We start from the raw sequence: 72,089 nt of genomic DNA on the forward strand, positions 1-72,089 counted from the left end.
ATGTATATAGATGTTACGGATGAGGTGCGGTTAAAACCTGCATTCATGCGTTTTTGCTGTAATCAGGTGCGTATCTCAATACGCCCTAAGGACCCATGCACACGACCGTAGTTTTCATCCGTAATTACGGATCCATAATTATGTGCTGATGATGCAGAAAAAAAGAGAGTCTCCAGGGGCGCTGCTGCACTAAAGAACGTAAATAGGCATGGAAAGCAAATTGTATAAAGGATGATTTATTAGGTACAAGAGGCTACGCGTTTCAATGCCGCACCGGCATCTTCATCAGGCCTTTTTTTCTGCATCATCAGCACACCTTCTGCGGTTTTCCCTGGAATACCGGCGCAGAGTCCTGGCAGCAGCAGCAACCATTCTCTCAACTGTTTGTCGTCTACATACCCTAGGTGAGCACCAATTTGGACATTTGGTATTTTGCACCTCTGTTGCCCGGGTAATCTACACTATGTGGCGCTGTGTTTTCTATCCCCTGGATCCATAATTACAGATGGAATTGCGGATCCATTAATTTCTATTGGTCACAGAAACCTTTCAGTATATTTACGGATGTGTGTCCGTGCCGTAGAAATGATCCGCAAATTATAGAACGTGTCCTATTTTTGTGCACAATTGCGGCACAGTCTCCCCATAAAAGTCTCCCCATAAAAGTCTATTGCGGACTGCTGTGGATGTGGTTTTGGTTTTTTTGCGCATCCGATGCACTACGGACCGTAGTGCCGTTTATGTGGATGAGTTACGGATTATTACGGATCCGTATTTGCGGACAGTAAAAATCATTACGGTCATGTGTAGGAGGCCTAAGGCCTAGACGGTCCTTCTAGCCCTAGAAGAAGCCGAGATATACTCAGCGAAACGCGCGTCGGGACGTTTATAGGTAAAACTACATATAAACGTCCCGACGCGCGTTTCAATATCTTCAAATCCTTGTTAGTATAATTAGCTTTCATCTGTCACCCAGGACCGTCTGGGAGCTAGTGTGGTACTCGCTGCAGCCACAAGGCCCCGTCCTGCCTGACAGTACTGTACACTATAACCTCTTTGCTATAGCGGCATCTGCTATAATCAAACACAGGCAGTCACGATTCCATTTATTACCATCTCCGCGTGGCCTGGTAGTTCTATGCCAGCCAGCGAACTACATGTATGTAGTGCTGCATAGAATGTATGCACTGACACCACATTAACACATGAAATGGGATTGTTTCATTAAAAAAGAAATAACTTTAATCCAGACTAGCCAACTATAGTCTAGGTCTATTCTGCTAAAAAATGTAGCATGCTACAATAATCTAACTACTAATTTAAAAACAAACTTGAAGTTTGAATGCTAGGTTGGCTTAGTAATTGGGGACATCCAACCAATTGATTCCGAAGGGTAAAAATATTACTCAAACTCTGCCTATATTTTAATTTATGTGCTCTGCAATATCTTGGATATACCCAATAAAAGTAAATTTTTAATGTTATACCAGCCTCTCTCAATTCTCCTCCCTTTCACTTTATATTACTACAACGGTGGTGTACACCTGGTATAACAGCTTATACTAATAATTCAAGTATTATTATTATATAGACGGTATGGCGGTATTATTATTATATAGACGGTATCACTGGTATTATTATATAGACGGTATGATGGATATTATATACTCGGTATGATAGGTATTATTATATAGACGGTATCACTGGTATTATTATATAGATGGTATGATGGATATTATATACTCGGTATGATAGGTATTATTATGTAGACGGTATTATTATATAGATGGTATGATGGATATTATTATATACTCTGTATGACAGGTATTATTATGTAGACGGTATCACTGGTATTATTATGTAGATGGTATGATGGATATTATTATATACTCTGTATGACAGGTATTATTATGTAGACGGTATCACTGGTATTATTATGTAGATGGTATGATGGATATTATTATATACTCTGTATGACAGGTATTATTATGTAGACGGTATCACTGGTATTATTATGTAGATGGTATGATGGATATTATTATATACTCTGTATGACAGGTATTATTATGTAGACGGTATCACCGTGTTAAGGATCTGCCAGGCACAGCTTCTGTATCTACGCCCATAGGTAATCAGTCTGCACCTGCTTCTATGTCTGTGAGACTGACTCCATCTTCCACCACCCGGGATGGCAGGCTTAGGAGTGGGAGAGCCTATCACAGCCTGGCCAGACGGAGCTAGCTCCCGCCCTCTGTCTATTTATACCTGCCTTTCCTGTTCCTCCTTGCTTGTGATTCTTCTCGTTTGGTTTCCTGGCCCTGCTGCAGCTTCTTGATCTATTTGACCCTGCTTCATATTGACCCTGGCTTACTGACTACTCTCCTGCTCTGCATTTGGTACCTCGTGCTCTCCTGGTTTGACTCGGCTTGTTCACTACTCTCCTGCTCTGCGTTTGGTACCTCGTACACTCCTGGTTTGACTCGGCTCGTTCACCACTCTTGTTGCTCACGGTGTTGCCGTGGGCAACTGCCCCTTTTCCCTTGCTTCTGTGTACCCTTGTCTGTTTGTCTGTCGTGCACTTATTGAGCGTAGGGACCGTCGCCCAGTTGTACCCCGTCGCCTAGGGCGGGTCGTTGCAAGTAGGCAGGGACTGAGTGGCGGGTAGATTAGGGCTCACTTGTCTGTTTCCTTACCCCCATCATTACACACCGGTATTATTATATAGACCGTATGACGTTATTTTTTTGGTTGAAGTCTGTTTTGTACTATAGACGTGTACTATTTTGCTTGTTCTATAAACCTTTCTAGGGTAACAAAACATTTGATAAACTTCTGACATGTCAGAAGTTTTGATTAGTGGGGTCCGAGCACTGAGACCCCCACCAATCGCTAAAACAAAGCAGCAGAAGCGCTTGTGTGAGCGCTCAGCCGCTTCGTGTCTGTTCCGCTTTCTCCAGAAATAAATTTATCGATGTATGGACTCAATAGAAATTCTATTGAGTCCATACTCTGATACATTGGTTTCCAGAAAAAGCCGAACAGACACGAAGCGGCTGAGCGCTCATACAAGTACTTCTGTTGCTTCGTTTTAGCGATTGGTGGGGGTCTCAGTGCTCGGACCCCACCAATCAAAACTTCTGACATGTCACTATGACATGTCCGAAGTTTGTCAAACGTTTAGTTACGCTTTAAGATCTTCCCCTTTAACCTCTTAACGCCGAAGGACGGATATATCCGTCCTCTGCAGCTGCTAGTTCGCGCTGGAGGACGGATATATCCGTCCTGTAATCGTGCGGGTACTGAGACTGTACCCACGCGATCAGCGGCAGGAGCACGGCTGTTATACACAGCCTGGCTCCTGCTGCAACTGCCGGAATCGAAGCGCGCTCCGATTCCGGCAGTTTAACCCATTAAATGCCGCTGTCAATAGTGACAGCGGCATCTAATGTGTTTGACAGAGGGAGGGAGCTCCCTCTGTCACCCCATCGGCGCCCCCGCAAACAAATCGCGGGTCCCCGTCGGGTTTCCATGGCAGTGGGGGGTCTAACAAAGACCCCCAGGTCTGTCTTCAGCATCTGCCTGTTAGGCGATGCCAGAGGCATGACCTAACAGATTGCCTGTCAGTTTTACACTGACAGGCAATAATGCTTCGGTATACTAAGTATACCAAAGCATTATATATGCGATCAGCAGATGGCATAGTGAAGTCCCCTGGTGGGGACTAAAAAAAAAAATGTCAATCAGTTAAATAAAGTTGGTGAAAAAAATAAATAAATAATTACAGTCAAAATCAAATAAAACGACTTTTTTTTACCCAAAAAGTGGTTTTATTTAGTAAAAGTGTCAAAACAAATCACACATACACATATATGGTATCCCCGCGATCGTAACGACTTGAACAATAAAATGAACACATTAATTAAACCGCCGGATGAACGGCGTCCAAAAAAACCTCAAATTCTCTCTCTTCTCCCATTTCCCCCATAAAAAAATAAATGAAAATGAATCTATAAGTCCTATGTACCCCAAAATAGTACTAATGAAAACTACACATTGGCCCGCAAAAATCAAGCCCACATACGGCCACATCGACGGAAAAATAAAAACGTTACGTCTCTTGGAACGCGGGCGATGCAAAAACAAGTCATTTTTTTCTAAAAGGCTTTTTATTGTGCAAACATAGGAAAACATATAAAACGTCTACATATTTGGTATCCCCGTAATCGTGCCGACCCATAGAATAAAGATAACATGTTATTTACACTGCATAGTAAACGGCGTATATTTATAACGTGAAAATCAATGCTGGAATAACTGCTTATTTTCAATTATCTCCTAAAATAAAGTTAATAAAAGTTAATTGATATATTATAAGCATCTAAAAATGGTACAATTACAAAATACAACTCGTCCCGCAAAAAACAAGCCCTTATACGGCGATGTCGACAGAGTAAAAAAAAAGTTACGACTCTTGGAATGCGACCATGAAAAAACAAAAAATAATCCTTGGTATCCGTGCAAAATGGCCCGGTCATTAAGGGGTTAAGGGCAAGATACTTCCCAAATATCATTAATGTGATCATTCACTAGTGGGGGGAAGCTAAAAGGTATGAAGAAAAACACTGGACATAATAAAATCTATGGATGAGAGAGGGTTAAAGTACAAGTCCGTATGATACAAGACATGAATACTTTTATTCTGCGTACAGGTTTTCTGTAATGCGTCGCATTTTACCGGTTACACACAAATGGCTTCTCTCTTTGTGTTAAGTGTGTGGCGCTCCCACACCGCATGTTCTGGACAGAGTCTCTCCTTCCAGAGAATGGGAAGTCTGGCTGAGATTATTGCACCTCAGTGGATGATAAATCAGACCTTTCACTTCTGGTTTTTACTGGCAGAAAATCCAGAGCACCGCCAGAAACCTCTGCTGCTCCAATATACGCAGAGACACAGTCACTTGTCCAACGTGAGAAGCCGAGTCCTGCTGACCCGTCCCATTATACGCAATTAAAATAGAAAAGATTTAAATGTGTCCTTCCAGCATGTAATCTTTTTTTCCATATAATTTTACTGCTAATCGTGAATTTACCGTGCTCGTAGTCCAATAATCTGTCCAGATTTAAAGCTTTGCCCCTTTTATATGTTTATTTATCAATAGGGTAACGGCACAAGAGCGCCCATTCATTCATTTATACTTTTATAGCAATACAGGTTTTTTGTAATGTAAGGATGAGGTTTGAAGACTGTAAATGATCGATCCAAAAGGGGTTGCTCAGAAACGTGTTGCTTTATTGTATCTTTATGTTTTTTTTCTGTGCTTTAGAGCCATTTACTTATATCATCGGCCAAGGACGTTTACTCCCTTGCCCTAGAATGCAAAGCAAACTCCTCTTCTGAAGTTAAAGGGTATGAACAATTTTTATTTGCATTTAAAAGAAAGAAAAATGAAGCAACTTCTATACAGACCTATTTGTTTGTTGTCTGAAACCATGGTGATACATAATCCTGCATAGGAGCTGCATACACGAAACTGTAGGAGATTTTTGATTAAGACCATTCATAAAGTTGTGTTTTTATTTTAATTGCTTTGCACGATAAAAATAAAATTGGCTGAACAAAGAATTTCGGGTGCATCCCGTTGCACAGTATTTCACGTTTTAGAGCAGAAGTTTGTGCTCCAGAGCTGCCTGTGAACTGGAATAAGCAACCATTGTCAGCCATTTTGGAGTTGAAGTGCAGTCTTTTAGTCACCAATCTCATATTCATACTCTGTTTGCAATTTTGTGTATGTTACTTCCAGAGTCACCTATATACATACAGAAAGCAAAGGTAGTTTTACACTGAGGTGGTAATACCCGCAGTTCCCTTCCTCTGTTCTCATTGGCTTAGAGAATTTCGGATAAATATAATTGCCAGTCCTTGAGTCCTCCTAGAGGTACCTGCTGGTGGAACAGTGAAAACCAATATGGGCGCTATAAGGGTATGTGCACACGTAGTGACCAAAAACGTCTGAAAATACGGAGCTGTTTTCAAGGGAAAACAGCCCCTGATTTTCAGATGTTTTTTGAGCAACTCACGTTTTTCGCGGCATTTTTTACGTCCGTTTTTGGAGCTGTTTTCATTGGAGTCTATGAGAAAACTGCTCCAAAAACGTCCAAAGAAGTGTCCTGCACATAATGTATATAAGTGTCCCGCACATAATGTATATAAGTGTCCCGCACATAATGTATATAAGTGTCCCGCACATAATGTATATAAGTGTCCTGCACATAATGTATATAAGTGTCCCGCACATAATGTATATAAGTGTCCCGCACATAATGTATATAAGTGTCCCGCACATAATGTATATAAGTGTCCCGCACATAATGTATATAAGTGTCCCGCATATAATGTATATAAGTGTCCCGCATATAATGTATATAAGTGTCCCGCATATAATGTATATAAGTGTCCTGCATATAATGTATATATAAGTGTCCCGCACATAATGTATATAAGTGTCCCGCACATAATGTATATAAGTGTCCCGCACATAATGTATATGTGTCCCGCACATAATGTATATAAGTGTCCCGCACATAATGTATATAAGTGTCCCGCACATAATGTATATAAGTGTCCCGCACATAATGTATATAAGTGTCCCGCACATAATGTATATAAGTGTCCCGCATATAATGTATAGAAGTGTCCCGCATATAATGTATAGAAGTGCCCCGCATATAATGTATATAAGTGTCCCGCATATTATGTATATAAGTGTCCTGCATATAATGTATATAAGTGTCCCGCATATAATGTATATAAGTGTCCCGCATATAATGTATATAAGTGTCCCGCATATAATGTATATAAGTGTCCCTCATATAATGTATATAAGTGTCCCGCATATAATGTATATAAGTGTCCCGCATATAATGTATATAAGTGTCCCGCACATAATGTATATAAGTGTCCCGCACATAATGTATATAAGTGTCCTGCATATAATGTATATAAGTGTCCCGCATATAATGTATATAAGCGGCCCGCATATAATGTATATAAGTGTCCTGCATATAATGTATATAAGTGTCCCGCATATAATGTATATAAGTGTCCTGCATATAATGTATATAAGTGTCCCGCATATAATGTATATAAGTGTCCCGCATATAATGTATATAAGTGTCCCGCATATAATGTATATAAGTGTCCCGCATATAATGTATATAAGTGTCCCGCACATAATGTATATAAGTGTCCCGCACATAATGTATATAAGTGTCCCGCACATAATGTATATAAGTGTCCCGCACATAATGTATATAAGTGTCCCGCATATAATGTATATAAGTGTCTCGCATATAATGTATATAAGTGTCCCGCATATAATGTATATAAGTGTCCCGCATATAATGTATATAAGTGTCCCGCATATAATGTATATAAGTGTCCCGCATATAATGTATATAAGTGTCCCGCATATAATGTATATAAGTGTCCCGCATATAATGTATATAAGTGTCCTGCATATAATGTATATAAGTGTCCCGCATATAATGTATATAAGTGTCCCGCATATAATGTATATAAGTGTCCCGCATATAATGTATATAAGTGTCCTGCATATAATGTATATAAGTGTCCCGCATATAATGTATATAAGTGTCCCGCATATAATGTATATAAGTGTCCCGCATATAATGTATATAAGTGTCCCGCATATAATGTATATAAGTGTCCCGCATATAATGTATATAAGTGTCCCGCATATAATGTATATAAGTGTCCCGCATATAATGTATATAAGTGTCCCGCATATAATGTATATAAGTGTCCCGCATATAATGTATATAAGTGTCCCGCATATAATGTATATAAGTGTCCCGCATATAATGTATATAAGTGTCTCGCATATAATGTATATAAGTGTCCCGCATATAATGTATATAAGTGTCCCGCATATAATGTATATAAGTGTCCCGCATATAATGTATATAAGTGTCCCGCATATAATGTATATAAGTGTCCCGCATATAATGTATATAAGTGTCCCGCATATAATGTATATAAGTGTCCCGCATATAATGTATATAAGTGTCCCGCATATAATGTATATAAGTGTCCCGCATATAATGTATACAAGTGTCCCGCATATAATGTATACAAGTTTCCCGCATATAATGTATACAAGTGTCCCGCATATAATGTATATAAGTGTCCTGCACTTCTTTTGACGAGGCAGTAATTTTACGCGTCGTCGTTTGACAGCTGTCAAACGACGACGCATAAATGAATGGGCAGATGTTTGCCGACGTATTGTAGCCTTAGGCTGGGTTCATACGACCTATTTTCAGGCGTAAACGAGGCGTATTATGCCTCGTTTTACGTCTGAATATAGGGCTACAATACGCCGGCAAACATCTGCCCATTCATTTGAATGTGTTTGCCGACGTACTGTGCAGACGACCTGTCATTTACACGTCATCGTTTGACAGCTGTCAAATGACGACGCGTAAAAATACAGCCTCGTCAAAGAAGTGCATGGCACTTCTATACATTATATGCGGGACACTTATATACATTATATGCAGGACACTTATATACATTATATGCAGGACACTTCTATACATTACATGCAGGACACTTATATACATTATATGCAGGACACATATACATTATATGCGGGACACTTATATACATTATATGCAGGACACATATACATTATATGCGGGACACTTATATACATTATATGCGGGACACTTATATACATTATATGCGGGACACTTATATACATTATATGCGGGACACTTATATACATTATATGCGGGACGCTTGTATACATTATATGCAGGACACTTATACACATTATATGCGGGACACTTATATACATTACATGCGGGACACTTATATACATTATGTGCGGGACACTTATATACATTATATGCAGGACACTTATATACATTATATGCAGGACACTTCTATACATTACATGCAGGACACTTATATACATTATATGCAGGACGCTTCTATACATTATATGCGGGACACATATACATTATATGCGGGACACTTATATACATTATATGCGGGACACTTATATACATTATATGCGGGACACTTATATACATAATATGCGGGACACTAATATACATTATATGCGGGACACTTATATACATTATATGCAGGACACTTATATACATTATATGCGGGACACTTATATACATTATATGCGGGACACTTATATACATTATATGCGGGACACTTATATACATTATATGCAGGACACTTCTTTCAGACGTAATTTGAGCCGTTCTTCATTGAACTCAATGAAGCACAGCTCAAAATTTACGGCTGTCAGAGAAGCTTCGCAAAATGCGATGAGGAGGAATTACGACTGAAACGAGGCAGCTGTTTTCTCCTGAAAACAGTCTGTCATTTCAGCCGTAAAAGCCTCTCACCATGTGCACATACCCTTATTTTCAGACGTAAAACGAGGCATAATACGCCTCGTTTACGTCTGAAAATAGGTGGTGTGAACCCAGCCTTACTGCTCCAAAAGATATTGTTACCCGGCTTTCATAGAGGTATCCCTAGTTATGCAGCATCAGGAATGTGATTGTGACCGGGGGCGTAGCTATAGGAAATGCAAAGGCGGCAGTGACAATCGGGCCCTGGTGCTTGAGGTGGCCCAAAGGCCCCTCTGCCACATAAGACACCAGTTTTATAAATAGTACATGGTAGGTGGGGGGCCCTGCTACAAATTTTGCATTAGGGTCTAGGGGCTTCATGTTACACCTCCGCTGTCACCTGAGCTCCCACAATGCAATGCTGTCTTGTAATTTAGATGTTGATCTTAAAGGACTTGTCCAATGAAAAAAACAACAACTTTCTAATATACTTGATTTTTCAAACCTGCACGGATTGCAGGTTTTCAGTCCCTGTTTCGTGGTCCCGGAAGTTTGAAGCTGCCATTTTTTCTGTGACGCGTCAACAGCCCCTCCTCTCTGTGTGTCGACGACGCGGATGATTCAGAGACCAAGAAGGGAGCTGGCTTAGCTGATGAATTGAACCACGAATCCCCTTCATCCGTGTCATTGACACACAGAGAAAATGGGGGAGCGCCTTTCCCCCGGAGCCTGTGCGGACGCGTCACAGCAAGAACGGTAGCTCCAAACATCCGGTTCCACGCAACGGAGACTGATAACCTGCAATCCGTGCAGGTGTGAAAACTAAAGTATATTAGAAAGTTTCTTAAGTACTAAATAGTTTTTCTTTTTAGTTGATTTCAACTGTGAATTCATGTAAACATTTTCATTAAAAGCAGAGTTTTCCTTTAAGTTCTAACACACTTGGGTTCAAGTAGGCAAACAACAGACGAGCAGATTCCTGTTTGTTTCCCTAAAGGGGAAGTAAATGCCATCAGTGCGGCTTAAGTGCGGACGGACCAAAGTTCAAAAAGTTCCCTAAACACAAATAATCTTTCTGTCAGTAACTAGACTTCTCCAAAGTTTAACTTGAAACACCTCATTAATTTAATAGAAATTCTCCTGGTACACAGAAATGAGGAAGCAGAATGCCTGCGGATAGGACCGAAGAACAACAAGCAGAATTGACTCAAAGAACAAATCCAGAGAAAGACATTTCAATAAAATCTTAGCTAATTAAACATTTTCTAAAAGTAGTTCCCCGGGATAATAACAATGGGTTAATATGTTTGGAATGTAGATTAAAGGGCAACTAAACGTTCATAGTGACATGTCCGAAGTTTTGGCTGGTGGGGGTCCGAGCACTGAGATCCCCACCAATCACTAAAACAAAGCGGCAGTAGTGCTCGTGTGAGCGCTGAGCCGCTAGGTTTTCGTTTGGCATTTTCCGGAAAGCCGATGTAGCGGAGTATGAGCTCATAGACTACCGATATAGTAGGGTGGGGGTCTGTTAGTTGTTTTTATAATACACAGGGATTGTACATACCCTCAAATGGGGTTTCATTATATAAAAGAGCGCCTAGACCACATCTTCTTCATCTTTTTCTTTTGGGGCCATCCTATTGGTCCTAGTCCATGCAAATTTTTTTAAAAAAGGCCTCAATTTGTATTAGAATGTAGAACAATAAGATAAATACAAACTGACCTAGTTCCGTTGTTAAACCAGAGATTGGTACAATCATGGAAATATCTATGCAGAATATAATTGCTTCTGTTTAATCTGCCTCACCAACAACTGGGGGGCACCTCATCTTTGTGGCCCACCTCAAAGTATGAGAAGCACTGGTCTAGACCATCATACAGTCCCAATTAAAATCTTTGTTAAGGCTCCTTTACATGAGCCGATGATCGGGCGAATGAGCACACTTTGGAACGGTCGTTGGCAATCATTGGCCCGTGTAAACATTACAGCAATCAGTCAACAAACTAACAAATACTCGTTTCTCGGCAGATCGGATTTTTAATGCTGCCAAAAAATGATTGTTTGTCGACAGCACATCTCCCTTGTGTACAAAGAGGATTTTCTGCGAACAAGATGCAAACTGTATAGGGATGAACGATCCTAGTAACTAGTAACGATCAATCGTGACTATACTTATGATCATCGCAACGAGCGCTGATCCACATGCTGTTATTGTCGATCAGCGCTTGTTGCCGGCTAGGAAATCTGCTGGTGTAAATAGACCCTTGGCCACTAGATTGGGAATTTTAGCATCTCTTCTATATACTAAACATGCTTCATAGGACAATGCTAATATGCTATTGGCAGATGTAAGTAGAGATGTTGGCGTCCGCTACACCTATAAACAGCATTTGCTTGTGTTTTTCTCAATGATAAAGTAAGGTATAGATAAAGCCGCCACTTTAAAGAAGTAGAGCCATAGTGTAAAGCATTGGGGGATGAAGAAGCTGCCCTCCTATAAGAAAAATCAGCTAGGCTTCAGTCAATGCCCATCACATTTTTTAATACATCTTTATTAAAAAGTTGCATCTCAAAAACTATGCAACTTTTTCTGTAAAGAGGTATTAGTAAAATGTTTTTCCTGCAAAAATACATACGTTATAAAAAACAAAAACAAACAAGACTGCAAAGGTTTATATAGCCTTTAATGATGTTGAGTTAAAAAGCAGCAGACTAAAGAAAATAAAAAGCAATTTAAGACTACCCGTAGATTGTTACATATTTCTTCAATTTGAGATCTCAGGGCCTAAGGAATCTGTGGGTGACCAGGTGGCAGAACAAGCAACCTCATGCGATCTAATATGGCTGACAGCGGTAGACGTCAGACAGCTACTTCCTGTCCCTAATCGGCAGGAGAAGTCTGGGCCACAAGCAGCTGAGTTTACATATAAGGATTCAGGAGCACAGTCAAGATTGACATTTTTGGCTGGCACTGCACTGTAAGGGACTCCGTCCATGATTGTCAATGTACGCTTATTTAACGGGCCAATGAAGTCCACTGATACAAACTGTTTGAGTAGATTATTGGACATAATTTATACATTTCTATGTGTATTATGTGTAGGAAAAAAATGTAGTTTTATATATATATATTTTTGCTTTATTTTGACACATATTTGCAATTCGATAGCGATCAGATACAAACCGCAACTCTCTTTGTTCTGAACACTATCTGAAGATGTAGCTAATATGTTCAGCATGATGTGTACATATTTGTTACCAGTCGTTTATCTACAGGACTATATATCCTGCTGCCACCTGGAAGGACATTCCTCAAACAATGTAACAATTACAAGGCTGGGTACTATATTAAGAAACTAGGATTGAAGTTATACTGATGGGAAATCGCTTTGAAGGTTTCTCTTAAAGTGAACCAGTCCCCATAGATTCAATGTGTTACAATTTAGCAATATTTTTTTTTGTGTGTAATTTGCTTTCTGGCCTTCTCAACTGATAATGTAAGATAAGAAAAGTCTTGCACATCTGGGTACAGTCCATAATTAAGTCAAAGTTTCGCCGCTCTGCAACATTGTTGCAGTTATTAGATAAGAGAGTTTTTTTTTAAGGGGAGACCATAAAACCAACAGTGATCAGCTATTCTTGCTGGGGGATGTTGCGGCCGTCCACACAAATGTAGTATTATAGCACCAGCTGAGTCCGCCAGAGATAAGTCTCTCTTTCTTGGGGGCACTCTATTCTGGATAATAAAAGAAAAAGGTAGCGAGCTCGGGACCCTACCTCTGTGGCATCCATATTCCTTCTAGGAACAACCTCTTTAATATCTGAAATGAACGTTGAATGTCATAATGTTTTTATTGGATTTATTACAACTTTTTAGGCAGCTTTTAATTAATAACAATCTGAACTTTCCTGTAAAAAGTTATTTATGATAGAGATAACACCAGTGTGTACATGATGTTTCCAGCTTTTTCTTTGGAGAATTCATTGTTACAGAAGTCAAACTATCACAAATGGGACATTTCACTAGTTTGACCCTGTTCCCGACTGCCCACTCCATTTGGACGGCATGCGGTGCAGGTCCGGAGTCTACAGCGACCTCTTTTGGCATCGCTGTAGAAAAGGCTTATGAGCGCTTCAGTGAGCGCTCATTCTCTTTGCAGTTACTAACAGCTCTTGAACTTAGAGCAGCCTCCAGAATACAGCTGGGATCGGAGGAAACCCTGACTCCAGCTGTTTAATCCTTTGATCGCCGTGGTCATGTACACCAGCATGATGCAATCGGAGACTGGGGGAACCCTTTGCAGTGAGCCCTGGAGACTTAGAAAGGAGCCTAGGGCTGTCTGATCAGTATGCCTGCTGTTAGACAGTGTAATGTATTAGTATACAGGCGTATTCTAATACATTATAAGTAAAAATAATGTTGTTAAAAAGTTTAATTAGGGATTTAAAAAAAATTCAAAACAAATGTATAATAAGGAAATGTCCACCAAAGAGTCATTATTTTGTATAAAATATATTTTATTGCCCATACATTACATAAAAAAAAAAATGACACATATTAGGTATTTACATGACCATAATAACTTGAAGAATTAATTGAACGAGTTATTTAGTGTCAAACGTGAACGGTATAAAAAATAAGCATAAAAAACAATGTTTTTTCCTGTATTCATGCCACAAAATGAAATTACACAGTCATTTATTTGTACACCTAAATTGCACAGGAAAAAAAAATAAAATTTCTTTGGCATAAAACAAGATCTCATACTCCCACGTCAATGAGAAAAAATAAAACAGTTAAGGCTTCTGGAAGGCAGAGAGGTGAAAATAAAATTTTTTAGCTGGTCATTAAGGCCTTTTCATGCCTGGTTATTAAGGGGTTAATGTGTCATGTTTAGTTCAGAGGTCATCAAACTATTCTCACTGGGGTCTCGCCGGCCAAACTCTGGTGGGTCCCAGGTCCTCAACAGTGTTAAACTCGTATTCTTACTACTTCTGGGGGATGTCATGATGTCACTTCTCTTGACCACTGTCGTGCTCATAATGTCTGATCTATTGTGCCGCTAGGCAGGCTACCATTGGAACTTTTGTCTTGCCAGGGAGGGTATTGTGCCTAATTGAAAATGGGGGGGCCTCACAATTTGCGAATGGTCGAATCAAATGTCCTTGTGAGATAGAAAAATTATAGGTCATGGAAGAATTCTTGATCTTTATCATTTATTTTTTTCAGGTCTCGCCTTATACCCAATGTGTTTTAGAAAGACCCACAGCCTATTCATTGGATGGATGTAGCTACTGCTGCTGGTGAGTACTTGGCTGCTGTTCGGGCACCCTGGACCCTGAATGAAGGAGTCCAAAATCAAAGTAAACTGTAGTATTATAAAATAGCAGAGTATATACATGTTGATCCCATACAGTGATCGGTGGGCCCTAAGTACAAATTTAGCATAGGGACACAAGATCTTCAAAATTCGTTTCTGCAGTCGGCACAGTCGCATTCTTAGATTCAATTTGACCAAAAGTGCAGGACGCAATCAAATTTTTCAACGCTTTAGCTCCAAACATCGAAAACATAAATTATCAATATATTTTCAGGCTCGTGTGATCAAATAAAAGACGTTTGCTTTCTTTTTCTTAGTCAGCATTTGAATCAACAATGAGGCACGCAGCCTGGCAGAGGCACAGCTTACCCTGCGCTTCCCATCTATACTCATTGACTCATCGACCCTATTTGAAACTTTCTATTGCGTTTACACCTCTGAAACAGAAAAACAATATTTGCGGTGTAAGAGCTTGAACCAATGCCCGCTTCCTCTAGTTTCTTCACCAATAATTCGCAGGAGGACAAACAAGCAAAATTAATTGGTGGGGTGAAATTATACACAGGGTGGGTGTCATCTCATGACTTATGGAAATGGAAAGAAAACATTCATTATCAGGGATGCTACCTTGGGAAAGTTACATAGACTCCAACCATGCTATTAACTCCCACGGCAATTAATTAACGATTAAAACATCCCTCAGAATAAAGATGGATGCCCTGCCCTAGAGACGGAGACACCTAGATCACTGAAAAAACAGTGCAAGCCCATAGTCATCATACCCTATAAACCTAGTGGATAAATCCTACCGCAGACTGTAACCTCCACTACTCCGTTCTGAAGGAGACTCAAATTACCCGAAGGAAATCATTAAATTGATATTAGTGATGAATTTTACGCCTTTTAATGGAGAATATAATATTAGGCAAACTTCTGTACTTGGACTTAGTAAGTAACTACGTATCAATGGTTATTAGCTTAAGGACGCGGCCTATTTTAGCCTTCAGGACGCAACATTTTTAAAGTTTTTTTTATTACCTCATTCCGTGAGCCTTAGCTCATTTATTTTTCATCTACGTAGCCATATTAGGGCTTTTTGTTTTTTGCGTCACCAGTTTTATTTTCACTGATACTATTTTGGGTACGTGTAACTCATTGTAGAACTTTTATTCATTTTTTTAAGGAGGGAGCATAAAATAGCAATTTTGCCGGTGTTCTTTTTTGTTTTATTTCTTACACCGTTCATCGTATGGTATATAACATTTTATTCTATGGGTCGTTATGTGTATCAGATATGTATAGGGTTTTTTATATATTTTACTTCTTTTGCACAATAATTTTTTTTTAATAAGAAATGTTTTGTTTTTGTTTTTTTAGCCCCACGTTCCTAGATCCATAGCATTTTTATTTCTTTGAGAACGTAGCTTCATGAGAGCTTGTTTTTTTCAATGATACCATTTTGGGGTACACATAACTTATTGATTAGCTGTCATAATATTTTAATAGGGCGTTAACGGAAAAAAACAGCAATTCCACTATGGGACTTGACTGTGCAATCTTCTGATCGCTCATATAATACACTGCAATTCTTCTGTATTGCAGTGTGGTATTGCTTCTCAGTATTTTACTAACCTATTAGACCTTAACAGAGGCCCCCATGTCTGCCTCGACAACACATTAAACCTCCCCCCCCCCCGCACTTAGATGCCATCATCACTGTTGACTGCGCCATCTAAGGGGTTAAATTGCTGGTATTGGAGCTCTGATCCAAGACGTCGCAGTTCAGTGTCAGCTGTATGTTACATCTGACACCTACTGCTTATGGCTCTCTGTCTATATGCGTAAGCCACAGATAGTTCTGCCATTCTGTCCCTGTAAGGCTATGTTCACACTGCGGTCAGAGGCTCTGCTTGGAGTTTTCATCGGCAGTAACGTCAAGTTTGACGTGAAGAATAGCACGGCATGCAGCACCATTCTTCTTGTCAAGATGACGGAAACCACTCTGGAAACTGACGAACATTGTAAATTAATTAGGTATGTTAGGCCCCAGTGGTATCCTTTCTACTACTGATGCGGGGAGTGTTGTGGCTTCAATTTTGAGCGAAAGCCACAGCGCATGTAACGTCCGTGGTCGCTGACCCCGAACTCCTTCCATCCAGTTGACGCCCTTTTCTCCAGAGATGTCTGCATACACGGCTGTCCTGTTCCACAGTGACCACCAGGGTGCGCTCGCAAGCTCAGTCCAAGCTTAAGAAGCAAAAGCGCACGCACGTGGGAGATTGAGCTGATTGCTCCCAGAGCACCCTGGCCTATAAGAAGGTCCCAGCCCCATCCTCCCATGCCTGAGCGTTGTTTGTCGTATCCAAGTTTGTCTATGCAAATGGTCTCCTAGTGTTATCCAGTTCCCGGTGTTCCCCATACCTGTATCCTGTACTATCCTGGTCAAGTGCCGTGCTGAGCTGTAGTCGTGCTGTGCTGTATTCCACGCCTGTCCTGCTACTCCACGCCTGACGTCTACCTGCTGCCTAGTCCCAGCTGATCCTGCCTTGCTACTGTCTGAGCTGCCACAGGAACACTATACGAACTATAGACTGTGACCTGCGCCCTGTTTGCCAGCTGCCATACCGTCAAGGCGGTATGGCCCAGTGGGTCCACGAACCCAACGTGACAGCCCAAATGTGAACATAGTCTAAAAGAAAGCACAGATTGTGCAGCCTCCCTGTCTCTGCCTGTTAGGCACAGATGGTTCTTCTTCCCAGCCTACATGTTAATTATGTAGGCACAGATACTTCTTTTCAGACTACATGTAAATTATGCAGGCACAGATACTTCTTCCCAGTCTACATGTAAACTATGTAGGCACAGATTAAACTTCCTTCCAGTCTACATGTAAATTATGCAGGCACAGATAGCACTTCTCTCCAGTCTTCATGTAAATTATGTAGGCACAGATACTTCTTTCCAGTCTTCAAGTAAATTATGTAGGCACAGATAGTACTGCTTTCCTTTCTCACCTTGTAAATTATGTAGACTGGAAACTGATGAACATTGTAAATCAATTAGGTCTGTTAGGCAACGGTTGTATCCTATCTACAACTGATCTGGGGAGCATTGTGGCTTCAATTATGAGCGGAAGCAACAGTGCAAATTTGAACATAGCCTAATAGAAAGCACAGCCTGAAAGGCACAAATAGTACTCACTTCTAGTCTACATGTAAATTATGTAGACACAGATAGTACTTCTTCCCAGTCTACATGTAAATTATGCAGGCACAGATAGTACTTCTTTACCAGTCTACATGTAAATTATGTAGACACAGATACTTCTTTCCAGTCTACAAGTAAATTATGTAAGCACAGATACTTCTTTCCAGACTACATGTAAATTATGCAGGCACAGATGGTACTTCTTTACCAGTCTACATGTAAATTATGCAGGCACAGATAGTACTTCTTTACCAGTCTACATGTAAATTATGCAGGCACAGATGGTACTTCTTTCCAGTCTACATGTAAATTATGTAGGCACAGATAGTACTTCTTTCCAGTCTACATGTAAATTATGTAGGCACAGATAGTACTTCTTTACCAGTCTACATGTAAATTATGCAGGCACAGATAGTACTTCTTTACCAGTCTACATGTAAATTATGTAGGCACAGATACTTCTTTACAGACTACATGTAAATTATGCAAGCACAGATACTTCTTTCCAGACTACATGTAAATTATGCAGGCACAGATAGTACTTCCTTCCAGTCTACATGTAAATTATGTAGGCACAGATAGTACTTCCTTCCAGTCTACATGTAAATTATGTAGGCACAGATAGTACTTCTTTACCAGTCTACATGTAAATTATGTAGGCACAGATAGTACTGCTTCCCAGTCTACATGTACATTATGTAGGCACAGATAGTACTGCTTCCCTTTTTATTCTTGTAAATGATGTAGACACAAGAAATACAGCCTTGCTGTCCCTCCCCGTAAATGACACAGGAGATGCCAGTGAAAAAGAAACATGACTACTGAGTTTTATAAATTGGATTTGAGTATAAATAAGAGCAGAGGATTGACAATCGACATGTAGCTGTTAAATGGCAGGACTTTAAAGAGGCTCTGTCACCAGATTTTGCAACCCCTATCTGCTATTGCAGCAGATCGGCGCTGCAATGTAGATTACAGTAACGTTTTTATTTTAAAAAAACGAGCATTTTTGGCCAAGTTATGACCATTTTCGTATTTATGCAAATGAGGCTTGCAAAAGTACAACTGGGCGTGTTGAAAAGTAAAAGTCCAAGTGGGCGTGTATTATGTGCGTACATCGGGGCGTGTTTACTACTTTTACTAGCTGGGCGTTCTGATGAGAAGTATCATCCACTTCTCTTCAGAACGCCCAGCTTCTGGCAGTGTAGACACAGCCGTGTTCTTGAGAGATTACGCTGTGACGTCACTCACAGGTCCTGCATCGTGTCAGACGAGCGAGGACACATCGGCACCAGAGGCTACAGATGATTCTGCAGCAGCATCGGCGTTTGCAGGTAAGTCGATGTAGCTACTTACCTGCAAATGCTGATGCTGCTGCAGAATCAACTGTAGCCTCTGGTGCCGACACGATGCAGGACCCGTGAGTGACGTCACAGATCTGCACTGCCAGAAGCTGGGCGTTGTGAAGAGAAGTGGATGATACTTCTCATCAGAACGCCCAGCTAGTAAAAGTAGTAAAAACGCCCCGATGTACGCACATAATACACGCCCAGTTGTACTTTTACTTTTCAACACGCCCAGTTGTACTTTTGCAAGCCTCATTTGCATAAATACGAAAATGGTCATAACTTGGCCAAAAATGCTCGTTTTTTAAAAATAAAAACGTTACTGTAATCTACATTGCAGCGCCTATCTGCTGCAATAGGAGATAGGGGTTGCAAAATCTGGTGACAGAGCCTCTTTAAAGGGAAGCTGAAAATGTTCTTTAAAATAACATTTTTAATGAAAAAGTGCAATGCTATAGTGTTTTCTACTTCTAGATAGAGCGTTGCATTTGTAACATAGAACATTTCATATTTTGCATCGTTAGACGATAAACTTCAACCGTGTCACATGTTCACTACCTGTTGGCATTTTCAGTGAGCAGTGGGTAAAGTAGTATGCCCAAGAGGAGGGAAATGGCATATGAAGGTGAGGGCGGCAGGGTAGTGGAACTGGCTCCCTCTAGGTTTTCTCAACACCTCTTCTGGCTGCAGCTACATTTTTCTTGTCGCGAGGACAAGTAGGTTGCTCAGCTTGGCCATACGAATTAGAATTCCTTCAGGGCTCTCGGGGTCCGGACAAACAGCCTCTATACACGTGTTAGTTTAGGAAAGCAGGATTGAAAGGTGTGAGAAGAGACATTTAACGTTGACTAAAATGTCTTAAAGTTGCAGCAGGCGGTCTCCTGTCTTTTTGGGTATTTTACAAAAGCAGCAGGGATTACACTCATTTTATGGCAAGCAGATTGTTATAACAGACTATTGCTATGATTGGCTCTATTTTAACTCTATTTTAGGCTGTACGTGATTAATAAAAAAATGTAAGTATGATTTTTTTTTTTACGGTTTTCCCATGATGAAAATAAGGCTACATGTATAAAAGTGGTACAAAAAGAAAGCCCTATCTGACTGATTAAATGGTATTAAATAAAATAAAATAAAAAAACTTGCATATAACCCAATCCTTAACAAGTTAAAAGGTTTATTCAAAAACAGCGCCACCCCTCTCAGTAGGCTGTGTCTAATATTGCAGCATTCAAGTTAATGTAGCAGAGGAGCAATACCAGACGTAACCCATAGACAGTGTTTTTTGGGGAAGAAGCCAACTCTTTTTTTTCTCATTTCAGTTTTCTCTAACCAAACAGGTTAACTTGATAGATAGATAGATAGATAGATAGATAGATAGATAGATAGATAGATAGATAGATAGATAGATAGATAGATATGAGATAGATAGATAGATAGATAGATAGATAGATATGAGATAGATAGATAGATATGAGATAGATAGATAGATATGAGATAGATAGATATGAGATAGATATGAGATAGATATGAGATAGATAGATAGATATGAGATAGATAGATAGATATGAGATAGATAGATAGATATGAGATAGATATGAGATAGATATGAGATAGATATGAGATAGATAGATATGAGATAGATAGATATGAGATAGATAGATATGAGATAGATAGATATGAGATAGATAGATATGAGATAGATAGATAGATAGATATGAGATAGATAGATAGATAGATATTAGATAGATATGAGATAGATAGATAGATAGATAGATATGAGATAGATAGATAGATAGATATGAGATAGATAGATATGAGATAGATAGATATGAGATAGATAGATATGAGATAGATAGATATGAGATAGATAGATAGATAGATAGATAGATAGATATGAGATAGATAGATAGATATGAGATAGATAGATAGATATGAGATAGATAGATAGATAGATATGAGATAGATAGATAGATAGATAGATAGATAGATAGATAGATATGAGATAGATAGATAGATATGAGATAGATAGATAGATATGAGATAGATAGATAGATATGAGATAGATAGATAGATATGAGATAGATAGATAGATATGAGATAGATAGATAGATATGAGATAGATAGATATGAGATAGATAGATATGAGATAGATATGAGAGAGATAGATATGAGATAGATATGAGATAGATATTAGATAGATAGATATGAGAGAGATAGATATGAGATAGATATGAGATAGATAGATATGAGAGAGATAGATATGAGATAGATAGATATGAGAGAGATAGATAGATAGATATGAGAGAGATAGATATGAGATAGATAGTGTATATCATGCAAATAGGTGTATAGTGTGATCAGTGTGTGAATTTGGCGAATGTCATAAACACTAAACCAGAAGTATAAACGGCTGCACAACATTGATCGTTTTTTAAAAATCACTTGAAGGAGAAAATGGGTTATGGATAACAATTTGTGTCATTCTTAGCCATCTATTTAGTAAGATATTTTGTGAATTTGGCAGGTTGGGAAACCTTTTCAGTGGATGTACCATTCAGATGTAACAGAGGTTTAGAGGTAGCTGTCGAACCAGGGCCCTGATGCCTGAGGGGGACGAAAGGCCCCTCCGCCACATCAGAAGCCACCAGAATTACAAATGGCACATTGTAGATGGGAGAGGTTACAGACTTTGCATTGGGTCAACCTTCAAGTTACTCTTCACACACTCCTCAAACTTCAGTATTTTGCCTTCATATGGAAATCATGATTAATTCACCCTGCACAATCTACACCAAGAGGACAGTGTAGGTCTGTCAACCACTTTGGGAACCATTTAGAGGTATGCGCAGTAGTTGTTGCTACCTTACCGCCATAGCTGAAGACTCATCCCGACTGGAACTGGAAGAACGTGCAACTTTCTAATAAATACCTTTCTTGATTCCGCTTTTCCACACCAATCACAGGGTTGTTCTAGATGAACGTACTCTGAATATCCCAAACAGAAATACCTCTTATGGGTAGTAGCACCTCTGCTATGACATACGGGGTCCCCTTATGCACTAGTGGGGTAAGGTGTACATTAGGAAGTCTCGTGCACCATTTTCTTAAAGCACGGGTCCCCAATTCTGTATTGAATACCCATATAATGTATAATAGGTTGTCGATTAGTCCATATGTGATCCCTCAGGGATGATTGTAACCTACAATTATATTCCAAAACTTCTTTGCAATTCTCAGGCTATTGGTAGCACGCATCAGGATTCTGAAGCCCAGTGGGGTCATTTACCCACTTCTGGCCTCATAAACCCCTTCTGATTTCTAGCATAAATAATGTCACACATCTGACCTTTTACACCCGCCAATTTTTCTTTCACATCATATCTGATCACACAGCCTCCAAGTAATGTAAACACTTGTGTAATGCAAATATGTTTTTCACCTCCATCGCTCCCGATTTTTCCTAAACATATTTAATGCTGCCCTGGGAGTCTAAAAGTTACTGATATTACCAGCGACTGCCAATGGAATGGTGAGAGGTTAGATTGTGGCTACTAAATATATGGGGATATAGATGTCAAATTATAAGAAGAGTTAAAACCTTTGTTATGCTGAGCCTGTAATAGACTTGTATTTATACACAGCAGCCAATCAGAGGAAGCAGGGGAGGGAGAGTGCAGCAGTTTGAACCAATGATGAGACAGGAGGTGTGTCTCAGACTACTTCAGACTCTGTTTCGACACTCTAGCTAAATTGTAGTCACTGATCACAGCTCCTTCCTAATGGAGCTGAGCTAAAAAGCGACCAATCAGCCAGCACTTAGGAAAATAAATAGTAGGTAAGCATCACTTATAGGTACTGACTTACATAACATTTTTATGTTTAATAATGGACAGTCATTTTTAGGTTATGGTACAAATTTTACAAAAAAGGCCGAAAATCTTTCTAACTACATCTCTGTGTTCACAAAATCTACACAAAGGATGTTTAAAGGGGTTGTCTCCCCCTCTGGTGGACTCGGAGCGACTTTGTGTTACACGTGGGTGCCATGTCATAATGGATTGTAAATATTTGGCCGGCCACAACTTCCGGTTTAAAGGAATCCGACCTGCGGCGATCACCTGATCAATGGGGCCTTCCTGTGAAAAAGTTGTCGTTTTGTTGAGAAACGCCTATCCGTTTCTAACTTATAGGATAAATGAGAATGCATCGGCTTTTTCAACTTAATTTATTGACTCTCTGAGATACTTTAACGTTCATTCAGTCAGGATGGATGTAGTTTTGTAAAACTTTTTTAATACTCCCTCGCGTTTATTAAGGGAGAGAAGAGGACCCTTTGTGCATTATGTCTATATATGAATGGAGAGTTTAATGAGGCCACATCAGATTAGTAAAAATCACATTTAATTTGGAATAATATACCTAAAAAAGACCCGACTTTGTGTTGGCAGCGGCCATTTTTGACTCCACTTTGCCCCCACAGCCCTTTCGTTCAGCTACTGTGCAGTCGTGTGTAAATGGCACCCTTTCTTCTCTCACCAAATATATCCCTCCTCTCTAAAACTTCTCCCTAAGTTCCATTATGCGGTCACACCCCTGCCCTTCTCCCTGATGAAATGAAAACAAACAAGGGTTTAATTTGAAGTAGTTACAAAACTGTGTCTCGTCCCCCGCCCCTCTTTTGTGGAGAGGGGAGGGGGCTGCTCATTTAATTAGAGCGAGCGCTCCTACTCCGGCACTGGCTACAATAAACAGCCGCACATCTGATTTCTATTATAACGAAAAATTCAAAATAAATAAACAGGAGCTCAGAAAACAGTAGTATAAACATGATTCACTGCAGGACAATGCTGGTAACCTTATATGAAGGAAGGCAGGAGCAGCAAATCATTTTGATGGCAGGAGCCGAAAATGTTAGAAGAAGCCAGTTATTTAGGATTACGGGGGTTTGGATGGAATATAATGGATAGGAATCCTGTGAGAACAGTAGAGGGAACCAGTGAGGCAGAAGAACCTCATAGCAGGATTACAGAAAATATACTGTTGACAAAACAAAAACTTTTCTGTGTATATAATGTGTTACCACTACAAACATCGATGACCGTGCACAGACCGTCAAATGCGGCAGGGAAAAGACAAAAACTAAAAACTTTTGACAGATTGTCATTTGCATGGCAGAATGTAACTAATAATAGCCAACAATAGGGAAAGAGTCACAATCGATCAATTCGGCCTGATTCTTTTTTTTGGAGGGGATGTCTCACAATAGAACCCCAATAGTGAACTTGATGTAAACTGGATGGGGTGAATAATTACATTACACATTCAAACAAAGTTTTTTTTTTCTACACCTCCAAGTGGGCATAGTGCAATTGCTGGTAGATCTTAATGTGACGTAGGGTTCGTGGACCCACTGGGCCGTACCGCCTTGGCGGTATGGCAGTTGGCCAACAGGGCGCAGGTCACAGTCCACAGTTCGTATAAGGTACCTGTGGCTGCTCGGACAGTAGCCAGGCAGGCTCGGCTGGGACTAGGCAGCGGGTAGGGTCAGGTGTGGAGAAGCAGGACAGGCGTAGATACAACACAGCACGACTACAGCACAGCACGGCACTAGAACAGGATAGCATGGGATACAGGAAACGGGATACAGGAACAGGGAACACTGGAACTGGAAAACACTAGGAGACCATTAGCTTAGACAAACTAGGATATGACAAACAACGCTCAGGCATAGAAGCAGGGGCTGGACCCCTCTTATAGTCCGGGCACTAATGGGCTGATTAAAACATTAAAGTCCAGTGCGCACGCTGCCCTTTTAAGAGTGGGCACGAGCGTGCGCGCGCACCCTACGGGACCCGGCCGGGGTGACCGGAAGTGAGCGCTGGCGCCTCCTGAGGAGACTGCGGCCGTCAGTGGGAGAGTGAACCTGATGGCCCGCAGCCACAGACATGGCACTTCATTTCCATCAGAACACACAGGTTTGTATAGGACAACTTGGGGTCAAGTGTAAACAGCAGTCTGTAATCTGCTGCAGATCTAAAAACAACTGGAGAGGATTTGAAACCCACACAGGCTGCCGCAGCATCTCCTCTCCACTTCTTTGTGTCTTCGGTTACAGAAGAGGAGGTTTTAGTGATATATCTGAACGTTTAGCATCCAAGGAAAAGGGAATAGCAGGCGGCTGGAACGTGAGGGAGATGAGACTTTCCCCATAGATATATTACAAAGTTTAACGTATCTACATGTTTTACTGATTTATTACATTTTTATTCTTGCTACATGTCTCTGCTGATGTTCCATGACTCTTCCTGACTAGTCAGTCCCATCATGGTCATTCACTTTTTTGAGATTCAGTGGAGGATAGAATTTCTCTCATCCCTAGTCCCCTGTGATAATCTTCTGTGTAAGTGGGCAATAGCGCATATTCCAGTATTATTCTCTAGGATTAACAGCATTTATTGAGCAGATATTTATTGAGCTGATATTTATTGAGCAGATATTCATTGAGCAGATATTTATTGAGCAGATATTTATTGAGAAGATATTTATTGAGCAGATATTCATTGAGCAGATATTTATTGAGCAGATATTTATTGAGCAGATATTTATTGAGCAGATATTCATTGAGCAGATATTTATTGAGCAGATATTTATTGAGCAGATATTTATTGAGCAGATATTTATTGAGCAGATATTCATTGAGCAGATATTTATTGAGCAGATATTTATTGAGAAGATATTCATTGAGCAGATATTTATTGAGCAGATATTTATTGAGCAGATATTTATTGAGCAGATATTCATTGAGCAGATATTTATTGAGCAGATATTTATTGAGCAGATATTTATTGAGCAGATATTTATTGAGCAGATATTTATTGAGCATATATTCATTGAGCAGATATTTATTGAGCAGATATTTATTGAGCAGATATTCATTGAGCAGATATTCATTGAGCAGATATTTATTGAGCAGATATTCATTGAGCAGATATTCATTGAGCAGATATTCATTGAGCAGATATTCATTGAGCAGATCTGCCTTGGTTTGCCAAATTGGGATTAGACTCATATTCTTTCTATAGGTGGTAGTCCCAAATGTTAAGTCACACCTTGGTGTTAGGGGCGTCAGAAACATACAAAAAATTCTCTCCAGAAATTTATCAAAAACATCAGGAATAGAGTTTGCAGCAGGGATCGGAAAGTCCAGAACTCCTATGAAACATCTTGGTGTTTTTTGTTTTTTTAATGTCCTATAACACAACACAACACAACACACCTCTGTCTTGATAAAGCTTAGGAGGGATCGTAGATACCCATATTACCCCCTCTGTGCTGAATTTTATACGGAAAATAAGAAGAAAATAGTCATTAAGGTGCAGAGAGGTTAGCTGAGCATTATGGGAGATGGCAGTATATACTGGCGTTCCTAATGCTCGCTGTGGGAACACAAGGGTTAACTAAGCCACACTCCTTTAAACCAATATACCTCAAGGAAAAAAAAAAAAACGAACAGCATTTTTTTCGCCAGTGTTTATTTTTCCAGTTGCCTTAATTTGAGTAATTGCTTTGCCAGCGTTCAAAAATATATATTCTGCCTTAGAAAAACAGCCCCATATGACGGATCACGTTCATTTTCATTTCAAATTTGGCCTGAGATTTGGGTATTATTTCCACGGCGCCAAAATCGCCCTGTACTGCTTAGTTAGTTTCCTCTTCGTATTTTTTTTTTAACTTGTGCTGCATGGCACTTAAAGAGACAACGTCTTATTTCGTTGACTACTTTGGCCTTGTTTCAAAAGTGTCACTCCTTAAATCTGCTCCTCGAGCCTTCTTTCCCTTCTGTTTGTGCTGTGCTTACATTAAAATGAAGTTGGCACCCTCGAGACTCCAAGCCTTTTAGTCTGAATATTTCATTTCAATTTTCTGCAAACTTTTTTTAAAAAAAATGTTTTTTTATGTGAATTGATTGATTTACGACAGTATGTTGACGTAAGAAAGTTTCATATTTGAGCTCAAATTTGTACCTTTTCTAAACAATCGCCAGTTTTAAAAGGTGAAAAGTGGGTGCGGCTTAGTGCGAGTGGGCGTGGTCTCCATTTTCCACCATATTAAGGTTAAAGCTAGAAAGTAGCACATATTTTGGTGGAAATCTATGCTAAAACAGATCAAAATGCTCCCAATGTTTTAGGAGGCATGCACCCGTTCTGTTCCTTTGTGTTTATAGTTGTGGGGGTCATTATCCCCAATCAAGGCATTGGTCAGTATTTTGCAGCATTGTTAGTTCAAGTTTACAGTGCCTTGCAAATGTATTCAGCCCCCCTCCCCTCCCCTTGGTGTTTTTCCTATTTTGTTGCATTACAACCTTGAATTCAAATTGATTTTGTGGGGGTTATACCATTTGATTCTAGGTTGTAATGCAACAAAACAGAAAAAAGAACACCAAGGGGGTGAATACTTTCGCAGAGTACTGTATCCCAATAGGAAATGCACATGACTTAAACAATTGTGCATTGATATTCTAATGTATTTGCCAATTTCCATAAAAAAATGTAAAATATATAGTGCTAAGATTTTTTTTTGTCTATTTTCTTTTACGCTTTTTTTAGACTATTTTGGAGACTGTTTTCAACAGACCAGTGGAATTAATCCTATTCTCAAAAAGGAAGTTTACTGTACTTGGATAACTGGTATTAAGATTTTTTTAAAAAATGTACAAATATTTTTAATATTTATTTTTAATACATGTTTTGCAAGTACATTAAACTTACTCTTTAAGAATAGGATTAATTCCACGGGTCTGTTAAAAATAGACTCAAATAGCATTTTAAAAGTCTAGAATTACTCCTTGGTGCGAAACTTTTTTTGACATACAGAAGCAAGAGATTATAAATTCCAAAAATATTGTTTCATCCGTATCATAAGTTTGGAAGTGAAAGCTTCCTCATTTTTTATTGGATGTTGAAAATGGCCAATACTTTGAAATGGATACTAGTCTGGCACCAAGCTAGTCATGGGAATGTTGGTCTAACGGGTTTTATTGTATTATAAAGAATAGTAATATAATAAAAAATGAAAATATCAAATGAAATAAAGATTAAAATGCGTTAAAAAAAAGTGTAATATAAATGATTCCTGTGATAAGCAACATTTACTTTACTTATAAGTTTTCACTTATAATGATTTACAGTAATCTTTTCCCAAAAAAGGAAAATAGATTCTAAAAAAAAATCAAAAAAAACTATACCTATATATGTAGAAAATAAGTAAAAAAAAAAAAACTAAAATTCAGCGCATAAATTAGCAGTTTAGCTTACGAGTTATACTATATACCTATGCATACTGCTACAAGGATATACATACCATTAGAGGAAATTCATGGTGTTGCTATGAGGTCCATAGAGAAAAGGGGTCCATTCCAATATGATCTTGTTCCCATTTTAATGGGTGCTTGGAAATTGCACAGGGATGAAATCTCCATAGGAACTGCAATTTTTGGCAAATGGGAAGAGAGTACCAGTTCTGCCACAGGTGGTTAGCAGTGTGGTGGTGTCAAGTAGCTCCTGAAAGGGGCCTCATTTTTATTTTTGCTATGGAACCTCTATTTTTATGTACACTGCAATTCCACACTCCTGGAAAAAATAAAGAAAAAAATTTAAAAACAATGAAATAGCATCTTTCCGTATTTTAGGGGCTGTTAGCCCATGGCTAGTCTGCCTATAAATCAGTGGCCTGTAACCTTTGGCTCTCCAGGCGTCGCAAAACTACAACTCCCAGCATGCCTTTTTGAGGAAGGCTTTATGGCAGAATCACAATATCTCGAGAGCCACAGGTTGCCGATTACTGGCCCACTTATGGTAAATACAGCCTGCAGTGCCCCACATGGTGCCAGAAGTACCCGACATCTCTCAAGTATCTAAAAAGAAGCCTGATGCCTGTTATGTCTCAACATTCAGCAGAAAGCACAGCAAATAAATCCCCCCAATCTTGTAACTCCAAGAGGCCAGTGAATCATTCTGGCCACGCAACATCTGTTTGACAGAACTGAAACCACAAACAGACTTCTGAAGAGCGCGTGTGTCGGACTCTCCTGCCCGATTCCCTCAACTACTGTATGTTCTTATTAATGCAACCTTCCTTAATCAGAAGAGACTTTACTGTACACGCCAAGCCATGCTGGCTCCAGGAAATTATTTTGTATATATGAGGGGGAAGGGGGACTGCTCTCTAGATTCAGTCTCCGGAGATATCTGGAGCTATTCTCAGTAATTACCTTTTATATTTTGGATGAACATGTATTTCAATAGAGGTTGGCTTGACTACCTAAGCAGAGTAGTCTTTAATATGACACATACGGTTTAGTATTTTTCTTGTTCTCTAATACCTTGTTTTAGTCAATGAAAATCTCCTTATAGAATTTGTTGGACAGGGAAATTGCATAAGCAGTCTGAGAGAAAATTTCCAAGTGGTATATGTTACAAGACATTTACAATTGGGACCTACCCCACCCAAGTGGAGCACTCTGTCATGTTCTAGGCACTAGTATATGTCATTTAAAGGTTTACTCCTTTTTGGACACTCAAAACTTGTTAAAAAGGTCTCAGAAATAAGCTGATGACGAGGTGTCCCCCTGCTGGGATCCCTACCGATCAGCTGTAATCTGTGGGGAGGAAACCTGGCAATAAGTGTTCAATTTCTCTGCAGCGCCACCACAGGGAAGATTAAGCATTACACAGTGTTCATTGTCTGTGTAATACAGGACAGGTCCTCCAGAGTAAGAGACACTCTTTCTGATGCTCTCTCCACTCTGGCCAAGAGATGAGGATCCTAACCTGGGGACCCCCTCTATTAAGTCAGAATTACCTAGAAGTGTATCAAAATAAGTTATTTAAACTGGACAACCCCTTTAATGATCACATTTACATATAAGTGGTAGGTTGTCCTATACGGTTTTTTCAAATAGAAAAAAATAATTTGATTACGCCAGTATGAAGAGGGCAACATGTTTTGGACATTTCCACATGTACATAACTTAAAGTTAATATTAATCTTACAGGTCTAACATTATGTGGCTATTGATTTCTTCATATATCTTTGTAGCAATAAGAGCTCTTATTTTCTGATACAAAGCTCCAAATCTCCTGTAGTGACATATTGTTACATATTAACATTCTGGCTTCATGATCATTTATCATCTAGTTCTCGGGATCGGTGGGGAGTCCCAGAGGTCGGACCCCCACGATCAACATTTATCAGCTATCCTGTGGATAGGTGATAAATGATCATAATGATCAAAAGTTCTTTAACTAGCTTCCGTTAAACTGTTGTCAGTTGTCAGGCGCGCACAGTCATGTGATCACTAAGCTCCTCCCAAGATAGGAAAGATTTAAACAGCGGCAGCTGGAAACGATGCATTAAGGGTCATAACATCTGGGGACTTATACATTTTAGTTATTAATGTAACATTTTGTAATAACTTTACTTTAAATGGACAACTTATGCTGATCTAATAGTATACCTGATATAGAACAACTTTGTAATTTGATTACTGTTAAAATGTAGTTGTTTTATCCATGAACATTCTCTGTGAAGTTACTGCCACTAGGTGTCTCTCTTCCTGTAATCTGCCATCCACCCCCTGTTGTTAAGTACTATCCGACCCTGGTAACAGAGCAGAATTGACGAGCTGCACAAGGTGGGGGTGTGTCTCTCCTCACTGCCTACTATACAAGTCTATGGAGAAGGGAGGGGGAGCAGGAGGAGGGAGCAAGGAGAGACATACACATGCTACCAATATGAGTCTATGGAGAGAGGGGAGCAGGAGCACGGAGAGAAAGAGACACCGACACGCTGCCTATACAAGTCTATAGGGAGGGGAGTGAAGGCAGGAGGAGGGAGCAGAGAGAGAGAGAGAGTGATTCAGCAACACACACTGCATGTAATGCTTTCCATAGGGGTAATGGATGAGTGACTTATTGTGGGATGACAGATTGTGCTGTAATATCTTTGGACACACTTGGGTTGACTTTTGCTGCTATTCGTCATTAATCATTATATTATAATATATGTAAATTGCCTACGGACCAGACTGCTGGACATCAACAATATCCGACCATGAGAAAATTATTACATATCTCCCTTTTCTCACTTCTTGCCCATTTTAAATGTGTTAATATTAGAATTACAGATGGGAACTGGGACTCTTATTAGGGCGGTGTGAAATAATTCGTCACTTTTAATGCTGCAGTACATGTCTGGAATGGATACAACTGCATGTTCCCTAGACCCTTTTCTGAGCCTGGTTGTGTTAATGTACAGCTCGCAGATCCTACAAATATGTTTTTTGGCTGATGCGGGTAATATTGAGATGTAACTCTGCCCTATTAAATGGTTTTCAGTCACTCCGGATTCCTGCATACCCCTCCTGAATCCCACACACCTCTGTTGGCACTAACGAACAGATTTAATGTATGTATGAGGCTCATTTACAGGATCCTAAACCTTGTAATGCCAGTAACCCTTTGCAGACTAGATACATGAAATACGGTTTCGACTTTCGTGAAATTTGGTAGATCCATTATCAAACCTTTGACGGAGAGGCTGGAACTATGTACATTGAAGTAAGTAAGTATATTTCAGACAAAATATAATTTTGCCTATTAGGACATGTTCACACGGCTTATGTTCAGCCGTTTTTCGGGCCATAAACGGACGAAAAATCGGAAGCAGAATGCCTCCAAACATCTGCCCATTGATTTCAATGGGAAAAATGGCATTCTGTTTCGACTGGGCGTATTTTTACGCAGCCGTTTTAAAAAAGAGCCATGTGAAAAAACGCCTGCGAAAAAGAAGTGCATGTCACTTCTTGAGCCGTTTTTGGAGCCGTTTTTCATTGACTCCACAGAAAAACAGCTCCAAAAATGGCCATGAAAAACGCGAGTTGCTAAAAAATGGCTGAAAATCAGGAGCTGTTTTCCCTTCAAAACTGCTCCGTATTTTCAGACGTTTTTTGCTAAGCGTGTAAACATGCACTAATTGCCATTTTTCTTGGAGCACCGTTTCAGAATACACTAAGGAATTGCTTAAAGAGGAAAATAGAATCACCAGATTCTAAGTTTGCAGAAAAAGAAGGCTGTTTGTGAGTTTCGGCAAAATGTAGAATATTTTCAAATTTGTCGACATGCTGTCAATGCTAGTAAGCTGCCAAACAGCTTTGCAAAATGTCAGAAATGTGCTAAAAATACACATTTATGCAAATTAACTTCACAGTAACAGAATGTTGTGGCATTTGCTCTGAGACCCAGATTCTACCTACAACCTGCAGATCATTTTTCTAGGGAGGTAAAGATGTGCCAATGGCTTAAAGTAGTCAATGGCCTGACTTTACCTTTCTCAAGAGATGTCAATGGGATCTGATAAGGCACAAACACCATGACCCTTGGTACTCTGACCCTCTCCCCCCCCACCAATGAGTTTGGTGAAGGTCACTAGACTCCTGACATCTACCAACCGGTATCACAAGAGATCAACTGGAATCATCTACCTTCAGGGAAACACCTCCATTTATGAAAGGCAGACGTAGACTGAGAGCGATGTCTCTTTAATTTATGATTCTCAGTTTTGCTGAAGTTTCTACACAAAGTATTTTCTTTGATCAATAAATAGTCCCATTTATGCAGATGAACAGTGTCTGTATAGTAGAATTCCTTCACAAGCCTGATGTCAGGAAAACATAGAAGCCAAAATAAAGCAGTGATTTTTTTTTTCGATGTCTAGTTAAACAAAAAGGAGGGAGAAAAGTCAGAATGACGAATGCAGATGGTCTGAAATCCTTTCCGTCTACCTTACATTCCTACTTCAAATCGTATTAATCCTATAAAACCGTATTCCCAAATTCATTTATCATTTTTTTCAGCAATTATTATTGACGTAGTTCTTCCCATTGCCCAGACAACCCACATTTCTGTTTCCTTTTCTTCACGGTACCTTGAACATGTGCCTTACTGGTTTATTTAAATTTTCCATTTTATGCTTGAGATATACAGTTTATATATATATATATATATATATATATATATTCAAGGTCATTGGGCTATGGGAAGCAGGGATAGGCGAATCCGTTTCCTTGGATCGTTTGCATCAGTTTAGCGACAGGTTAGTTACAGCTTAGCGGCAGCCATCAAGTAACTTTGATGGAAACCTCACTTAAACCTTTTCCTACAGTTTACTATGTCCCCACACACTTCATAAACTGTACCCTACTGCAATTGATAGACATTATAGAGGTTGGGATACATCTGGTGACATAACTGGTGGATTTGCCCGATAGGGGCCTCTCTCTGGTGTGATATGACCTCCCTAATGTCCTCGCTCTTTAACACATGAACATCTGGCTCATTCAGCTATGTTATTGGGGGACATGCTACCTGTCGTCTCATACAATATTTTTTGGGCTAGCTACCGTTACTCCTATAGCAGCTACATTGGGATCAGCCTCCTTATCTTCCAGGTTGTTAAGCATAGAATAAATGTTATAATGCTTTTTGAGCATGTTGAAGCCATGTAAATGACTCTAGTGATTACGTGAGGCTATTTAGCGACCTTGGCTAGACCACTGAGCAACCCCTACCCTCATCCAAGCTATTGCCCCTTCTCCCTTACCTTACCTTTTGCCCTCTCTGCATTGCCCCATTGTCTGTTCAGTTACACATTTTTTTGATTATGGATTGTGGCACCCTACTTATTTCATACTTGCTTGATTGTTCATTGATCTTTATTTATGTACATTTCTTTTGTCCTTTTATTTTATTTTATATTGTGCCATGTGTGTGGGTTTTATCCATTTATAATTGTACATATTTTCTTTTGAATAACTCCTAATAAAAATTGTATGAAACTACATTTTAAACAGGTCAAATTAATCCCCTAAAAGTTTAATGGAATATGTAAATTAAGGAAGGAACCTGTGAGATATGAGACAGAAGGGGCAACGTAGAATAATTTCTTACCCCCAATAATGCCATCACAAAAATAGTGATTTCTGTTCTTAGAAGGTGCTGATTCTCCTTGCAGAGACCCAGATGGTCTTAAGGGCAATGCTCCCTGGGAAAAGTATGCAAAATAGCTCTTCTGCAGAAGGAAGAAAATTGTCTCTCCAGTGCCACCTATAGATGACTATCCTATAAGTCAATGTCCAACCCTTTATAGAGCCATTAAAACATGACTCGGCTTAATAGCCAATCCAGAGACACCCATCTATACACCGCAGTGTTTCGGAGTGGTTGCTCCTTATTAGTACAGAGTTGTTCTGGTTGGCACAGTGAGATTCATTGGAAGGTACCATTTTGCAAAATAAGCAATGTTATAACAAGGGAATATTTTTTCCCCTCAAAAAGTGTTTATCTTATCCATGCTTTTTCAGCAGTGGAGATCTCATCCTTATTTCTAGGAAGTATGAGAATTATTGATCTACTACACAACATGTGCCTAAGGGCTTATTCTGATGAACATGGGGAAACCCGTACGTGAAAAACCCCAGTGCGCGTCCCGTTTTCCCGGATTGCCATATACTTGAGTATATGAAGGATCCGTGAAAACGGAAGAAAATAGGGCATGTTCTATATTTCAACGGACCCTTCACACGGTCCGTTGAAACAACGGCCGTGTGAACGACCCTATTGAAATACATGCGTCAGTGTGAAGGCCGTTGTTTTAACAGCCGTCACATGGGCGTATTCAACGTTCGTGTAAATAAGCCCTGATAGTCTACTGAGATCATCTTCCAATACATTCCAGAAACACACCAGGCTATGTCCCGGACCTTTAGAGGTACCCAAAACCTGAAGGAAAAGCCAATAAAAGTTATTCCTACCTATTATCCTACTGCTTGAGATCAACCAAACCAGGGGAACTACAGCGTTTTCCCTTGAGTTACAGGCAGGGGTGCTACTAGCAATTTTATTTCCCTAGGCGGAAAGTAAAACAATACTCCCCCTCACGGAATTGGTGTTGGCAAAAGTGCACAGATGAACAGTACAGTATATCAGCCAAAATGCTCCCCCTATAGTTAGAAAAGGTTGCTGCCCCCTGATGGATGGTGAACCCCTGATTACTCCGATCACCTAACAGTCTTCATAAGCCCATTGCCTCCACCATGTTTTCTCCAACACTCGCTTTGTTCTGAGCAGAAATGAATCAATTCTACGTGAAAATAATCTGGTCTGAATTTTCCAAAAATCTCAGATTCAGCAAATTCTGAAACTTTTAGAATTTGTAGCGCAGGAATTACGGAAAAGCGGATGTCCGTTGGCGAGCGTGGGTTACCATTTTACAGCTTAAAAAAAGGATTACATGATCTCAGGAGGGCTTCACCCTAATGCCTTGCAGTAATCCTTCCCAAAATGCACTGCGGATATCCCTCCCTTTATACATATGTGTTGCTGTCACTTACATTTTGGCTTGGCATTAAGAGCTGGAAAGGGGTTGGATATAGTATTAGAAGACATCAGAGAGTCAGACTTGAGTTTTTAGGGCAATTGGGGCACCTTTTCTTTGCAACGGATTTATTCAGATCGAATTGGAAATTTTGGTAAATTTGCTCATTTTTAGTCTTAAGTTTCAAATCTGTCAGTTGTGACTCTCCTCAACAATAGATATTTATACCAAGGCTGGGGATGATGTTGTAGTTTTCATTATATTGTGAAGGAGTTTGACATCGGATCGAATCGGACCCGAAACTAATTTTGGGAAATTCGGTTATCCCTAGTCCTGAGCCTCTAATTTGTCTGTTGTAACTCTCATCAACAATAGATATTTAGCCCAATTCTGGGGATGATGTTGTAGTTTTTATTTTCTTGTGAAGGAGTTTGATACCCTAATATATCAAAAATAGTTGGGGGGTACTTTTTTTCAGCACATGCATTCTGTTCTGGGGCAGGAATGTAGAAATAGCATATACCACCTTCACAGATACTACTTTATTGTATATATGCGAGAGGGAAACTGCTGGAAATAATACAGAAATTATCTACACTTGGTTGCCTGGGATTTCACACAGAGTGTTTTTAAGTATTTTGTGGTTCTGGTGAGTCTGATTAAGTAAATGCATTAAGATTCTGGTGTTAATCCCCCTCCTTAACTTCCAGGGTGTTTCATAGCACGCTTTCGAATGGAAATCATTTATGAAAAAATTTGGAGTAAGTGCAGACTCTCTGGATTTATAGGTGGGGCTCTCGTCCAGCCTTTCCAGTGTTCTATCTCATTCATCGTCATTAAGATGCCCATCACATGAAGAATCGTCTGGTACCATAAACCACAGACGAGCGTGTGAAACCAGTCTTCTCTAAAGCCCAATGGCTATCTCTGGATGGTTGCATTTCAATGCCTGTGGTTAATGAAGTCACTTTAATCTCCCGGCCAACAAAGGCAGCCTAATCATGTACCATTGGGGATAGCACGTTAGCCGACCATCCCTGTGGAAAGTGCGGGCTTTAGTTTATGTCTCTGCCCATCCCCTGCTGATTTTGAGGCAGAATGAATGGGCGAGTTCCAGGGTATCTGAGGACACCCGTGTCATCTCACTTGCTGTTTTGCAAGTCATGGATTGAATGGTGATAATTTCTGAAATGTTTACTGGTGCGGGCAGAGTCTCGGCAGGAGTGCAGCTTGAACGTGTATTCAAGACATCAAATGCTCCAAAATATACTTGTTTCCCAAGACAAGAAACCCACACAACTGCTAAGATTCTTGTAATCTGCTAGAATAAATATTGGTAATTCACAATATTTCATTTTAACAGGCAAAAAGCCAATTCTTAAATAGTAAGAAAACGTTACCACATTGTTACTTGTAACTTAGGACCCAACATATTAATTTGATGCATCTTTTATATTGAGTTTTATGACTCTTTATTTTTTAACTACTGCATTGACTGATCAAGAAACAATATCTATCCTATATTGATGGTATCTGCATACATGCCTAATCGTCTAAATATTATAAATGCAGGAATATTAAATCTCATATACAGATTTCCCACAATGCAATGGCAGCTAGCCATATTAAACCAATATGCCAATATTTCCTTTTGGGCCAATTGTAAGTCAATTTGTGAAACAAACTGGTAGGAGTTGGAGCTCCATTTTTTTTTATACAGTGCTAAAAATTCCCATCTTCCCTTCACACACCTGTGATTAAAATTCTGTCTGCCCTCAGACACCAATAGGGGAAATAAAAGTTGACTGCATACTCCTTTATGAATATATTTTAAAAAAAGACGCAGATTTTGGCGCACTAAAATTTGTGTCGTTTTACTTTTCTTGCCACTTTCTAAAAGTTTTGGGGCATAAGCGGTGCTTAGCAAAAGGAGGCGGAGTCTCAGCCTGGAGACAAATGTTTTTTCATTTACGCCAGAAAACTAGTGTAAATTATAGCAGAAATGTACGCCAGCTCCTAGCTGTCGTAGATTTTAGTTTGCGGAGCATAGCTGTCACGGTCTGTGGGTATGTGGACCCACTAGGCCGCACCTCTGCAGCTGGGAGGCAGCTGGCCAAACCACAGAGCACCCCAGCAATACAAAGTCCCATACAAAGGTACCTGAATAGTCCAGACAATGGCCGAGGCTTTGGCACGGATGGAGGTGGATGCAGCAGGTTACGCAAGACGTGGCAGATGACATCAGGTGCAGCATGTTGCACCAGACGTGGCAGATCACACTGGACGAGGAAGATGGCACTGGACGTGGCAGATGGCAGCAGGTGCAGCACATTGCGCAGGACGTGGTGGATCACACTGGACGTGGAAGATTACACAAGATGTGGCAAACTACAGCAGGTGCAGTAGACACGACTCCAATACTAGTAGACACAGGAACACAGCACGTGATACAGGAACAGGTAACAGGGCACGGGTAACAACTGGAACGGGAAAACACTAAGGACCATTTGCAAGACAGACTTGGGATGCACTAACAATGTTCAGGCAAGGATCAGAATGGCAGGGCCCTTCTTATAGTCCAGGAAATCATGGGTAGTTGATGATAATGATTTCTACATGTGCGTGCGCTAGCCATTTAAGGCCGGGTACGAGCGTGGACACAGCGGACTGTAGCGGAAGTGAGCGCTAGCGTCTCCTAGGAAGGAGATGCGAGCCAGCGCTCACTGATCCATGGCTGCGGGCGTCGGGAGGTGAGTAAACCCGACGGCCCACGGCCATAGACCCTACAATAACAAGGTAGAGGCCCATGCCAGAGTTCTACCTTTCCCCTCCACTTAACACTTTGCAGAGAACACCCCATCTTCCCCATCGGACACATTAAAAAAATATGCGTATAAATTCATACTCACCGCTCCTCTTCTCCCTACGGGGTCCTCTTCAACTCCCTCTTCATGCCGCGGCTCATTCAAGGTACTGACGTTGGTCAGTGTCCGTACCTATGCAATGCAGCAATAAATATCATCAGTGCAGGTCGTTGCATAGGTACTATTGCTGCCCGATGTTAGTAACTTAAATGAGCCGCAGCATGAAGAGGGAGCCGTAAGGGACCTGTTGAGGAGAATAGGGGTGCAGTCGTTGCGCCACAATTGTGGCGCACGGCCATCGGAAAGATGCGACACATTTATTAAGAGGCGGTCGTCTCTTAATGTTTTGCATCTTATGCCAGCAAATTGTTTTTTAAGACTGGTGTAGGAAAGTGGGGGATATGAGCTCTATAACAGAAAAACAAAACTCCAACCATATATTGTATCAATTGGCACAGAAATTTCAACCTATGTTTATATTTTAGGTTGCAGACAGTATTACTATCTGGCCAAATGTAACCTATCAATAAGTCCCACATTAGACACATTGTTAAACTAAAATTCCCTATATTTCGGAAACATATTTTAGCCACAACTGTTTTATTGAGGGAATTACGGTTCTCTAATAGATGTATATATGCACAACTTTTAATTAACAGTGGGTGAATGACTGGGCCAAGAATGAATTATTTAAAAAAAAAACACTGGTACATAGTGCAAAAAACTTCCCCAAGTAACACAATAATTTTTCAACTCTTTACGTTGATTCTAGTAGTTGCGTCTAGAGTTCACGCAAACTCCGTCCTTTGGGAAAGGTTTTCCTTTACTTCTTTGCTGTCCAATATGAACAGAAATGCAGGCAGTAAAGACAGTCGTGCATATGATCCCTTAGAATAGTAAATCAGTGGGTGTACCATTGTGCTGCTTCGGCAAATACTTGAAAGGGTCCTGGTTTCAAAAAAGTGACTTATTCAGCATAGAGACCATATAAAAATGATGTTTTGGGTGTCTGTAATGTAATCCATCAGAAGGGGATGGACTGTACATGTACACTATCTGAATGGGGTAAATGTGCTGGGTTTTAGTACCGCACTGGGCTCTTGCACTTTATTATTATCTAATATTTTTACTATTTTTCTTTATGCATTTTGACTAGCATTAGACAAAGGGTTAAACCTCCTATTTTGGTTTCCTAACCACTAATGGTTTGTGGAGGGGGGATGAGTGGGCGACAATCCCCGAGCCTGTGCTGTGTAATGAAAATGACCATCTGATTTTAGTTAAGGGCATGTGGGTGTCTGAAGAGAATTTTTTTTTTTTTTTACCGTAACACAAAAGTAGACGACAGCTTCACCTTTACATCTCATACATCAAAATGTGATCCCCAATAGCTGAATCAACTCAGATACTGTTAAATCCTCGCAAGTAGATTTGATCACCAAATGGTTAATTATTTTTCATATTTGACTGTGAGGTAAAGGCCAAACTGGAATAATGTACAACAGTAGGGATTACAAATCACCAATTAGACCTTAAAAATATAATCATTCTCAGTAAGACCGTGCATATCTATATCGGAGTCGGTACTGCTGTGGTTCAGTTAGTCTGCTCTATCTAATCCAAAAATAGTCCTTTTTTCTTCATAGGGGGCAGACTATTAGCTGATTCTGAGGGAAACAAGGCTTTTTACAAGAGACTGTCTGAACCAGAAAGCTCATTTTTAACTCTTTAGATCAATGAAGCAAATGGCCCTGGAACCATTCATGACAAGACCCTTTTAGTGCATTGTCCGACTCAATGTCTCAATCTGAACTAGGATGAATGGTAGCCGTAAAAAATGTAACCTGTCCATCTAAACATTAAAGGAATGGTAGCTAGAAGAAGTTGAATGTGGTTTTCCAGGCAGCATTTAAGATTCTTTTTAATCTCCTAGACTCATCCCCAGTGACTTTCCATTTCTTCCTACTATTTTGCCACCTATTGGATGTTTTTGGAGCTTTCTCTATACCCTGTAAAAACTGTTCTGCGTGCTTTGTCTATAAGGTTTGTGGAGTTTGCTTATCTTGCAGTAAAAATCATGCTACTTTCATAATCACTCATCTCACCCATTCGGCAGTGAAAGCTGAGGCTCATCTTGTCATCTCAATTTTTAGGGCAGGATAAATGTGATGATGTTTGAGCTATTGATGCACGAGTGTATATAATAAATTACTAACCCATTATATACCAGCGTTGCACCACACAGCTGACAACTAGGCAATTAGCCCACTGAAGGTCACTGGAGATGACCTCTCCAAAACCTCAAATGGCTGTTTCTATAAAGCAAAAATTTTCATTTAACTACTTTGGAAGAACACTAAAGCATCAGATTATTCTTTGATTTATTCTATACATGTTCTTTATTTTTTTATTTCTTGCATATGATGAAGACTAAATAACATTTATAGCAACTTTTGCCTTTTGTCTTATGTTGCACAAGAAATTGACATTTTTGTAGACGAAAGATGAAGTAAGTTTATTAGAAATTTAAACCTAAAACTTAATCCAACATTAACTACAACTTCCCATGGTCTCAATGGTTCATTTTATTTTTTTATTTTTTGGCATAAGTAAATGACTTGTTTTGCATAAATGTCTAAAAATTGAACCTGTTGACTCCAAAGATGAACATTGTTGATGTATTTGAGCTTTGTTTTAGAATAATCCCTTGCAATTTCCTGTAATTGGTGAGTGTATTCTACTGATGACAGAGCTTTAATTTTTATTAAAATTCACTACTTATTCATTACTTCACTCAGAGAGAGCAATAGGGGGCGCCGGGCAGTTACACCCCTTCCTGGTTTCTGAGATGGCCCAAAGTTCCCTCTGCGACATTAGAAGACACCAGTATTATAAATGGGATATGGTGGGTGGGGAGACCAGTAGGAGCTTTAAGTTACGCCTTGGCTTCCCTGTTATAGTAAATTCATCCAAGAAACTACAGTCTAAACTTCAACATCTTTCTTTGTAGTATGTTGACCTATAACCAACTTTTTGGAGGAAAGGAAGGTCAATTTCTGTTCTCATATCGCCATCTGTATTTCTTTTGGAAACTCTTTTTTAATGTGTTTACAGATTTGAATCACAATGTGATACTCTTGTCAAAACCAGATTGTATGCTTAAGGTTACAAGTCCGACTATAGAAAGGAAGGAGAGATTGGAGCAGATTGGGCCATATGAGTGTTTGTGATGTGGGATATGTTATAGTTGAACACAGAAAGCAGAGTTGACCATATGTGTTCAGTAGAAGGATGTATTTTTATTCTATTTGTATCACACAGTGTTTATTTATGCTATTCCAATAAGAATAATATTTTATTTCCAATTTTTAAAGTAATATTTTTGTGATTTTTGTATAAGACGATGACAGTTTGTGTTATGGTTGAACAATTGTCAATTCTTAGTGGTCAATGCTAACATTGTTTTACATAGAAGTGATGGTGCCCCATAGCAAAGATCAAAATGGACCCCTCATTATGGTGTTGGGTTTTGCTATTCAGGACAGAAGGGCCTGTTGTTTTTTTTGCCCCACATTTCTATGACCCTTGGACGTGATTGATTTCTAAGGTTACTTTTATAGAGCACAATCCATTCTAACTATATATGAACTTTCTGGACATCTCTTTATATTAAAAATATATCAGACTGTACTTTGGATCAGGAGGGTGAAGTCTTATCATCTGTGGCCAGTTTATGCTCTATGTTGCTGGGGAACATAGCTCAGTGTGGCCAGAACTGGCCGAGTCGAGATCCGATCCTTCCTTTTTCAATCATTATTCACTCAGAAATGCACATGTTTTCTATATCAGGTAGAAAAATTAGGCCATCTATGGTCAAATTGAGGTATTATTTACAAAACATTATCTTGGTCTTTATTGGGTCCTCTTCAAAAACGAGAGTGGGTTCTATGATTGGAAAGCAGAAAAAAAGTTAGGAAATTGTATCCTGAATTTAGGGCATTCATCAATTCAGAGTTCATATCTATCGACTGGCCCAGTTTTTTAATGGTGGTTTTGGGCTGGTATGTGGGCAAATTGTCATGCAATATAGTTTTCTATGGCAGATTTACTATTCGTTTCAAATGGAAGTAGAGGAAACTGTAACCTCTGTTTTTCAGATGTCCTATAATTGTGAGATATATCCTTTAGTGACCCAAATATGATTGTAAAGAGCAAGACTCATTAAACCATATATATTTAACCATTAAACGAAGGACTTCCAGACAATGTTTTCATTGTGAATGACGTTGCCTTTCTATAACGCAAGGAATATTCCCAGTTCCATGATCTGCATTCTTAGTTCTGTAATGATCTGCAAAATCATTAGACGTAGGTTATACACTCTGTAAACCCATAAGAACGAAAGAATCCTTGTCTGGTGCACTGATGAATAGGATTGGAAGATAATTGTAAACCTCTATAATCCCAAACTTTTGCATATATAAAGCCAGGTAAAGACATGCTAGAATCACCGACAGAAACTATTGTGGCCAGCGGTCCAGTTAGCCTATTGCCTTGACAAACCATATACGGTATATGAACTCTATGAAAACGGGAAGATGAGCAGTTACCAGTCACGTTTGGTGCCTCTCCTCCTAGACCTGGACAAGAAAATCCATCATCTAATCTATTTTTCCTTGACAAGAGACTTCAAAAAGGCTTTTTGCCAACATCATAAACATTCAAATGTTGATGGTCCCCATTGAAACGAATGGAATCCACCAACAAATAATCTATCATCTATGTCCAACAAATCGGTGATTTATCGTTTACTCAGTCCCGAGATGAAGTATCAGAATGTAGCCAGTTTTTTGTAGCTATCCCTTATATATCCAAACTCACAGTAATAACACAAGACATCATAGTAACAGAAACTCTAGAGAGAACTTTCCAGGCTCCACTATTTAGCATGTTTTCCCCATTGTATTCCTTCCAGACGATGGCTAAAGCAAGGTTTTTATTCTTCACATTTTTCAAGACTATGCACATTTCCCTAGCCCGCTAATAAAAGTAGAGTCATGATACAATACACCTACTTAGTTTTCTCTTCAGCAGCAAACTCTGACATGTGCGTGCGCTAGAAGACACTCTAAACCCTAAACATGATTAGCTAAATTGTATCACGCTCTAAATGTTTGAATTTCCTCGAGGTGCTAAGCCGACAAGATACATATGAGATTTTATTTTGCTAACAGAGGTCTCCTAATTATGTTATAATGAAGGCCAGCTCTGCGAACCGCTGTTATTTTTTTTTCGAAATTTTAACCGGTCTAGCCTTTCAATTTTGCTTAGCTTTGGGAAAGTAAATTCCTCCTGCTGGAAAGTAGAGAAGTCTTGTTTTTTTATGGTTAGTGCTGAGGAGTAGATTTTTGGAACATCTGGGCAATTGTGTAGAGTTCTGATTACCTGCGTAGGCTTGTTGTGATTATAACAGAACAGGGAATCAAATTTGGTGCTCCTTAAGAATACCAACTAAGGACAACACATTGCATCAAGGTTAGAGACGGCACGGAGGTTATGAGGCTTGGTATGGACAAGGTTTCGTGTCCATAGCACCTCTTCTAATTGTAGTTTTTTTACATCTTGTGGCCCAACTTGATCCTTTGCTTTTTTAACGTGTGTTGTGTCGATTTGCCTATATTATGATTGCACAGCTTACATCTTGAAATTGTCCGTACACCTGAACTAATTAATTTTCTTGAAATTTTATAAGTAAGGGCTGAAAACAATTCTTCCCACATTTGTAGAGCTATATACTGGAACATAAATCTGATTGATTTTTGTCCTTTGAGACTGTACTCTGGTTTGAGACCCAAATGATAAAGTCTTAACTACTAGAGTAGCAGACATAGACCCAAAATCCACTCAGTACTTTTTCCAGCCAGTACTTTTCCCAGTCTTTCCCTCTACCCAAAAATGTTTTACTCTTATTTGATCTATTCCCATAAAATTTGTCATAACAAATATTTAAATCAATTAAATGTAACGTCCGTGGTCGCTGACCACGAATTCCTTCCATCCAGTCGACGCCCTTCTCTCCAGAGAGGTCTGCACATATGGCTGTCCTGTTCCCCAGTGACCACCACGGTGCGCTCGCGAGCTCAGTCCAGACTTAAGAAGCCAAAGTGCACGTTGGTGGGAGATTGAGCTGATTGCTCCCAGAGCACCCTGGGCTATAAGAAGGTCCCAGCCCCATCCTCCCATGCCTGAGCATTGTTTGTCATATCCTAGTTTGTCTATGCAAATGGTCTCCTATTGTCTTCCAGTTCCCAGTGTTTCCTGTACCTGTATCCTGTATCCCGTGCTATCCTGGTCAAGTGCCGTGCTGAGCTGTAGTCGTGCTGTGCCTCATGCCACGCCTGTCTCGCTACTCCACGCCTGACGTCTACCTGCTGCCTAGTCCCTGCCGAGTCAGGATCATTTGCACGCTCTTTTCCTCCTCCTTGCCACCTCTTCCAAAAACATTTTTGTTAACTTCATCTGTACTCTACCCACCCACTAACGTATTACTGCCTGCCAGTCTCTTTCCCCCTCGAGCCGTAAATATAGTCCCTTGCTCACTTTTAATGGCAATTCTCTATAAATAAACATTACAAGAGAGGAGAAGCTACATTATCGATAGGAATCTCAATGCGCCAATATTCTAAATGAGGATCCGGACGTTAACAGAGTTGGGGAGTTTGGCATATGTGTCCATTCTCATTCAGTTCAGTTGGACATGCCCATAACTATATGACTTGGACACCAGGGGCACTATTATTAAAAAAAAGTAGAGTGAATATCTCCCAACTGGAGCATTTTTGTGAAAAAAAAAAAAGTAGAATTCTGAATTATATTGCAATAACAATCAATGGTGGGGCAACCCCTTTAAAGGAAACGCAACAATGTGGAGTAGTTAGAGATCCATGTTTTATATATTTTTTGGATGATGAAGCGGAGGGAGAAGCTGAGCGTAGGAGACGAGAGGCCAAGAACATGCAAGGGTGACACTGATGAAATCACTTTCTGCTGATGATGGTCTTGGTAATAGTCCCATTGTAAATTTTGCTATGGGGTCCTTTGGTTACACCCTAAGCATATGGTCATTACTGAATGAACACCCTGGTGAATGTATGATCCATCAAATATGGAAGAATATTTAACTATACTGACTGAATTTAGTCAAAAAGAAAAGTACCAAGCTATTCCAAGACACATTCAACATATTGTATAATTCTTCTGATTGATACAAGGCATTGCATCTTCCCAATGCGACATAAAGGAGCATGAACAGAAACTGAACAAGCAGAAGGTAGCAGTAAGATATGACGTTCTACATACTCTATAGAGACAAAGAACCAGCAGGAGGCAGCAGTTACAGTAGATATGACGTTCTACATGAGAGCTACAGAATCCCAGCAGAATTTTGAATGCAGCTCTGGATGTCAGTGGAGTATAACAGAATATATAATTCAGGATCAGAGCAAGATAAGCTAAGCAAAGTATTTGCAAAGTTACTCAATGTTTTTTTGTATATATAACCTGTAGAATCTACATAGAGGAGACCGATGTCAGTCTCTTTTTTTAGACTCTTTGTTTTTTGGATTTTTTTGTGTTCTGATCCTGCTCAGTCCGTCAGGTTTATATTAAGTATCAGTCAGTGGTTTGTCTGGTGAGCCAGCCACACATTGTTACCTAACAAGATATATCAGTTTTTATAAAATAACCACCCCCGTTAAAAAAAATAATAATTTCACTTTCACCACAAGCAGCCACAGGGGCAGAGCAAACCGTGTTGTCCATGTGCCAGCTGACAGAGCCCACGTTAACAGCTGCATGGCAGACATGTGCAGCTGTGTGCTCCTGGTTAACTCAGGCGGTCTGCAGGGCTCACCAGCTGTGAGATGTTTGTATTAGAGTGGGCTGGAAGGTGGGTCCGGCCCTGAAAGTCAAGGCAGAACGACTCAAATCACTGATGTGTTTTTATTTCACTCGAATAGGGTTTTCCTGATGAGTCCAGCGTGCTGCTCGTCCTCCCTGAGGAGTCCCAGAATGGAGTGGAAACTGTGAGAGTAATGTACATGTCACAATGGGGTTCATGTACCAGAGACGTAAAATTCTTGAGCCTATGGTTTTTGTGGGGGAGTTTTACCCCACCACCATATGGGTTTATATAGTCATTGGCCCCTTGTTCTAAAATCCAAATATATATATTATCAGAAATGTGGCATTCTAATTTTGGAGTAATTTCTATATCTCATTTTATTTGTAAAGAAATGCACTTTTTTGCTATTTTTATTATTTTTATTATCATACTATTTTGGGCTTGTGAATATATATATATATATATATATATATATATATATATATATATATATATAGAGAGAAACATAGAACACAGCAACGGCACCAGGACTTCAGAGTAGATGAAAGCAAAAAGTGGATTTATTCACCTCAATAAAGCAACGTTTCGGTTCAACAGGAACCTTTCTCAAGCCATGGCTTGAGAAAGGTTCCTGTTGAACCGAAACGTTGCTTTATTGAGGTGAATAAATCCACTTTTTGCTTTCATCTACTCTGAAGTCCTGGTGCCGTTGCTGTGTTCTATGTTTCTCTCTATTCTCTTGGGGAATTGATTCACCCCCAGGTAACGAGCACATGGCCTGATTTTTTGGAAACCATTGGAGTGCTGTGTTCATCTAATCTACCATTGGACTGTATATATATATATATATATATGTGTGTGTATATATATATATATATATATATATATATATATATATATATACACACTACCGTTCAAAAGTTTGGGGTCACCCAGACAATTTTGTGTTTTCCATGGAAACTCACACTCATATTTATCAAATGAGTTGCAAAATGACTAGAAAATATAGTCAAGACATTGACAAGGTTAGAAATAATGATTTTTATTTGAAATAATAATTTTCTCCTTCAAACTTTGCTTTCGTCAAAGAATGCTCCATTTGCAGCAATTACAGCTTTGCAGATCTTTGGCATTCTAGCTGTTAATTTGCTCAGGTAATCGGGAGAAATTTCACCCCATGCTTCCAGAAGGCCCTCCCACAAGTTGGATTGGCTTGATGGGCACTTCTTGCGTACCATACGGTCAAGCTGCTCCCACAACAGCTCTATGGGGTTGAGATCTGGTGACTGCGCTGGCCACTTCATTACAGATAGAATACCAGCTGCCTGCTTCTTCCCTAAATAGTTCTTGCATAATTTGGAGGTGTGCTTTGGGTCATTGTCCTGTTGTAGGATGAAATTGGCTCCAATCAAGCGCTGTCCACAGGGTATGGCATGGCGTTGCAAAATGGAGGGATAGCCTTCCTTATTCAAAATCCCTTTTACCTTGTACAAATCTTCCACTTTACCAGCACCAAAGCAACCCCAGACCATCACATTACCTCCACCATGCTTGACAGATGGTGTCAGGCACTCTTCCAGCATCTTTTCAGTTGTTCTGCGTCTCACAAATGTTCTTCTGTGTGATCCAAACACCTCAAACTTCGATTAGTCTGTCCATAACACTTTTTTCTAATCTTCCTCTGTCCAATGTCTGTGTGTTTTTGCCCATATTAATCTTTTCCTTTTATTAGCCAGTCTCAGATATGGCTTTTTCTTTGCCACACTGCCCTGAAGGCCAGCATCCCGGAGTCACCTCTTCACTGTAGACGCTGACACTGGTGTTTTGCGGGTACTATTTAATGAAGCTGCCAGTTGAGGACCTGTGAGGCGTCTATTTCTCAAACTAGAGACTCCGATGTACTTGTCTTGTTGCGCAGTTGTGCAGCGGGGCCTCCCACTTCTCTTTCTACTCTGGTTAGAGCCTGTTTGTGCTGTCCTCTGAAGGGAGTAGTACACACCGTTGTAGGAAATCTTCAGTTTCTTGGCAATTTCTCGCATGGAATAGCCTTCATTTCTAAGAACAAGAATAGACTGTCGAGTTTCACATGAAAGCTCTCTTTTTCTAGCCATATTGAGAGTTTAATCGAACCCACAAATGTAATGCTCCAGATTCTCAACTAGCTCAAAGGAGGGTCAGTTTTATAGCTCCTCTAAACAGCAAAACTGTTTACAGCGGTGCTAACATAATGGCACAAGGTTTTTTTTGAAGTGTTTTCTAATCATCCATTAGCCTTCTAACACAGTTAGCAAACACAATGTACCATTAGAACACTGGAGTGATGGTTGCTGGAAATGGGCCTCTATACACTTATGTAGATATCGCATTAAAAACCAGACATTTACAGCTAGAATAGTCATTTAGCACATTAACAATGTATAGAGTGTATTTCTGATTAATTTAATGTTATCTTCATTGAAAAAAAACCTGTGCTTTTCTTGCAAAAATAAGGACATTTCTAAGTGACCCTAAACTTTTGAACGGTAGTGTGTATATATATATATATATATATATATATATATATATATATTATATAATTTTATATTTTTGCAGATATATCATTTTGTATTTTTTATTACCTTTTATACTTTACATGCCAGGGGGTAAGTACCAAGTGGCATGTGAAAAGCTTTGGTGCTTTCCTGACATACTGTATACACCCATCACACTTTTTTTGGGTAATGTAGCTTTATCATGATGGGATGTAGGACATTGGAAATTCCAAAAGTGTGATTTCCTGCAGTAAAAAGGGTTGTCAAAGAGCACAAAAAAATTAAACTGGCAGCAGAAAAAGTAATAAAATAATTTAAAAAAAATAAAACCTTCAAGTGATGGCGTGTCATTACGGCTGTTACGTGCTGTTCTTATCTACATCCCCGACGCAGCTAGTGAGCCATGTCATTACTGCTGGAATGTATATACAGAGCCTTGGGAGACCACCGCAGGATCTGCCCTAAAGAACTGGGGGATTTAACAGGTAAGTATTCTTTTTTTATTTTATTTTTTATCTTATTACATTAAAATAGAATCCCCATTGTCACGATCTGGGGGTATGTGGACCCACTGGGCCGTACTGCCATAGCGGTAGGCCAATACAGAGTACCAAGTAAAGTCTATAGTTCAAGCAAGGGTACCTGTGGTGGTTCAGACAGTAGCGATGACTAGGCTCAGATGGGACCTTGGCACCAGACACCAGGCATGGTGTAACACAGCAGACAGATCGGTGGTACAACACGACTCCAACTCTTTAAGGCACAGGAACAAGATAGCACGGGATACAGGATACAGGTAGCAGGTACGGGAACACTGGGAACTGGAAGACACTAAGGGACCATTTGCAAAGACTAACATGGGTAACACAACAACGCTCACGCAATGAAGGAAAGGGCAGGGCCCTTCTTATAGTGTGCAGCAAGCAAACGATCAGTAATAATTCGCTCCTTTATCGTTGATCACATTTTCTATTCTGACTCCTGCAAGAGAGGAGGAAAGACTAGAAATAGTATAAATGATAACAGTTCTGAAATGTACCCGATTTTTGTAACATATAAATTCAAGTCTGGGGAATGTAAATGACTTGCTAATATCGCAGCAAAAAAAAAGCATTTAGACTGCAGCCTTCTATTTACTGTGTATTTATTTATTTTTTATAATAGGGGAGGTTCACTCTTTAATTAAAGGGGTTGTCTGGTTCAGGAAACCCTTCATTACCAGTTTCTAATTATGACTAAAAGGGGTTCTTCGGGTATTTTATATTGATGGCCTATCCTTATGGTAGGTCATCTATGTCAGATCATAGGTGGTCGGACTCACCACACCCCTGCCGATCATCCGACTGAAGGGGCCGCAGCAATGAATGCCACGGCATCTTCAATGTTTACAAGGCAAAGCGCCATACACATCAGTAGCAGCTGTTCCTGGGATTGCAGCTCAGTCCCATTCACTTGAAAGGGACTGGAAAGGCAATCCCAGGCACAGCCACTAAGGATATGTATGGCTTTGTGCAGGATAAGCTATGAAGATGCTGCGGCGTTCATCGCTGTAGCCCTTCAGTCAGCTGATCGGCGGGGGTGCCGTAAGTCCGACCACCAATGATCTGATATAGATGACCTGCCATAAGTATTGGCCATCAATATAACCTTTCCGGAGAACCCTTTTAATAGACGATGGTGGGGAGCAGCTACAAAGAATGTCTTGTGGTCTGGAGGACCCAGCACATCCATCCATTGCACAGATAGCCCAATTATTTCAATAAGAACTGCGTAATGCTTAATTTCCTTCAAATATGCGCATCCATAAAGATCCTCCTGACAGAAACCTGTTCTATACCAGCAAGCAGCAATGTACCCCACTATATTACAGTACTGGCTGGTGGCAGAAGAGTTAACTGGTGCGATATACAGGAAAAACATATAATACCACAGGACTCCTTGAAATGAGCAGTGCAGGCATGTTTCAGGAAAGTGCTGCAGAAATTGTCCTGTAAACAAATTAACCGCTATTAAACGCAAGCACATTTTCGTCAAGTTGATTTTTTTTCATTTGTTTATTTTATTACAATTCAACACACTGGACAAAATTGGCCCAAATTGACAAAGCGGTGAAATCTCCCAAAGTATGTTTTTTTCCAAAGAACGTACTTTTTTCCACTTACCATCTCCCTATCTACCAGTCTTGGGTCAACAAACAGTCAGTTGATTGACAGGTTAAAATGTTTAGTTTAGGCCTGGCTCATATAAACCAATTTAAGATTTTTTTTTTTACGTGTAGAGGCCAGATGAATGGCATGTAAATGGCGCTTGTACCTGAGAGGCGTCTAACCAAAGAGTGTCCTTGTTGGGTTTGTTGACCTTCACAAGTGCAACTGACCCGTGATAGAGGTGCTCAAGGTTTCAATGATGTTACTTATAAATGTAGATAGTTCCAGGAATACTTTGTGCTCTTGGAATAAGTGGTTGAGTAGTAAAAACTGAAGGCTCTGCCTCCCGAATAGTAAAAGATATATGGACAGGAACATGAAATATTCCATGTGATCGATTACTTATGTTGATGAAGATGGGGCACGTAAGTACTTGTAGATAGGCACTCCAGCATGACAGAGCATTTCCATCCATGTTATACTTAAGATGGCACCTTTTTTATGGTCTCCGAATATGGGACCATGATGCTCTGTCGTGGGCTTTACATTCAAACGTCTTCTAGCCTGGACAGGTTGTCATGCCTAAATTAAAAATAAACACATACATACAAATGGTCACTAAATGGTTAACCTCTTTACACTATGGAGTGCATCATATTTAGAGAGGAAACCCACCGTAAATTCTTGGCACACCAGTGTAATCAGTGAAGATCTGTAAAACTCTGTTAAGACTGCGTTTGAGCCCTCTGTCAGAGGTATACGCCAGAAGGATTTCCCAACATATACCTCCAACGGGTGGCTCCGACGTATGTCACAGTTTAGGCATACGTCACCCATAGGCTTCCATGTAATAAAAAAGTATACCTGTTTACGTTTTTTTTACTGGATGCCTTTGCAAAGAAAAGAATAATTGACTACGCTTTTCTATACAGTACAAAAAAAGGTTTATGACATATAACAGCCTAATGAAGGCCAAAAGGAAAACGTTTTGCCCTCTGTCGGGTGAATGAGGGCCTATGGCTACGTTCACTAACTGAGATATAAACGGAGTGTAACGCCGCTGGTAGTGCTCAAGATCGCAACACCAGACAATCGCTATCACATGGATGAAACATGCATCAACACTGACAGAACACAAAAGGCACACGTAACTCACCAGTGGATGAGCGGAACCGAACACTGAAGGCAGTAGAAGATGGAGTCAATGCATAAATGGAGTGGATGGCAGATGAATAGCATGCAAGCAGTTACAGATTAATAGACAGTGGAAAAGAGTTTACAGCATTTACTGATCCTATCTGAATACTCTCCCACAGCAGGGTAAGACAACAGCTTGGCAGCAGACCAAACACACAAGAAAGGCAAATAAACCAGTGGAACTACTGATCCCAGGACACACACAAAACCACTACACAAAAACTAGATCTCTCAGAGGACCAACAGTACATACAAACACAAAGACTAGAACAAAGTCATCAACTAGAATCTGGAAAGAGTTTAGCACATGCCAGAAACAGTATAAACGCACCTGAGTAAATCCGGCCTGAAGTATATATAAGTCCAAGAAAGGTAATCGGCCCCAATAAACCAGGCAAATCTAAATGATGACCAAATCAAGACTCAGACCAAAAGCATTGTCTAGCAACACCCAAACACAGAGATAACAGAAATCATTGCTTAGCAGCAGTCCTGCAGCTAATCGTAACACAGAGGCTACGTTAAACAACCTTTCTCTAGTTGAAGATTTCCATTCTACAGAACATTAGGGAGTCTACAGACCATTACAGCCGCTTCCTGCAGGGTCCAAGCTCACAGATCCCTACTAATGACCACTTCGGATATGCTACTATGACATAGCAGAAGATGTTTTTAGGCTACATTTCCCATTTAGTTCTATGGCCCCCCTGGGGCACTAGTGTTTGGGTGCGACTGATTCATTTATACCCCTATAGCTGCAACCCTGTCTATGATAGAATCCCACAAAGTGCCCAATTCAAACATCTCTCACGCCAAGGAAGTCTTCTGTCAAGGCCAGGAGATCTAGGGATGTAGGGCCTAAAGGTAATTGGTGTTTCAGTAGGTCAAATGACCTATGTATGTCAAGTACTGAGCATCACATATGTAGTTCATTAACATCATCGCTGTATGCAGAGGCACGACTCTGGGTATGCTGGTTGTCAAGGTGCCAACAAGCTACTTTGCCTTGGCCACGATATTTAGATATAGGGATGAGGACAGCGATCTGAACCTTTGCTACAGGTAAAGGAAAGTCCAGCTACGGCTCTGCTGTAGGACATCTACAGTCTGAAATTTGTATTCAACCAAGTTTTAAGAAGTAGAAAACGGCCATCTCTGCATACAAAGCAACTTAAGTTTTTACGGCATCTACAATATCATTGACTCTTCCTCTTTTCATTTTCAGCAAACACTGAGATTTTGCTAGGATAATATTTACTTACACGCCACAAAACTCTAAACACCATGGTACCTGTTCTACCAGTGAAAACGCCTGGACTCCGCACGTAGGTAGAAAAGAAAATAATAAACACACAACTGGTTAGCAAGCAGAACGCAAACATGCAAGTCTTTTACTTTTCCAGTGGAATAATACAGTGATTTCTTTATTGGGCTTCCATGAATTCTGCTTCAGTTGGGGCAGGTTAGGACTTGGCTTGGCCCAGATATTAGGAGCTAGGAAAACAGAAGCGCAAGGGAGAGTCAAATAAACAGCTTAATGATGGAAACACAATGTACAAACTGTGTGTTTAAGAACCCCTACAAAAATAAACAAAATTATGCAAAATATGATACAGTGAATTAGCTTAAAAGAGACCACAGGGACCAGCCATGTAGAACCTAATCTAATTCTCTCAATGTGAATGGTACAGGCATGGGGCTGACTGAATGAAGGGCTGTATTTTCGGGTTTGCTAGGAGCTTTCTTACTGCCCTTTGCAAATTGTCGCTCCTTTGCTTGTTAGTCGATGAGACGCCCAAGTGAGCCACGAGCAAACCACAGGAAGATAATCACACAAAAAGTAGACTGTGCTAACACACTGCTCTCTATCGACTGCATACATTGCACACTGGCTAACTAAATAAGAAACAACATATACTATACATGGGGTCCTTATCCCGAATAATGCAACCGTGCCGAAATGAAACAAAGACTTACTGTTCTAGTCAAAGTCTTCTCTCCACTTCTCTTCCTTATTTTACTTGCATGCTCACTCAGGTTTTAGAAGACTCATAAACTCCAGTGGAGCATTGATGTACAAGGGTGTTGTTACCCGTAGCAGCCATTCATCTCCTGTTTCATTGTATCTTGTAATGAACATGTGACTCTATGCAACTTTTTAATAAATGCTATCGTTTTGGATGAATATCAATTCGCTCTCTTCCTAGAAATACAAAATACATAATCATTTACAAGGGTTCTGCATACTCACTAACTTTGAATTACAGCAACTTTTGTAAACTGCATCTTGAAATCCCCCCCCCCCCCCCGGGACTCTTTAAGGTAAATTAGCTTAAAACATGGCCTTTGTGGGACAGTCTGCAGGACAGCTGCTGAAAATGGGACTGTTGGCAAGCATGGGTTCTGGGGTTTCCTAGACCTCAGTGTATCACCTTCCAGGCTCCATGATCGCTGATGTGGGTTATCTGCAATGGGCCACCTGGGTAAATAAAAATTCTCTTGGCTTTGCCAGACCTGTCTCATTCCATAACAAATAAAATAGAAAGTGCTCCATAGTGTAATATACCAATGAGAGTAAATAGTAATAATCCTCTGGCCGGAGGAAAAGGAGCCGCACTCACCAGACTGAGTTGGGTAATAAACAGGCACAAGTCCGGGATGCATGTGTGGATCAGAGACTGTTCCTCCGATTGGCGAGGTTGCTTTTCCACCTGCATACACTAGACCATGAAAAATGAATCCAATAAAACAAAAAGGGCAGGATCTATCAGGGCGCCACCAAACCGGTTAGAAAAGAGAGGGAACATAAGATTATAGACCATTTATTGACCAATGTACAATGCGTTTCGAAGACCGGTCTGACTTCTTCATCGGGTACGTCTCATTCCATAAGACTCTGTTCACACGTTTTTGCCATACAGTTGAGATGATATTTTTGATGGGACAGAAAAGTGCAGCCTTCTCCATTGTTCTGTCCTGATTTAAAAAATTAAAAAAACTGAATCCAGATGTAGACTGTTTTTATTTTACAATGGAAGTAAAGGGCAACCAAATCCAACCATTGTTGTTTTTTTTTTAAAGGAGAGCAAAAAAAAACCACGTACCTCAACTGATTGCAAAAAAACGTGGTGTGAACATAGACCTTCTTGCACAATACCATGTCAGGAAAAATGTAAGTCTCTGTATGTATTTTTAACCCAAAAATTTAACTTATGGATGAAATTATTGTCTGACTGAAGTACCTTGGGCCCACCCACTAAATATACAGAACATGTGTGTCTACATTTTATTGTATACTCTGCTATTATCATTGCATATATGGGCTATATCATCTATTAGGACTATAAGACTATTTGTGAAATCACCCAAAAAGTGTTAAACCCCCTGGTGGGGCTTGGTCACATTATTATGTCAGAGCCTGGGCCCATAGATGATTCTCTAGCGGGTCAGTTAAACCTTGGGAAAAATATTTATTAGAGTACATTTTTCATTGAAAAAAAAATAATAATTAGGTATCTACTTATGGCGTCAACCAGTATCAGTCCTGTCTGAGAAGCGCTGTAGCCATCTTGGATGACAGAAAACGGGGCCCGGGGATCGGCAGCAGAAAAAGTTAATCAGGGCTAAAATTGGATGGTCGCTTTAACTTAAAGGGTAGCATTACTTGTTAATGCAGTGGTAGAGCTTGGTGTAAGTTTTTTAAAATATATAAATAAAAAAAAGAGCATTATACTCCTTTTCTTTATTCACTTTTTTCGAACCCAATTAAAAAAAAAACGTCCTCTTGTACCAGATTTCTGGATTTTGTTGCAGTAAACTTTTTAAAGGGAATCTGGGAATTCCAGCGCTTGGGTCACTTGGCAATAATTTAGATTTTTCATAAAAATCACTGTTTTTCTATACTGTACATAGGGAGAAAGCTGCCAATCAGAGGTGGGCGGGCGAGGCTAGTAGTAGCTACATAGAATGCTCAGTAGTTCTTAACCCCTTAATGACCAGCCTATTTTAGACCTTAATGACAAAGCCATTTTTTACGTTTTTCCATCGTCTCATTCTAAGAGCTATAACCTTTTTATTTTTGCGTCAACATAGCTGTATAAGGTTTTGTTTTTTGCGGGACAAGTTGTCATTTTTAATAGCACCATTTTGAGGTACATAGAATTTATTGATTAACTTTTATTAACTTTTTTTTGGGGGGGGAATAGAAAAAAAACAGCAATTTCGCCACACTTTTTTGCGTCCTAAATATACGCCGTTTACCGTGTGGTATAAATAACACAATAACTTTATTCAGTGGGTTGTTGCGATTGCAACGATACCAAATTTGTATAGTTTTTGTATGTTTTACTACTTTTACACAGTGAAAATACTTTTTCTTCAAAATTATTTGTTTTTGTGTCCCCATATCTGAAGAGCCGTAACGTTTTTATTTTTTTGCCGATGCAATTGTAGGAGGGCCTTTTTTTGCGGGAAGACTTGTAGTTTTTATCTGTACCATTTTGGAGTAGATGCAACTTTTTGATCACTTTTTATCACATTTTTTTTAAGGCTGGATTCAAAGAAAACAGCAATTTTTGCATGTTTTTTTATTTTATTTTTTACGACGTTCACCGTGCAGGTTAAATGATGTAATAAGTTATGGACGCGGCGATACCAAATATGTGAAACTTTTTAACTTTATTTTGTTTCTTAATAATAAAGCAGTTTGTAAGGGGGAAAAGTGGGTTTTTCATTTTTTCAGAGGCATGACCTAGCAGGCATTTACTACAGGCAGACCTGGTGGCCTTTATTAGGCCCCCAGCTGCCATCGGAGACACAGACACTCGGCGATCGTATTGCCGGGTGTCGGTGGGATGATAGGGAGCTTCCTCCCTCTCTCCAAAACCACTCAGATGCGGCACTCGCTATTGAGCACCGCATCTGAAGGGTTAAACGGGCGAGATCGATACTAATATCGATCTCACACTTTCGAGCAGGGATGTCCCCAGCCCTCAGCTACCTCTGGCAGCTGAGAGCAGGGAGATTTGACAGCTCCCTGCTCTGTTTACTTATTCCGATGCAGCGACGTAAAATGTCTATTGAATCGGAATAAAGCCCGTTAGTGACCGACAAAAAAACACTATGGGGCGGTCACTAACAGGTTAATATTCATGAGCTGCAGCTAGACCCACCCACCACCTCTGATTGGAACCTACAGATTAAATATTGTTGGCCTATCCTGAGGATAAGCCATCAATGTTTAGGTCCAAGAGATCCTCTTTAAGGATCAGTAGGGTCCCTATGTCTCCACTCAAAGTGCAGTCCAATGAGAGCAAAATGTGTACGCCGCTCTGATGTGGTCCGCAACCCATTGATTCCAGTAGTTAGTGGGCATGCCAGTACCTGGACATCCACCAATACTATCTTCTGATATGTTTATGTTACTTATCACTATCTTTTCTGCACAATGGTCCTCCATTACTATAAAAAACGAGAAATGTAAATTTACCCACATTTTTCTTTCGTCTAGTTCAATGTAAGGTTTTTTTTTTATCCTTAGAGCAACATTTACAGATCCACTGTCCTTTCAGTCTATCCCAAGTTTAGGACCCTGGTTTTAGCCAGATTATATATATGAATGTGAGTACTAATGGTAAACACTGATTTATCGGACCTTCCTGGAAAGTGTTTTCGAAAAGAAGATCCTTTCACTTTCAATATATAGATCTCATCTAACTCAATCAAAATGGTCTATTCCGACTTTTGCAGAAAGCATTGAATAAATCGTAAATTAATGCATGGTAAACATATTTTTCCCGTATTATGTTGCATACTCTTTGTCGATGCTGAGACAATCCGTTCAGCCGTCCACTTATCTTCCATTAGAGTAGCAAACAACATTCTCGTCTACGTCTTTTCAAGTTTTCCATTATATTTGCTTTGCTCTTTTAAAGTTTGCTAGATCCCTGAAGGAGACTATATTTTATCTGGAAGTGTCAACGTTCCCATGGATCCATAATATATTAGCGAGCACATTTGTGGGTTGCAAATATTGGCTTTGATGGGAGCCCAATCTGAGATAAGTGGTTCCTAGCTCTATTCATCAAAGAATAGCAATAGGCAAGATACCTTCTTCATTCTAAGCCTAGAAGTAAGAGAATGTGGGTCAGTGTTGGGGTGTCGGTCAGACTTATATTTGCTGTCCTCTTTATAGCAGTTTGCTGGAACCCTTGTGAAGACCAAGTTAGACTATGATAATGATATGTATGGAATGCCCACCAATTAAAGGGGTATTTGACGGGATAAGGTGATAAAGGTCCGAGCAAGATCACTAGAACAGGGGACCCCCAGTCACCCTCACAATGTTTGTATTTGGGAGCAGTTGTGTTTGGGTTAAGTGAAGGACTCCATAAACATTTATGGGTGGTACGGAAATAGACTAGTGTGGTCACTATCACCTTTGAATATGTTGTAAATGTTAATGGATGGGATACCCCTTTATATAAAAGTGTCAAGGTTCCTATCTGTCTATAAGAAATAGTGGGTTAGCAAAAATTGACCTAGGTGGAGCAGAAACCTGAAATCTAGACATATAGTAGACCTCTTGAGGTCTAAAAGCGGAAGAAGGTGTTTTCTGAAGGTGAATCCATCTTAGATACCCATAGTAGACAACCTGGGTAAGTATCCCGGCGTCTATTTTCTGGCATATTCAGTAATCAGCACCTCCACAGTTATCTGCATGCTAGATTATTGGAATTTGATTTGACTATTGTGATCTACTACAGAAAGGAATTGTATTGTCCAACATGATTAGAACCAAAACTGGACAAAATGTAGACAGCCACCGATGGTGTCATTGAGTGGGGGGTACAATTCATGTATTTAACATACAATGAAGCAATGCTCTGGTTTTAAATTTGTTTGTACAACTAATTTGGCACTCGGATCGAGCTGCTAATAATGCTGTAGGTGATGGGGTATGTATCAGGGGGAGGGAGGCACAATTTGAAAACCCTGCCTTGGTCACTAAGAGAGCTTGTCCTGCTCCTGAATATACCCCCCACCCCCAATCAATAAGCAGCGCTTGTCCACACAGGTAACCTGAGAGACATTCCAGGACATACCCTCCGAAGATGTTTTATAGGTTCACCTTCAGTATTGAAAAACGATGAAGTAGCATATATAATCTTTCTAAGTGCCACCATTCATGATAAAGTTATCGAATATATGTACACTTAACTCTCTATTACTGTCCAGTCACCTTAACAATTAAAAAATGATAAATTGTGTTCATCAAAATTATTCCGTCCATCTATCCTTTATACGGAACCCTAATTTTCAAAACGGACGAGCTCATCATACTTTTTATCTTTGGTTTCAATTAGAAATCGCATCTGTTGACAAATGGCATGTCAACTGTCCAACCATGTTTTACAGAGAATGGAATCCACAGTTAAGAACTTATTTTTTCCAGTCGCTCCCTTCCACGGCCCAACGATATCCAAATGGTTGACTGATATTCCAAAGCTTTACATTACTATAAGCCATCGAATGTAGCTGCAAATTTCCTTATGGGAGAAATGTGGAGATGGTCCTCAACCTTCAGCCATATATTATCCCAGTGATTACCCCTCCTCTATTTGCTTCAGGTGTAACACCCTTTGCGGCGAATATCTTTTTTTAAAAGTATGTGGTCATGTCTCCTAATAGAGACCTTCTGAAACAAAATCAGTGCCTTTGTCATTACTCATTTGATCTAGTCCTTGTTCGGCAACTTAGACCCCATAACCCAACTGTACTCCTGGAGTCAGCAAACTACTACACATGGTCGCAGCAGCAGTATCCAAGACAATCTTGGCTAAACAACTAACCATCTCCATTGGAAGAAAAAATGTGATTTTCTAATAAAAATGAATTGGGTGGAGACATCCCTTCCAAAAGAACAACACGTCTAAATATTTTTCAAAGTCTGGAAAAGCTTTAAGTCTTACCTAACCACATCCGCCAAATATGTCCAAGATTGCTTTCACCTGACCACACCTGGTTCCAGGAGAGAATATTGTTAGGCGAGCTTCCTATAACTTTGACATGGCACACCAATAAGACTCATGGAAGAGATTCCACAGCACACACCCCAATGATGGGATCCTCTACCATGACTTATATATGTTCAATGTTAGCTGCTAGGCCTTCTGGCTATATCTACTGTTATGCCCGCGGTCGCTGAACGCCGGCAAGTCCCACTTACTAGCAGCTGTGACCGCAGGACTGTATCTTCATGTCGGCGTCTCCCTCCTCAGAGACGCCGACACACACACAGCTGCACGGCCCATCCTAGGCGACGGCGTACAACTGGGCGACGGTCCCTATGCTAAATAAGTGCACGACAGACAACACAAGACGAGGGTACACAGAAGCAAAGGAAAAGGGGCAGTTGCCCACGGCAACACCGTGAGCAACAGGAGTAGTGAACGAGCCGAGTCAAACCAGGAGAGTACGTGGTAGCAACAGCAAAGCAGGAGAATAGTAGTCAAACAAGCCAGGGTCGATATGAAGCAGCGGTCAATGGAAAATATCAGGAACAGCAGAGCAAGGAAAACAAGACAATCACAGGCAAAGGACAAGCAGCAAATGAATGTATTCATAGACCAAGGGCCAGAGCTAGAACTGTCTGGCCAGGCTGTGATAGGTTCTCCCACTCCTAAGCCTACCAGCCTGAGTGGTAGCAGATCGAGTCACTCTAACAGACCTAGGCACAGATGCAGGCTGATTACCGACGGGCGTCGATATAGAAGCTGTGTCAGGCAAATCCATTACACCTGTGTCCTGTAGGGTGCGTGCGTGCTCACTCTCTGCCTTAAAGTGCCAGCGTGCACATCTGTCTAAAGTTTCCCAATCAACCCTGTAACACCCTGGACTTTAAAAAGGGCTCTGCCCTTCCTCTCCTTGCCTGAGCGTTGTTAGTCTTCCTGTGTTCGTCTATGCAAATGGTCCCTTAGTTGTATCCTGCTCTCATTGTTCCCATTTACTGCTTCCCGTATCTTGTTTCCTGATGCTGTGTTTCATTCCTGAGCCTAAGCCTATTGTTGGAGTCGTGTGTGCCTCATCTGCCGCGTCTGGTGTCATCTGCCATGTCTAGTGCCACCTTCAACGTCCTGTGCCATCTGCCTCGTCCTGTGTCATCTGCCACACTAAGCATCACACGTGCCACGTATCTGCTACTCCGAGCATCTGCTTGTACATCCTCTCAGGTACTCTAGTCCGAGAGTCTGTTATTGACTATTGTTTGGCCAGCTGCTTCTCCACTATGGCGGAGCAGTCTAGTGGGTCCACATACCCCACAGCCGTGACATCCACCACTTTCAATCTGGTCTGAGCAACTAAGCAGGCAATACGGTTAGGCAATTGATATTAAATACTGCTCTCATTTTTGATCCCCTTTACTCCTCTCTTTCTTAAGAGGCATTTTACCATGCCCTCCCTTCCTCTTCCATTTTCCCACCTCTAACTTACTATATCATCACTCTACACTGCTATGATGTTGCTTTTAACTGCGTCCACATTTGTATATTGACATGTCCATGTTCTCCTATATTTATTTGCCGTATGCAGGGCTGTTATACTTGAAAATGTTTTTAATAAAAATAAATTTTTCTAAAAATGATAAAATAACTAAAATAAAAAATAAATATTGATAAAATTAAAAAAAATTGTATCTTTCTGTAAATTAAATGTTTTTGCTTCGTGACGACCACCCTATGAGGACAAGACTGGAAATGATCCCATTGATTCGGAGTTAGTGGCACATAGATGAATGCATAATAAATAGTATACTACAGTCTACATTTCTCTCTCATTTTTTGTTACCGCGGCAATTTCGGAAATCTAATAATTTTTCCTTTACCATATTTATATTTGTGGCTGTGTTTTCCTTTGGTTACTAATAAACATGCCAGGCAACCCAAACCGCATGAGGTTTTTCCTCTTTGTTTTTACATTTCCCTGTCCAGATGTTTCTGGCATGGACCATGAAGACCATTGTTGAGCACGCCAGACTTGTGCAACAGTCAAGAGACTCTGTTAGACCTTTCTAGCAGATACCAGCTACACACCTGAATGTTTAGTCCTCCGATGAGAAAGAAGGATCTACTCCCCGGACTGCAAAAAAATCTTTATTCAAATTTCTTTTGGCCAGTCAATGCTAACCACACTATTTGTCAGCTAATAAAGCTTGGTTTGGGATTCGAAACCTTCAGAATTTTTGTATATTTCACTCTCTTGCTGAGAATGATACACTGCAGACTAGCCATAAAGTTAATCTTCTCTTCTATGAACAGCAATTATATTCCAACCAAGCGACCAATTTACGAAAAAAATATTTTTTTTTCCTGAAATTAACTTTATTTTTTTTTATTTTTTTTATTTTTTACTATAAATTGTTGCTTTTTTACATAAGAAACCTTAGACTTTGTCATCATCAGTATGTTTGCTGATGTGAAAATTGAAGAATGTTGGAGTGGTAGCGTCCTATCGGTTTTGTGCCTTATCTTCTGCTACGTTCTAGAGCCTTGTCTCCAACAGAAATGGAATATTCCACTGTGTCACCGTTCTTTGGGCTGATCTTTCATCTCTGCCCTCACACCATTTTTTTGACAATAAACCAAGTGCGACACAGCTTTGCCGCCTCCTGACAAAATTCCCAATACTGTTCCTCCCACCCCTCCTTCATAGTGTTTAGCCAACTTTACACTAGTTTAAGAATATCAGAGGATGACGACACTAGCAAAAATAAAAAAATAAATAAAAGTGAGGTTTTAAAAGGATGGAGGGAGCATATACACCCATTTTATTTACTGAGTAGGCTTCTTATTTATCTTGTAAGTGTATGTCCGACTGAAAATAAAACGCTAAAAGTTCACACGCTAAACTAAAAACGGCCAAACATACGGAGCTGTTTTCAAGGGAAAACCACCTCTGATTTTTAGCCGTTTTTTAAGCAACTTGCATTTTTTACGGCGTTTTTTATGGCTGTCAATAAAAAACGGCTCAAAAATTGACATGCACTTCTTTTTACGGGTTGTTTTTTTACGCCCTGTGGGAACAAAACATCGTTTTTCCCATTGAAATCAATAGGCAGATGTTTGGAAGCATTCAGCCTCCGTATTTTTAGCCGTTTTTCGGGGCATTTTCGGCCTGAAAAATGGCTGATAATAAGCCATGTGAACATAGCCTAACTCTTCTGCTCCAAACTACATACACTTAAACCTAAATAAATATGCACTGCCCATGGTCTAGTGGCTGTGTCGTAATATACTTGGAAAATAAAAGGGATAAGAAACCAAGTCATATCTACAGTAAATGACATGTCATATCTAATAACATGCACATGCGTTTTGCATTTATTTTCTTCATAAAATTTACAGTAACAGGTATTATGTTAAGGTACCCGACGTGGGCCGTGTAAACGAGCGCCGATCAACAGGACTGAACGTTGATCGGCGCTCGTTCACTACTTTCACAAGGAGCCATTATCAGTAATGTATGGGGACGAGCGCTTGTTACTCCGATCGCTCATCGCAATACATTTCTTTCATGTCGGCAGCGCATCGCGGAGATGTGCTGCCGAAAACGATAATACTTTATGCTGCCTAAAAGATACAATCAGCCAATAAACGAGCCTGATCGGGAACAAGCGTCTTGTGAACGCTAGTTTGCCCGATAATTGGCCGGTGTAAAAGGGCCCTTGTTCCCACAATGGAAAATATCACTTAGATGTCCATCTCTATCTCCTTATGGTATGATCCTGTTCTAAAGGATATCTTAGATTATTGTTATCGGGAACATCTCAATCTCTTCAGGATTGATGAGGATTCTCATAGGCAAGCAGCAACTCAACAGTTAGTAGCAACAAATTAAAAACTGCTACATTTGGTACTTTATCGTTCCTTGAATTATGGTCCATGCACATTACTGAATTAGAAATACATAATTCCCTTGTGGTGAAAATATTTAGTATATCTCTTCACCCGAAACTGTGAACCATCAAGGTGATGTCACAAAGACTCCATGACCAAGAGGAATGTGAGCATTTGTTTACATTCATAGGTTAACAATTTTTTTTTCTGTTCCCCAATATTATTTCTGAAAACTGATTCCACCCATATTACACGACTAAATAATACTTTAAACCAGACATGACTCGTGTGACCTCTTCATCCAGGAACAGCGAGGCGCTAATTCTGCTGTAATTTAATTTTCCCCCATCTCACTGTTACCTTATACAACCGAAGAAGTGGACTGGCCGGGAGCAAGAAAAAACAACCCATAGTAACAAAGTTGAAGTATGATGAGTACACAGATAAAGTATTAATCTGATTATGGAGTACTTGGAAAACACTGCCATAAATTAGATTTTATTGAATCATCTGAATTGGTACATGGTGTCTAACATGTATTTCAAAAACATGGGGAAACCTAATAGGTCTGTCAATCCAAAATGTTTAATAAGTGTCGCCTTTGTGATCTGTGTAGGGTCTAGTAGAACAAAAATGCAGCAAGCAATGCAACTCCACATGTAGGATTCTGCAGTCACATACGCAACCCTTCTGTCTCCCAATGTCTGCCATCCGGGGAACCTATCCCTATGACCGACTTCTTTAAATTAGAACATCAATGTGTTGCTCGAATAGAGTTACATAGTTAGTACGGTTGAAAAAAAACACATGTCCATCAAGTTCAACCAAGGGATGGGAAAGGGGAAGGTAAAAATGTCTACACTTAGGAGCTAATACTTTTTTGTTCTAGGAAATTATCTTTGCCTTTTTTAAAGCCATCTACTGTCCCTGCTGTGACGGCTCCTGCGGTGACTATTCCATAGATTCACAGTTCTCACAGTAAAGAAGACTGGTCGCCTCTGCAGGTTAAACTTTTTTTTTTTTCCAGACGAAGGGAGTGCCCCCTTGTTTTTTGAGGGGGTTTTACATGGAACAGGATTTCACCATATTTTTTGTACGTGCCATTAATATATTTAGATAAATTAATCATGTCCCCCCTTAGTCGTCTTTTCTCAAGGCTAAATAGGCTTAGTTCTTTTAATCTTTCCTCATAACTTAGATTCTCCGCGCTCCCTTATTAGCTTCGTTGCTCTTCTTTGTATTTTTCATCCTTTCTATGAACTGGAGCCCAGAACTGAGCTGCATATTCTAGATGAGGCCTCACTAATGCTTTGTAAAGTGGTAATATTACATCCCTGTCCCGTGAGTCCATGCCTCTTTTAATACACGACAATATCTTGCTGGCCTTTGAAGCAGCTGATTGGCATTGTGCTGTTATTTAGTTTATGATCTACAAGTACACCCAGATCCTTCTCAACAAGTGACTCCCCCAGTGTAGCGCCCCCTAGGACATATGATGCATGCAGGTTGTTCGTACCCAGGTGCATAACTTTACATTTATCTACATTAAACTTAATTTGCCAAGTGGACGCCCAAACACTGTTTGTTTAAATCCGCTTGCAATTCATGAACATCTTCCATAGACTGAACTATATTACATAGCTTGGTGTCATCTGCAAAAATAGAAATACTGCTATTAATCCCATCCTCTATAACATTAATAAATAAGTTGAATAATAGTGGTCCCAGCACTGAACCCTGGGGTACACCACTTATAACCGGGGACCATTCAGAGTAGGAATCATTGACCACAACTCTCTGGATACGGTCCTTGAGCCAATTCTCAATCCAATTACAAACTATACGTTCTAAACCTATAATCCTTAATTTACCCATCAGACGTCTCTGAGGGACAGTGTCAAATGCCTTTGCACAAACACTATATCCACAGCGGCCCCTGTCTAGGCTTCTGTTCACCTCTTCATAAAAACAGATCAGGTTGGTTTGATAGCTTCTGTCCTTAGTAAAACCGTGCTGGCTGACACTTATAATACTATTTATTGTCACATAATTCTGTATATAATCCCTCAATAGCCCCTTAAACATTTTCCCCACGATGGATGTTAAGCTTACTGGTCTATAATTACCCGAGCCAGTCCCTTGGCACTATACCAGTCACTAGAGAATCTCTAAATATTATGAAGAGGGGGACAGAATTAACTGAACTAAGCTCCTTCAGAACTCTAGGGTGTAACCCATCTGGTCCCGGGGCCTTGTGTATGTTTATTTTATTTAATTTAGCTTGCATCACATCTCCATTCATCCAATTCAGTATATCAACTGATATATTAACAGCACTGGCACCAGCTACATCAGCTGCTCTCTCTTCTGTTGTATATACAGAGCTGAAGAACCCATTTAGTAACTCTGCCTTCTCTTGATCCCCTGTGACCAACTCCCCATTACCACTATCTAGGGGTCGTACATGTTCAGACCTTGGCTTTTTTGCATTTATATACTTGAAGAATTTTTTGGGATTTGTTTTACTATCCTTGGCCACCTGCCTTTCATTTTGTATTTTTGCTGATTTTATTACCTTTTTACAGATTTTATTAAGCTCTTTATATTTTACAAAGGCTACAGCTGTATCGTCAGATTTATATTTTTTAAATGCCCTTTTTTTGTCATGTATTGCCCTTTTTACAGAAGGTGTAAGCCATGTGGGGCTTAATTCTAGTCGTTTATACTTGTTACCTGTAGGAATACATTTTGCACTATAATTACCCAAAGTAGATTTGAAAATCTCCCATTTATCATTTGTACCATTATTTGACATTCGTTCTTCCCAGTCTATATCATGCATTGCAGCCCTCATCCTGGGGAAATTGGCCTTCTTAAAATTAAGTGGTTTTGCCCTCACAGACTGTTTGTTTTTTACAGTATATGTAAAATATAACTATATTGTGATCACTGTTACCGAGGTTTTCACGAACATTGACGTTCCCAACAAGCTCTGCATTATTAGAAATGACCAGATCCAACAGAGCGTCACCTCTAGTCGGGTCTTCCACAAACTGACCCATAAAATTTTCCTGCAACAGGTTGAGGAAATGCCTCCCCTTTGCAGTTGAAGCTGAACCATGATGCCAATTAATATCCCGGTAATTAAAATCTCCCATTATTACTACTGTACCTGTGCAGCCCGCTCCATCTGTTTATATAGCTGACATTCCATCTCCTCAGTTATATTGGGTGGGGGGTCTATAGATTACACCAAAAGTAATTTTTTCAGTGTTTACCTCCCTTTGTAACTCCACCCACAAGGTTTCAACCTCCTCACAATCTTCACCCTCTCATGTCTCATTCACACTCGCCTTCATATCACTTCTCACCTACAGACATACACCACCATCTTCATATCGCTTCTCACATACAGACATACACTACCGCCTTCATATCGCTTCTCACATACAGACATACACCACCGCCTTCATATCACTTCTCACATACAGACATATACCACCACCTTCATGTCACTTCTCACATACAGACATACACCACCGCATTCATATCGCTTCTCACATACAGACATACACCACCACCTTCATATCGCTTCTCACATACAGACATACACCACCACCTTCATATCACTTCTCACATACAGACATACACCACCGCCTTCATATCGCTTCTCACATACAGACATACACCACCACCTTCATATCGCTTCTCACATACAGACATACACCACCGCCTTCATATCACTTCTCACATACAGACATATACCACCACCTTCATATCACTTCTCACATACAGACATACACCACCGCCTTCATATCGCTTCTCACATACAGACATACACCACCGCCTTCATATCGCTTCTCACATACAGACATACACCACCGCCTTCATATCGCTTCTCACATACAGACATACACCACCGCCTTCATATCACTTCTCACATACAGACATATACCACCACCTTCATATCACTTCTCACATACAGACATACACCACCGCCTTCATATCGCTTCTCACATACAGACATACACCACCACCTTCATATCGCTTCTCACATACAGACATACACCACCGCCTTCATATCGCGACTCACATACAGACATATACCACCACCTTTCCTGTCTTTCCGAAACAGTGTAAAACCCTGTAGCTTTACAGTCCAATCATGTGAAGAGTCCAGCCATGTTTCAGCAACACCAACTATATCTATATTTTCTTCCAGTACCAAGGCCTCCAGCTCCCCCATTTTGCTTGCTAGACTTCTGAAAGTTATACTAGGGAATATCCTTTTGCATCCACTAAACAGCCCCCCAAAGTGCCAAAGTCCTCGTTTTGTGGAGTCCCCTTATTCAAAGCTGCTGACTGGTTGAGAGGGATTATTTGATACAACATGTGACTGCTCGAAGGCCCGGAAAGTCATTTGTTTTCTTCCCCCACCCCAACCTGATTGGCACATTGGCTGTTAGGTAGGTGTAATTGCTCCCACTCTATTAAAGTGTAACTTAACTTTTAAAAAACTTTTAACATGTCATAGTGACATGTTAAACGTTTTGATCGGTGGGGGTCCGAGCAGTGAGACCCCGTCTGATCACTAAAATGAAGCAGCAGAAGCATCCGGGTGACCACTGTGCTTCTAAGTTTCTAATCGGCTTTCCTCAGAGCGGTGTACAGGCTCAATTGAAAGTCTATGAGTCTATGAGTCTGTACAAAACTCGCTCTGCTTTCGTTTTAGTGATTGGTGGGGGTTTCAGTGCTCGGACCTATGACATGTCAAAAGTCTATTTCAAAGTTTAGTTACCCTTTAAGGTATTATACTGATCTCCTTATTTGAATAGGTCTGTCATAGTGACCGGTTCTCTTTAAAGGGTTTGGTTCAATTAGACAACCCCTTTTCATTTTCCCTATTAGGACATATTGATGTCATATAGAGGATTTCCCTGATTGGAACCCCTCTATAAGTCAGAGCTAACAGCCACCACAACCCAACCAATCCAAGGATTACATGGTCGGCCATTCGTTTAAATTGGCAGCCTGTAGTACTACATTTTCCCTTCAGCGGGTGCTGCGAGGTAAGTGTATGGCTAGCCGCAACTTTAGAGAGCTGCTGATATTACTTCGGTTTTAGATGCTTATCCCTTTTTCATTCTTGATGAGACATCACCTTTAAAGGGGTTGTCCACGCACGGACAGCTGATGACCTATCCCCAGGATATTATGGGTGGGGTTCCTGACACCCGGGCAACGGATGTCCATGTCGGAAGCAGAATACTCCGGTCACGAAATAGCAGCCGAGCTGCAGTACTGGAGTGCTCAAGTGATTAGGAGCAGGGCTGTATTTCTGCAGCACGGCCGCTATGCAGTAGTGGCGCCATCTGCTTCTGGCTCGGAATACGGCATACCCTTCATAACATCCAGCACCCGGAGGCAGGCAGAGCAGCTGACCAGTGTGAGGTCTGGGTGTTGGACCCCCACTATCATATACTGATGACCTATCCTGTGCATAGGTTATCAGTTGTCTGTGCGTGGACAACCCCTTTAAAGGGGCAACCCAAATCAATGAGTGGGTTGTCCCATCATGCAACAGGGTCTACTTCTGCTGCACAGATTTCAATGTATTCTACTGGAGACTAAAGTTTCTCTGTAGCTTCGGTCAGTAGTCTTATGTCTACAACATGTTGTGCGTTTACAAATTTAAACGCAACGTAATGTTACTGGAAAATGTTCATGTGTGAGTTACTAGGCCACTTTCAGGGGGCTAACCTTACACTTGTCAGCCCCTCCTTGATATCAACTGTTCAAAACATCTTGGAGCTTTCTCAGTTTCCTTGGGCCACTCATTCCCCACCCACCCGATCTCTCAACGAGGCTGGCAGATCCTTTAAATCACGTCAATTAGGTGATTATGAGCAAGACAGCTGGTCCTAAGAGGCCGTAATGGCTGCACCTGGAGATAATAGGCCCAGATAAAGGCCAGCTATTTCATCAAATAACTCCATCATTTGTCTAAACTACAAATTACATAACGTACATTGAAATGGACCCAGGAGGGAGGTATTACCAACTCTTCCCTAAAGCCGCAATGATGTTTCCTATCATCAACATCCACAATATTGTAAAGCCGGGGCAGAAGGCAGAGATATATTATTTAACCATTTCATAGTAAGTGACCCTCTAGTCTTATAGGACACTATGGTATCGGATGATATAAGAATAGTGATCTATTGAAGAACCATTATCCTGACTGTAGTTAAATATTAGTAGTGCAGAAATTGCTGATGCATTGTCATAGACTTCAGCTTATTTCTTTTCAAGGGTGTGTTCATTTTTTTTATTGCTCCAATGCATTCAAAATGATCATTGTAAAAAATGCAGCAACTTAGCAAATACTCTTAGTTAGAAATGTCCTACCGTTTTGTGTATGCAGCTCCTATGCAGACCCGAGCAAGATGTGTAATGTAATCCTGCTGTCATGTGATACTCTTTCTACTCGTTAAGGGTATATTCACACTGTGCACTTTTTTGGTGCAGTTTTAACCAGGAGTGGACTCAAAAAATTAACTATTAACTTCACCTCCCTTTATGATCCACTCCTGGTTGTGGCTTCAAAAACTGCATCAAGACTGCACTGTGTGAATAAGGCCTAAGGGGGCAGAGGGTGTAGAGTAAGGCTCCTTTTACACGGCCAGATTTCCTGAGCGCCGATCGACGAGTTCAGTTTGTCAATCGATGCTTGTTTGCTCCAATTACACGGAGCAATGATTGTAAGTATGTAGACGGAGGATCATTAACATGATCGGTCATCCCCACAAATTTTGCATCTTGACGGCAGCACATCCCCTGTTTACGCAGTGATAAGCAGCCTACAAGCGACCATTTTTTTGGCCACATAAAAGTCACGATCAGCCGACGAACAGGGGCTGATCGCTGCCATGTTTTCACAAGGCAATGATCAGAAACAAGCATTCATACGATCGCTTGTTGCCCGATCATTGGCTTGTGTAAAAGGGGCTTTAGACCTGAGTGAGAGATTGAAGTACACAAAGTGGCCCACATTTACTAAGACTGGCGTGTCTTTGTAATGGAAATACTAAGACACGTCAGTGGTTTGCACCAAATTTATTAAAAGGCACCAAATTTGCGCCTAAGTTTGGTTCATTTTACAGTATGTGAAAGGCAGAAAAACAAATCTACGTTTGACACGAGCAGGTGTAGGATTGCAAAAAAATTTGCTGTCTTAGACTTTTTAATAAATATGACTACAACTACGTATCCTTGGAGATCGCGCTCACTTTTCTGATCACTTTCCAAAGATGTAAAATGACGAGAAAAGTCGGAAATTTGACTGTAAATTTATTGCATGATGCTATTTGTGACTTTTTGGGCACAGTTTACACCAATACGTATATAGTGCATGATTGTAGTCTGTAACTGTGGAGACACATTGATCTGCATGAAGCTGAATACATAAAACGGTACAATATTTTTAATCAAGAAGATTTGAAAAGATCATATTTTATTTTAGATGCATTGAAGAAATAATAAAAAGGTTACAAAAGTCTACATACCCTTAATGTATGAGGATGAAGGCCGACTGTACGTGTTTCTGCTTGAGGAGCCAAGTCACCTCTCAAACTTTTGCATTTGACTTGGTGGGATTTCGATCTTTGGTCACATGACTATATCATGCCATTTGGGACACGTGGTCAATGTGTGATTTGGGACACTTGGGCTCTGTGCTGCAGCCATTGGATAATGTATGTGAGTTTCCTGAATTTATGGTTAATAAAATATTGAGATGAAATCTCCCAATTATTTTCCCGTACTTCTCTCTGCCATAGAAATACATTG

This window comes from Rhinoderma darwinii, chromosome 13 (genome assembly GCF_050947455.1).
Source record: "Rhinoderma darwinii isolate aRhiDar2 chromosome 13, aRhiDar2.hap1, whole genome shotgun sequence".
Taxonomy (NCBI): domain Eukaryota; kingdom Metazoa; phylum Chordata; class Amphibia; order Anura; family Rhinodermatidae; genus Rhinoderma; species Rhinoderma darwinii.